This window comes from Centruroides sculpturatus, unplaced genomic scaffold (assembly GCF_000671375.1).
Source record: "Centruroides sculpturatus isolate CEXI.00-Female unplaced genomic scaffold, Cexi_2.0 scaffold508, whole genome shotgun sequence".
In the NCBI taxonomy this organism is placed as follows: domain Eukaryota; kingdom Metazoa; phylum Arthropoda; class Arachnida; order Scorpiones; family Buthidae; genus Centruroides; species Centruroides sculpturatus.
This window is the reverse complement of record NW_019384691.1, coordinates 480,892-547,070: the sequence shown is the minus strand read 5'-3', so window position 1 is coordinate 547,070 and position 66,179 is coordinate 480,892. Positions and strand designations below refer to the sequence as shown.

At 29.3% G+C, this 66,179-nt stretch overlaps 3 protein-coding genes across 3 annotated transcripts in view; all 3 read left to right on the top strand.

The window, feature by feature from the left end:
• Nucleotides 1-10,300: 10,300 nt before the first annotated feature.
• Nucleotides 10,301-44,095, top strand: LOC111627321 (serine/threonine-protein kinase DCLK1-like; the record flags this gene model as incomplete). The annotated part of the gene is made up of 13 exons (XM_023370872.1): nucleotides 10,301-10,423; nucleotides 11,233-11,355; nucleotides 15,637-15,713; nucleotides 15,787-15,920; nucleotides 16,008-16,065; nucleotides 17,087-17,206; nucleotides 17,329-17,475; nucleotides 17,556-17,689; nucleotides 19,973-20,050; nucleotides 21,771-21,867; nucleotides 23,044-23,124; nucleotides 26,940-27,053; nucleotides 43,004-44,095. Coding segments are annotated over 13 exons (1,403 nt in total), but the record flags the coding sequence as incomplete, so codon positions are not given.
• Nucleotides 44,096-46,181: 2,086 nt separating this feature from the next.
• On the top strand, nucleotides 46,182-57,024 carry LOC111627346 (NADPH-dependent diflavin oxidoreductase 1-like). Its single transcript, XM_023370907.1, has 4 exons — nucleotides 46,182-46,904; nucleotides 50,551-50,773; nucleotides 52,800-53,426; nucleotides 56,682-57,024. The coding sequence occupies exons 1-4, from the start codon at nucleotides 46,211-46,213 to the stop codon at nucleotides 56,908-56,910; spliced, it is 1,773 nt and encodes a 590-aa protein (XP_023226675.1). The 5' UTR covers nucleotides 46,182-46,210; the 3' UTR covers nucleotides 56,911-57,024.
• Nucleotides 57,025-59,682: 2,658 nt separating this feature from the next.
• LOC111627344 (NADPH-dependent diflavin oxidoreductase 1-like) overlaps nucleotides 59,683-66,179 on the top strand; it is a 6,821-nt gene continuing 324 nt past the window's right edge. The window contains exons 1-3 of the mRNA XM_023370905.1: nucleotides 59,683-60,232; nucleotides 62,259-62,885; nucleotides 66,141-66,179. The exon at nucleotides 66,141-66,179 is cut by the window's right edge and continues 324 nt beyond it. Of these exons, the coding sequence (XP_023226673.1) occupies nucleotides 60,174-60,232; nucleotides 62,259-62,885; nucleotides 66,141-66,179 (725 nt within the window). The 5' untranslated portion in view covers nucleotides 59,683-60,173. The remainder of the gene's footprint in view (nucleotides 60,233-62,258; nucleotides 62,886-66,140) is intronic.

The window sequence follows — 66,179 nt, the reverse complement described above, 5'->3', positions numbered from 1 at the left end:
TAGAAGACAAGGTTATATTTTCATATCTGAATGACTCCATATTCTCTAAAACAATCTTTAAGTGTAATTTGGAATAATTTATTTTTTAATGTCTGGTCTTTTTTTTATCCCTAGTTATATCCAAAGATTCCATTTATTCACAAGTATTGTTAATGATTAAGACTGTTGATATAAATAACAAATACATTTATACAACTAAATATGTATAAAAGCAAACATAAAATACAACTAATATGAAATAATTTTAGAAATTAATTTGCTTTTCATTATAATAATAAAACATTATTTATTTTTTCAAGCATGAAAACTATAGACAAAAGTAATTATATCAGCTTTATATATGAATGGAGATTAATTGTTTGATAGAGCAGCACCATTCTATGCAATTATAAGAGATGGTCTGTGGACTGTTACTAGTCTGCAAACCATTAATTGCCAGACCTTGTTTTCTAGGAAAGGAAACTTAGTATGAAATAATGTTTTTCAAGTGCACATATAATAAGTCATGTTATGGTATACACATGTCTAAATACAAAGATACTATTATGTTTTCTTGCATGTGAATTGAGAGGTTAGGTTGCATGTTTTGCATATAAAGCATCATGTATGCTCATTTTCTCTTTTACTATCCACATTTATGCATGATGTAGTAATGAATTTATTATTTAGAAAATTTTACTGTTAATATTTGACCTCGTGACATTAGCAGTTTGTTCTCTTAAAATTTGATTAATCTTTTATACAGGTTATTTTTTCGTATTTTAATGTATTGTAAAAAAATACAATAATGACCTCTATAAAATATGAATCGTTTATTTTCTTAAAGTTGATTTAGAAGATTTTATTTTAAAACACATTTAACTATATAAATAACTTAAGTTTATAAGCAAAGTATTTACTTGTATATAGTCTATATATAAAATTAAGTGATCAAATGGATAAACAAAATATAGTATCAGATGCGACACAATGTGGAAAATTAATTACATTAACCAATTTGAGAAGCACTGTAGCAGTCATTGAAGATCTAATTTATCATAATTAAAATACTACCGAAACATATAATAAGAAATAAATTTTTTGACTTTAAATTTAGTATAAAATTAATAAAATGCATATCAAGATCATGTTTCTAACATAAACTACAATTTTAATATTTTGTTGCCTGTTTTCAGAAGGTTGATAACTTGATAATGAAATTTGACCTTGATGCTAATTTTGCTAAAGGTTCTTATGTCTGATACAAGTAATGCCTGATTATATCTTAATTACCCAGATATGACTGTGTTATGTTGAAGATATTTAAGTGTCAAAGACATACGATGACAATATAAATAAATGCAAAAGTATTGTTGCTGTTAAAATTAGCATTTTCTTAAAATTTGAATTCTAATAATGGATTTAAATAATTTTTAAAATTAGTGAGATTATGGAAACATAAAAATAAATAAATAAAATAAATAAATTTCTGTTTCTTTTGGTATATTCTTTCCAGTAATTATTTAGAAAAAATTTTGTGTGAAACATTGATGATTGTGATGATTGCTTTAGAATTTTCCATAAAAATAATTTTTAGTATTACTGTTTATAAATGATTAATTAATGTTACTGTTGATTATAATACTTTCTTTTATAAGCATCATATTAAAATATGGATGTTGAAAGTTTTTAATTATAGTGACTAACATTTGAGTGATTGTATAAACTAGATCAGAATTACATTTCATATTGTTCATATTAAATTAATTAATAGAATTTTAATCCAGTAGGGTGAACACCACCTGCACTTTATCTCTGGACTCCAGGTCTTATGATAATTTCTCCAGGTTGTACTGATTATTAAGCATTGCTAAATGAAATAACCAAGTTTTCAAGTATGCTATTCCTCTTTGCAGTAGTTGTCTTTTTATACATGTATACAATATATGATACTCTTGGGGATATAACATAGGCTATTCATATGTAAAACAAGTTGGATTTAATATGTTGGAATTTATTAAATTATTATAGCCATCTCTGCTAGGTCCACCTGGGTCTGTTAGTACATACATTTATACATTTGCATATCTTTGTTGCTATATTTTAGGGTATCAAGTCTCATTGAGTGAAGATCGGGATAAAGCAGCTTGTCATGTGAACAATATACTAGGATTATGGTTACATAATTAGTAGAGTGCAATTGATAATCATTTGACTGTAATAGTCTGAATTTACAGAGCTTCCTAAATGGATTAGATTTTGATAATATTTCTTGCGAGTGTAAGATAACCATTAAATTATTAATATAAAAACAAATCAACAATTTAAATTGTAGCTTCAAAATCTATTAGTTTTAATTAAACTGTAAAAATATCATGATTTCTTATTTAAAAATACATTAAAATGGAGATCTGAGATACAAATAAATATTGTATAAGCATAGTGGGCTGCAATTTGAAAAACTTTTAGACTTATAAATTCCCACTGTCATCTGTCTGTCTTTCCTGAAATCAAGAACGGAATTAGATAGATGAAAGATGAGACCAGATATGGAAACCTTATGGGTAGGAGGCCATGATTAAGTATATATGAACTTCCAATGCAAACTGGAAGTCATATTATTTCAATTAAAAAATTTTTTCCCCAAAAGGTGTTAATAGACAAAAGGCATGACTCTATTCTTAAAGGAAAAGTATGATGTACAGGGGCAAACCACTACTAACTTGAGGTGGAGAGCATATATTTTAAATTAAACTAAAAATGTGATTAAAAATTGCAGCCTGACATTGTGACAATGTCACAATAAATAATTGCTTGTTCTAAATACGTTCCATTTACTGGTAATTAAAATTATCCCTTAGAATATATTATGTAGTCTCTTACAATGAAATTTCTGAGTTAACTTCATTCTGACTTCATCATTATGAATTAACATATATCATTCCATTTTAATATTATAATATATTCTAATCAAATTTCTTTTCATTTTGAATTTTATTTTGTTATCAAGCTTCTATATAATAAGTTGAGTAAATGTTATAAAAGAAGGAAAATTTCAAGCCTAAAACAAAGTTGAATCATTTACCAATTCATCTAATTTTAATGGCAATTTAAGAAGATAAATTGTTTTAAAAATGAATATCACTTCATATGTATTTTTACCATTTTGGGGTTCGATCCCCTATGCGAATCGCTCGATGTTGATGAGAATAAGTCGAGTCGGAATTTAAAATCCCTTTCTTTGTTTATGAATATATACAGTAATGTACAATACAATGTATTTACAGCCCTACATCGATCGAAGGTTAAGTTGTTTGTGCTGACTGCTTGTTTTGACGTCCGTTTCCAGTAGCTGTTGGTCGGAAAGTGGGTGACCAGTTCAAAGTTCGCTTTTCTTCCTTTCCTTGTGCCCTGTATCGTCCGAATTGGCCCATTGCCGACCGGCACCACACCATCTCTACATTAATTTTTTATAAATTGTTATTTTCACTTGCTGAATAAAATGCATTGATAATGTAAAACATTATTTTACAAATTATAAGAATTATTGTTTTAAATATAATTTTATAAGAATTATACACATTATTACTAAAAATATTTAAATGCAATATTATTTACATTCAAAACTTTTTTAAAAACATTTTATTTTTTAACTTAAAGCTGATCAGTTTAACAAATTATTACTTTATTGAATATATTGCTAATTAAAATTTTATTTTCTTATTTTATTTCATAGTTGAATTTACCTACAGTTTTTTAGAAAAGAAGCATATTCAAATATGTAAGGTGTTGCAGTTAAAAGTAAACTTGTTAATTAGGCATTGAGCCAACAAACATTCCAAAACTTTGATGTAAGAACAAGGAGTATACACACCCTTTTGTAGGTTGTTTCTTTTTTAGTGAAATTACAAAATGTAAATTTTTTAATAAATAGAATTTACAGAATTAAAATTCATTTTCTTTAATATGTTTATGATAATATAAATAATTAGTTTGGACTTAAAAAAAATCAGTAAAGATAATTTAATTTAAACATTTTNATATATAATTAATATATAATTATATGTACAGTACCTAATTTATATATAATTATATGAACAGACGATACTAAACTCAATTTATCCGCCTAAACGTCTGTAGCGTGGCGCTACGGACGGCGGGGCTACGGACGGCGGGAAAGTAGTTCGGCTGCCCGATGACGTTTTACGTATTATAGGAGTTATTTTTACCGTTGTTTACGGATACTGCCACAATTTTTATAGGAATCATAACTATAGGAAACGGTTTTATAGGGGGATCTACTGTACTGCCACAATTTTTATAGGAATCATAACTATAGGAAACGGTTTTATAGGGGGATCTACTGTATATTAAAGTCAAACAATTGCTGAATTACATTAGGTTATATTATTACTACTATTAATAATTGGGCTCCAGTTTGAAACAATTGTAGACATATAAATTACCACCGTCTTCTGTCTCTTTCCTTAATCTTGAGAATGGAGTTAGTTAGATGAAAGATGAGACCAAATATTTACATGTGAACTTCCAATGCAAACCAGAAGTTTATGTTATTTCCTTCAATTCAAAAACTGTTAGATAGGTGTTAGATAGATGACTGGCATGACTTTGCTGTTAAAGGAAAAGTGTGATTTACAGGGGCAAGCCATTACTAATTTGAGGTGGAGAGCATATATTTTAAATCAATGGTTTCCAAACTTATTATGCCCATGGACCCCTCTTCACATCATTACATCGTTACTGGAAAGGGGGTGAAAGCTCGAGACTACTCAATGGTATTGCTTGAGGGTGAAATGGGAAGGAAAGAGAGGTTTAGGAGAGGGGTGAAGGTTAAATGGAAAGAGAGATAGGATAGGTGGTGAAGGGGTAGGATCGGACCCCTCTTCACAGCAAAAGCCTGACCATGAACCTCCAATTGAAATAACTCTATATAACTCAATTCCCTATATTCAACATCTAGCAGAGATGCTAGATGTTGAACCATGAAACCTTCACTGTAATAGAAATTTAAATCATAAATATATTTTAAACTGCAATGATATTTTAACAATTTTAATTGTAAATACGTAATTTTAAACGAAATGTATAAGTATCAACACAACACAAAGAAAATCCCGTATGTCATGCCGATGGATGAGGGGCCTTTGCGTGAAATGCGTATCGGCCTATAGAAGATTCAGAATAAAAATGATGTAAAAATGTCTTGTGTCCATTAATACATCTAGTAGTGAAGAAAAAAACAAAAGATTGTTTTCTATTTTTAATATTGTTCTTGAAAATATGAGAATTTTTAATTTTCAGGTTTTTTGAAGGGTTAAAATTAAATTAGAAATTCAAAAGTTCTTTATATTCTTTATATATCTCCCAAAATTGTTTCAAAAATAATTCATTTTCATTATGTAAGAGAAAATTATATACTGAGACATTGTCCATAAGATGTGTTTGTCATGCAATATTCAAACAGCAACTGATGTAACCAAGACATTTCAAATGTTTACATATGGTACTGTTTAATATTTATGATTTCAGCCATCTCTTGAGTACTGTAATGTGGTGTCTGTCTGATTGCTGTCAATAACAGATGGCTACTAGAGTTTTCTTCATCTTCCAGAGAAAAATTACCAGCCTTGAAATGAGAAAATCATTTGATGCTGTTGGTGTAAGTACAGTGCATAGCTCCATAAACAGCATGTAGGTTTTTGGGTGTTTTAGTAGAAAAGTATTAAATGTTGTATATGCACTCTCTTGTCTTCCATCCTTTAACTATTATTAAACAAACAACTTGACTAATTTTTATGCTTTTTCTTCCAGATGATGCTTAAAATTGACACTTATGGTACATGTGGGTACAAGAACAATAAAACGTACAAAAATCAGACAAGACTGTAAAAGAACAGAGGTTATATTCAGAGAAAAGTTAAAGGGACATATGCTTCGTTAAACAGGAATATAAACAGTGGTGCCTTGTACTTTGAATTTAATTCACTCCAGGAGGCCATTTGAACTCTGAATCGTTCAAAGTCTAAAGAGGTTTTTCCCATTAGAAATAACAAAAAGTGAATTAAACCATTTCCAGACACTAAATGAGTGGTTCTTAAATTAACCAGTGTTTTGTGGAACACATGTGTTCTGCAAACCTACCTCTAGTGTTTCACAAAAGAAAAGATTTTAAAGTTTTTAATCAAATTTATTCTCATTGCTATTTTTGTAGATAATTCAATGTTTCTATTTTATTCAATATATTAAAGTTTATTAGTTTATTTCTTCATTGTTTCCTGAGAATTGTAAACATGAAATTGCTTATCAATTTTTGAATGTATTGATGCTAATGCTTCGTGTAATAAAAATTACATGAATGGTGTTCCACGGCCTCATAAAGGTTGAGAACCACTGCCCTAAACATTACCTGTTTTAATAAACTTAAAATGGCAAATACATATAATTTAAGGTAAAAGTAACACAATTAAATGCCCTAATAATAAATTAAACACAAGCAATAAATAGCATATGTTAATACTGTATAGTGAAATGAAAATTGCATTTGTTGCACACTGTCAACTTCTTCATCTTAAACATGGCCACTAGATCTGCCACACGTGTACTGTTTTTGTGCTTTGCAATAAATTCCTTTTTCATCTGAATTGTTGATATTATAGCCTTTGTGTTACTTGTTGGACTTCATTGCTTCCACACACTTTCTAGATGGCATGATTAATAAGTAAAGGTGATTATTGGATTGAACAGAAAGTTTGTGTATTTTTAACAACTGTCATTACTTAACATAGATGTGATTTAATTATTACAGTGGTGAAATTTAACAAATTATTGTTAATTTGAGAAGTATTCTTTGTTCAGATGCTTATTTTATGCTTTTAGTGCATTTTTCACCTTCACATGCAGTTTGACTTTGTAGCATTGTTTGAACTCTGATATTTCAAAATAAAATAAATAAAGGTTATTTACATACAAATGAGTGATTTCTTGCAGATATAAAAATTTCAATCTTTATTGTGTGCCACAATCGGACCTGAAATCACTTCTAAATTCTCCCTATAAGAATAAAAGAATACCTTGCAAGAAATTGTAACTTGATTTCATATTTCTTTTATGACACTTTTTTATTTTTGGATATGAAAAACACCAATTTAAAAGCAAAACTACTTTCCTGTAAAATTAATTTTAAATGTGTGATTTTATTCCAAAAACCTTTTTTGAAGAATAAGCTCATATTTACATTGTAAATACTCTTGCTTCCTGTCTGGGTTAATGCTTCCTGATGTAGCCTAAATTTGGTTGATTGCACAGACTTATCACACCTTGTAGGTTAAGTGATGAAATGGAGTCAGAGGTCAAGTTCAAAAATATATGCTTTATTGGGATGCAATTTGAAAAAAATTGTAGACCTATAAATTTCCACTGTCATCAGTCTGTCTGACCTTTCTTAATCTTGAAAACAGAGTTAGATAAATGAATGCCGAGACCAGATATGGAAAAGTTAGGGACAGGCGGCCTCAATTAACTATTTATGAACTTATGCAAATCAGAAGTCATGTTATTTCAATTAAAAAATTTTTCCTCAAAAAGTGTTACATGACTGGCATGACCCTATTGTTAAAGGAAAAGTATGGTGTACAGGGGTAAGCCACTACTAATTTGAGGTGGAGAGCATATAATTTAAATTAAATAAATTTAAAATACGATTAAAAATTGCAGTTCTGCCACAATAAATAATTGCTTGTTAGTATTGGAAATGCATTTCGGACTCACTGTTTGGACTGATGAGGGACTATAAGTGTAGAAGATTAAAATTATATTTTGCAGAAAATTATTCTTCAGTTACATATTTACAGTTTTTAAATGTTACTTTGTATTTTTAAATATAATAAAGAAAAGTAACTAAGATATTATTCCCACTTTAAAAAGAAAAATCTTATCAATGCTTTACTTTACTTTAAGAGTACTTTATTTAAAATAGTATGATGTTATGCACTTTTTTTCAATAAAAATTTTATTTTCAAATTTGATATACTAGCCACCATCTAAGAATGACCCATTAACTGGTTTAAAATGCTATCATTCTTCTAAAAGTCAATAATTAATCCAATTTTGTTTTAAATACTACAATTCACCACATACAAAAAAACCTTTATAACTCCAGGATACGTGTTTAGACACCAGCGAATGTTTTCGATCCCATCTGGGTCTTCATCAGGCTACATTTATGAGGAATTCGAATGTGTGTGGAATGGAACATTAAAACGAACCAAATGCGATTCAAAATTTAGAAAAACAAATTTAAGAATAAAAATGGAACATTATGCATGTGCTGAAACAATGGTTAAGCATGCGCAACATCATGTTTGCGAAACGGCAAAATTCTTAAATTTGTTTTTCTAAATTTTGAATCGCATTTGTTTTGTTTTAATTTTCTATTCCACACGCATTCGAATTCCTCATAAACGCAGCCTGATGAAGACCCAGATGGGGTCAAAAACGTTTGCTGGTGTGTAAACACATACCATTGGATTTACAAAGGGTTTTTGTATTTCCTCTGGTGTTTACGAAGAGGTTCATTTCTTAAATACTACAGTTTTAAATATCAGTTTTAAAATAACAGTGCAGTTATAAATACCATATAAGACAGATGAATTGTCTAGTACTGCTTTCTATTTTTGTAACTCCGGTTCTCTTGAAAAAATAGAAAATATTGTATCAATGAAATTTGAGAAATGAAAGATAAATTATAATTGGAAATTGTAATCAAGTAAACTGAATTGCCTCGTCTACCAGAAAACTTGTTTAATATATTTTAGTTTTTAAGTGAAATTTGAAAAAAACAAAAAAATCTGTATGAATCTCAGTTAGCTCAGCAGTAAAAATATTTAAAAAGTTCAAATGTTTTCGGTCAACTCTTTGGGAAAAGTTGAGATCCAGGATGGAATGTTTGAATTGTAAAATGATGTTTGAAGAACAGCTAAAATTTGAAATAAACTCTTTGACCAAGTACACATTTATATTTCAAATTTCAACTGTTCTTTGAACATTCCATTCTGGATCTGTTTTTGATGAAGGTCTGTGGAGTTGACCAAAAACATTTGAACTTTTTAATATTTTCACTGCAGGACTAACTTTGAGGTGTGTATGCATATTTTATTTTTCTTACTGTTCAGTTCTGAAACTGAAATAATAATAATTGGAAAAAATTTTGTTTGTAAATTTTACTTTGAATTGATTTTAACAAATCAATTCAAAGTAAAATTTGTTAAAATTTCAAAAAAGACTTAATCTATTGTCCACTATTGACATTTGCAACAGTAAAATATTTTATGAAAATTAGGTTTAACTAATACATTTATACACAATATTATGATCAGAATAAAATTAATTTGTCTACTTTTTTGTGACATTTGTGATATTCAAAAATCATTGAAATTGAGGAGAAATGATGAAGTGAATTTTCTTATCAACTTTAAGTAAGACTAAAAAACTCTAAAAATACGGTGGTATTTCGGTATATATCTGCTTTAGAATATTTCCAATTCGGAATACATCCTGTTTGGACGAAACAAATTTTGCTCGGTATATGACTTTTGTTCGGTATATGACTTAATTCAATTATACACGCCATCTACGAACAAGTAGCACTATCGGTGTATAAGACCAGACTAGACGTTCGTGGTGCCACAGTTTATAACTTTGTTAAATTTCTTTTTATTTTAATTTGTAAGTAAAATATTATTATTTTTATTAATCATGAATTGCAAAAAGGCAACAGAAAAATAAAAAAATGACTAGAATCACAATGGAACTGAAAAAAGAGATTGTTGAGAAATATGAAGATGGCATGCATGTTCGAGATTTAACTGTTGCGAGTGTATCAGAAGCAATTATTTGCGAGAAAGCTAAAAAGATACATNTAAAATGCAACAAATCAAATTATACAAAAAAAAATAATAAATAATATATGTACAGTACATGTATAATAATAAATACAATATTGAGTTATTAATTATGTAGTTATACTGAAGCAATTTACAAATTCAACTTACATAAAGGTCAACATTACTTGTATAACTCAGGGTATTACTGTAATGAATTTTACAATAACTTTTTTGTTTCATATATGATAGACTAATATTAATAAAATATGCCTCAGAAGGGAAGTTGTACAAAAAGATACTTTTGTCAAAGTATTTTTTATACAAAGATGAATTCAATCAAAGGTTTACTGTAAAAGCTATATTATGCTATAGATGACCTTTTAAATAACAGTTATTAAAATAAATTTTTTCATTTTTAGAATGCAAATATCTCACTGGCTCTTCAAGATCAATTTTAAACAAAAAATTTCAGCACATACCTGTCCCTTCTCAGTCTCCCGTTTCACGAAGAAGAGCATCGTCGCCTGTTTTTCCATCTGACAGTAAAATTTATTTTAATATTTTTCACTAGTTTAAACATAAATCCTATTTAACTCATTAGCTAAATTATTATTCTTAAGTAATTCTTGATGTAATGTTTTAATTTGTATATGGAATTTCATACAGTACAAAGCATGCAGTTAAGTATGAAAAATTTGTTTAAATTTTGTTTTCTTGCTTTGTCATTTCTTATGATTTATTATTTTCTAAATAATAAGTTTTTGTGATCAATTAAAAATTTAATTATGTATTACTATAAAAATAAGCATTTAATATCCAGCAGACAGGTTTTAATTGAAACAAATGCATTGAGTTTTTTAGTAACCACCCTTGGGTTACTATTCAAATACTAATTTCCAGAACATTGATACAATGTGATATAGAAAAAATTTTAATTCAAAATATTATGTTGAATCACATATTTAAAAAGCAAATTGAGAAAACAAATCAAGTGACAAAAAAATAATAATAATATATGTACAGTACACATATAATAATAAATACAATATTGAGTTATTAATTATGTAGTTACACTTAAGCAATTTACAAATTCAACTTACATAAAGGTCAACATTACTTGTATAACTCAGGGTATTACTGTAATGAATTTTACAATAACTTTTTTGTTTCATATATGATAGACTAATATTAATAAAATATGCCTCAGAAGGGAAGTTGTACAAAAAGATACTTTTGTCAAAGTATTTTTTATACAAAGATGAATTCAATCAAAGGTTTACTGTAAAAGCTATATTATGCTATAGATGACCTTTTAAATAACAGTTATTAAAATAAATTTTTTCATTTTTAGAATGCAAATATCTCACTGGCTCTTCAAGATCAATTTTAAACAAAAAATTTCAGCACATACCTGTCCCTTCTCAGTCTCCCGTTTCACGAAGAAGAGCATCGTCGCCTGTTTTTCCATCTGACAGTAAAATTTATTTTAATATTTTTCACTAGTTTAAACATAAATCCTATTTAACTCATTAGCTAAATTATTATTCTTAAGTAATTCTTGATGTAATGTTTTAATTTGTATATGGAATTTCATACAGTACAAAGCATGCAGTTAAGTATGAAAAATTTGTTTAAATTTTGTTTTCTTGCTTTGTCATTTCTTATGATTTATTATTTTCTAAATAATAAGTTTTTGTGATCAATTAAAAATTTAATTATGTATTACTATAAAAATAAGCATTTAATATCCAGCAGACAGGTTTTAATTGAAACAAATGCATTGAGTTTTTTAGTAACCACCCTTGGGTTACTATTCAAATACTAATTTCCAGAACATTGATACAATGTGATATAGAAAAAATTTTAATTCAAAATATTATGTTGAATCACATATTTAAAAAGCAAATTGAGAAAACAAATCAAGTGACAAAAAAATAATAATGTAAATACAGTTGACTCCCCCCCTATAACACAATAGATACATTCCAGTTTTTATGAATCCATTTTGTACAAGTCCAGCCAATCACAGCCCAGCACGTATGCAGTTTACAGACTATGGCTGTTTGAAAGGTTTATTCCATAAAATTAATCGATTCTAGACTAATTTGACTCAACATTTCCAAAATACATATAATTTTTTGGGAATAATCCGTATAAACTATGCCATAAACAAAAAATTGTAGGATTACTTATTGAGTGTGCACAGTTTGACCACGCCATTGCTTAAGCTTGTTTTCGTCATGGAGCTTGTCATTGAATGGTGCTCACGTGCTTCCTGATAAATTTTTTTTTTTTTGCGAAAAATTTGCTGAACTTTGGAGACATCATTAATATGAATATAATTTTTATGGACGTTAAATAATAAATGGTTTTTAGTAGGTCCGCTGCTCGTTCAAACTCAAGGTTTGTGCAATATCCGCTATTGGTCTAGATTTAACCAATCCTGTCGCGACATGAGTTGGCGATGATGTTTTACCAAATTATAGGAGTTTTTTAGCGTGTTGCACTTTTTTCACCGTGATATAGGAATCTGAACTATAGGAACCCGTGTTATAGGGGGGTCGGCTGTACACAAAATAAGATACAAAAGTTCTGGGATTATGTTCATATGGGAACATATATTTATTGAGCAGCATGTTAACATTGTTTTGCATTTGTTTGGACAAAGGTCCGATAGAAACTTGCATGTTGATGCAGGTTTATGGCAATAATAATCTGTTGTGGTCAATTGTCATCAATAGTTCAAGGAAGGCAGGGAAGATGTTGAAATGATGACTGTATTGGGCAGTCAGTGGTAGCATGTTCTAATGAAAATATTTTGAAGGTTGCTACAATTGTATGTGCTAACAGACAATGGATGATTGAGCAAATAACTGAACCTGCTGGGATATTGCTGACTACTTGTCAGTGGATTTGGGCAGAGGATCTGAAAATGCATTGTGTATCAACACATCATCCCACACATGCAAATGGAAGACTAGTTGTCTGTATGGATGGAAATGATAAGCACTCTCACAGTTGTGATCAACAGAGACCTGCAATTTCTTAGCAAAATCATAATAGAAAATAAAAAGATTGGTGCATTCTGTTTGACCTCCAGACCAAGTAGGTATCAGCTTTTGTGGAAGTTGTCGTCATCTTGCAATACTGAAATTTCAGTGAAGACAAAAATTATGCTAGAGATTTTTGTCGATATCAAGGGCCTTGGTTATCTTGAATTTATTCCTGAAGGACACACTGTTAGCAAGGAGCTTTATCTGGACATCATGTAATGTCTGCATGAATTGATGCCACAAGAAGAGGCATCAACTGTGGGTTGATCAATCATTGGTACTGTTACACAACAATACTCCTCTTCACAGGTTGCTCATAGTTTGATTTTTCTCATCAAAACAAGTACTGCAGTCTCCTCACTTCCACATACTCACCTAACTTTGCTTGCTTCCTAAGACTTCCACCTGTTTCCTGAGCTGGCACATCAACTTCAGGGTTGTCAATTTTTGAGTGCAAAATAAGTGAAAAACATCAAACTGATGCAAACTGAAGGATATTTCAAAGTTTCAAGAAGTGCTTCCTTGTCTTCTACACCCACTGGTAAGTGTTTCTGGTAAGGAGGACTTATTTTAGAGGATGATGTATTTCAGCATTGCAACTCTAACAATTTCTGGTCTTAGGGTCCAAAAGTTCATGGACTTGTATTATATATACATTAGATATACAGTAGAGCGTCGTTTATCTGAAACATCGGTTAACTGAAAGCATTCCAGTTGGCAAATTTAAATTTTCGCTAGTGCTGTGGCACTGCAATCTTTGGCTATATCTTGGGCTACTCCAATTTTTTTTTTTTTTGGTTGGTGTTTTAGCTGGCAGCACTGGCATTTTTGTGTGGTGTTTTTCTGAGGACTGTGTGTTCTGCTGAATCGAACGTTTTTGATACTAGATCAACTTCTAAAGTATATATTTTTTGGTTTTTATATTATTCAATATATTTATTTTGTTTGTAAAAAATACAGAAATAATTTTTAACGATTATTATTTTAAAAAGTTTATGTTAGGCTTAACATCGACGGAAATTCAACGCGAAGCGACACGCAATGGAGAAAAGTTTCAACACGGGATAGGTTAATATATTTTTTTGTACATAATCAATTATCCAAAAAATAAGTTATCCGAACAACCCCAGTCCCCAATTGATTCAGATAAACGGCGCTCTACTGTAATACACTAGATTTATATTATATATATATATATACACTAGATATAAGGACCATATCTAGTGTAATCAGTAAGTATATTCTGTGGCTTATAGATTGAATGGCTGAGGCTGTTAGCTGGAAGAATGGGATCAAATCCAGATGGTTCGAAAAATCAAAATTTTTTTTTTTTCAGGGGTGGTCTATCCTTCAGGTTCATTGTGGGTCTGGCCAAACCCACAGTGGACCTGTAAAAACCTCTTAGTGCCCATAGGAGAGAGAGAATAAAAAAAAAAGTTTATCTTATGGATATAAATAAGCACTTATAATGTTGCCAGCATTATGTTATATAAAATACATGATACTTTAGATCCTTAAGACCTTTAGATCCTTAGACCTTTAATCCTTAAGATCCTTAAGACCCTTAGGTACCTTTAAGACCCTGTTAAAGAATTTCCAGATAACTGGTTGAAAGTGCATGTTTAAACTAAATACATGCTGGATATTAAAGGTTTAGTTTTTGTCATAATGAAGTGGATATTGTGCTGAATTTTACTGTGTGTAAACTTCTGTTTGTGTATGCTAGTTAAGGTACTGCAACAGACAGACAGTGCACTGTTTACTAAATAAACAATTGTACATATGGAATTGTGGATTGTAAATTAATATTTTCTGTACTGGTAAGGAAATTTTATTATCAGACACTCAATTCCAACCTCTGACAGATAATAGAATTTCTACTGTGTATCAGTGCACTATCTGATACTGTAGCTACTCGAATATAATGTAGCTACGCGATCTTGCATATAGGATGAGGTGTGAGTTTGAAGATCAAAATAAAGAAAATTAGATTTATTAATACAATTCTAATTTTATTTCATTTAATAACAAATAAAATATCAAATGCATGTAAATGCACACATTGTCCTGCAAAAATTACTGGCATTTTAAACTTCAAGTAAAAATCTTGTAAAATTGACAACATAATTTGTTTATGTAAAGCTGGACAGTCGAGAACCTTTTTTTGCCAATTCTTAACAGTTGAATTCACTCTTCGTCAATTACACTTATGAGTTTCTTCGAATTCTGATTTCCAAATAATCATCTGTTTATACATGGGAATGAATTAAAACTTATATCGGACTCTCGTGTAATTTTGCAATTGAATTCAAAAGTGTTGCTTTTCCTATTGCTATTCATCTTTACTCCTGACAATACACAAGAACAATTCAAATGACCCAGATAAAATACTTTTGTTTTTAAACATAAGAAGATGAGAATCTGGTAAAAAATGCGAATACACAGTTTACAAAAATTATACAAAAATGAAAAGAATCCTTCACTGGCATGTATAGGACAACCTAGGTTTTTGAAGCAGTGAAAATTGGATAAAAACCTTGTCTTATATGCAAATAAATACAGTATATAAATAAAAAATCAATTTTTATATATAGTACATACTTAGTTAACTAGTTTTTAATTAATTGGTTAAGTTATAGCTTATTTTCTAATTTATTTTAAGTTGTTTTATTTCAAATAAAACATAAATAAAACTTTTCCAGTTTCTCCTTATAACAGTGGAAAAAGTTCATTATCGTCATCTCCAAAGTTTGCTCGTAAAGCCCAACCAAAATCTCCAGTAAGAATTAGTTTTAATTTTTCTATATAAAATCTGTAACAAAGCTTTAGTATAAATTTATTTTTTCTATTAGAATTCGAAATCAAAGTTTCAAAATGGCCATATCTCATCACCGTCATTTTTACCTCAAGAGATCACAGATAAATATAATGTAGGAAAGATTATTGGAGATGGAAATTTTGCAATTGTTCACGAATGCACAGAAAAGTAGGTGTAGAAATTAAATTAAAACCATTCTTAAGGTTATAAACAAGTTTTTATTCTTACGGAAATGTTTTTAAATAAAAATTTCAGGATCACAAATCAAGAATATGCTTTAAAAATAATAGATAAGAATAAATGTAGAGGAAAGGTAAGATATAAAGATTTGTTTTTGTAAAATTTTTATTTTAAATGCTTTTAATTTTATTTTGTCTTGTTCTCAAGTCTGGTAACTCAAATTTCATCCACTTCTAATGGAGAGAAGGCCGAAACTTTGAGGACAGACTTAAGAGTGATGACAATACGTTTTAGTGATGATTAAGGGATGCTCTTCCATTGTCTTTCCCGCCCCAAAACCCGAATAAACATAGCCAAATGTAGAATTTAATCACACGTGTTTCTAAATGCTATAGTCTGTCTATGGAAAGAATAGATTTGAGAGCAATGTCATGTGTGATATTTCTTCACTTAAATCAGTAAACTCATCCCCTAATGATATCAGCACTTTTCACTTAATATGTCAGTCAATATGTGAATTTTATTTTATTTTCTCTTACTAGATGGCAGAACTTTTCCTTAATTATGTTAATATTTTATAGTATTTATTAACTGTAGAGAATTATGTGTTTAACTACTATTGTATCAAGCTTCCTTGTATTCCAATACCAGAACATGAAGCTTCCACAATATTGTCTATAATGGCAATGATGTGTTTAACAAATGAGGAAGAACCGTAGGACTATACCACATCATCCCGAATCCAATCTCAAAAAACATGACCAATAAAAGTTTAATTTTAATGTGTTTTAATAAAAAAATTGTTCATATATACTTTAATGCTCATTAATCTCAAATTAGTTTAAGCAAACATATATAACACGTAAAACTTGTTCGGACTGTACTGTAAATGTTTTGCTAGAAATGACTTTGGTTATCCGTTTTACTTCAAAATATTCCTTTTTATTACTTTTAATAATTTTCTTAATAAAAAAATTGTTCATAGTTCAATTACTTAATGTTTGAGTAGTTTTTATCTGAATGCTCTTGCTTAACAACAGATAAATGAAAACGTATCCAACAAACTGTCTGTGTATCTGTTGTTATTATAGATTCAATTTAATTTAAAAAATGAACACATCCCAGATCAGCTTAGCATTTCCAAACAGNCTTAGGAACATATGATAGCAAATGAAGTTGCAATCTTGAGGAAAGTTAAACACCCAAATATAGTTCAGTTATTAGAAGAATTTGATTTAGATAACGAGTTATATCTTGTCATGGAATTAATAAAGGTTAGTTTGAAAATTCTGAACTTTATTTTCATAAATTTTATTCCAAATCGTTATTCTTTTAAGTTACTAATTTTATACTCATGAAATAATTCTTTATTAATAAAATAATTTAATTTTTTTAGGGAGGTGATCTGTTTGATGCAATTGCTTCTGCAACCAAATATTCTGAAAGAGATGCAAGTGGAATGGTATATAATCTTGCAAGTGCTCTTGGTTATTTACATTCTTTAAATATAGTTCATCGTGATATTAAACCGGAAAATTTGTTGGTTAGTAAATTTTTCATTGTAATTTATTGGTATTTTATGTAGTTTTGTTTGTATTTTTTAACTTGAGACTGTTTTATTAGGTGGTCGATCATGAAGACGGGAGCAAATCTTTAAAACTTGGTGATTTTGGATTAGCTGTAGAATCTCAAGATGATCTTTACACTGTTTGTGGAACACCGACATATGTGGCCCCTGAAATTTTAGCTGAAACAGGGTATATCTCTTGTTTGTTTGTTCAAGTAGAAGTTAATATTACATAGAAAGTAGAATCAGAAAATTCGAACCTAAATTGAAGCTTGAACTCAGTGTTCCTTCCAGAATTTAATTATTTGCTGGTCAATCAAAACTGTTGGATAGATTCAACTTTTCCTGTCTAGTTAAATAATCTTGTTCAACGCAAAACGACAACTTTGTCCTGGTTTAAAATTGGTTGTCCAATTGTTAAATGAACCCACTGTAGACGTATTAAATAATTTTCGCTATATTCACATAGAAGTGTTAAGTGATCTATTCAAAAGGAGTATTTGTTTAAATTTCAAATGTGTTCTGGTGAAGCATTGAAAATCCAGAATAATTCAGGACTGTATCACATTCAGATTTTCAAATATACATGTGTAAATTAGCATTTTAAGTGCTGTAAGTTTCAAATATTCTGTAATTCAAGTTTAGTGTTGTAAGTTCAAACAGTTATTTCACAAGGAATGTAGAGCCAACGGCACAAGGCTGAAAGGACACCAAAAACAAAGTTACCATTGAAAGGGTTTATATTCATTTTTCAATGGCCACATCCAGTGTCATAGTTATGTATTCAGCACCCTGGAGCATGTAGAATCAATGCGCCCATAGTTTATCGGAAGAGATCATGAAATTTATTTTGAACATTTAGTTTAAAAAGATGTATCTAATTATTTTGGTTTAAAACCTTACTTAATAACAATTTATTTGAGATTCAAGGCATTTCAACAATAAGATATTCAATTTAATAAATACAAATAAAGTATTATATTTTGTTTTATTATTATAAGTACGGAGTACCTGATAATATTTACTATGTATTATATAAACTGTATTGACAAAATGTATGCAAGTGTAGTTTCGTAACAAATACATAACAATAATTAAAAAACATCAAAATTGTTGCAAATTGGTCAATCACTTTCTTCAAATCAAGTTGACAAGCTATTGTTTTTTCAATTGATATAGTAGTCAAAGAGCTGAGATGGTATTTTGACATCCTGCTTCTTAAACAAGTTTTAATTAATTTTACTTTTGAAAAACTTTGTTCTGCTGTTGCTGTTGTCACTGGTAAAGTTAAACAAATGAGGCATGCTGCAGTAGCGTCAGAAAACCTACTTGAGGCTGTGATGCGAATTAAAAGTAGTTCAGCAACTTCACATATAGAAGTAATTTCTTTTAACTGAGTATTAAAACACATTTTAAATAGAAGTTGAGGCCCAAAACTAGGATTAATGTTGAAGGGATATGCCAATTGCAACAATTCTGATTCTTCCAGAATATTTTTATCAGATGATGTGATAAGATATACAGATGATAAGCACTTAAAAATTGTACATAATTGTTGAATGGATTCAAATCTAATAATAATTGATGACTTATTAAATCCATTACTTTATAAAACACCTCGACTTTGAACATTGTTCAGTGTTTTTAATGTGTTCATCTACTTGTAATTGATCAAAGAATTTTTTAACACGATGCAATCTTTTTTTGGGGGAAAGAAGGTTCAATATTCCATATAGCTGATAACTTAAGGGCATTGTTTTTAACAAACTCCCAATTATTCCCTAAGTTCTGGAATTGTATGATGAGTGATAAAATCATCTCAACGAATTTCTCTATATCTTCATGAGCATCTTTCAGCATTTTTGAGACTTTATTAATCGATTTGAATATTATACTTTGTACTATTATCAAAATAGTTGTTGAAAATTGTTCAAAATAATTAATCAAGTTTTAATTGAATGACAAAATTAATGGTTAAATTTATAATATCATAATTTTGGCTTTAGAAAATATACAAGTCAAGTGCTTATAATTAGTTTTATTTATCTAAAAAGTATTTTTTTTATCTTTTGTATATATTATTTATTGAAAAAATTGTTTTACAAATGTTTTTACAAGTTTTTATTTTGCCCTTTCTAACTTTGCAACCTCATGATTCATGTGCCTGGAGCAGTTTGTTCCAACTGTTCCACGGTAGCTATGCCTGTGGCCACATCTTAATTTTTGATACTTTGGCTTTATTCCAGACAAGTACAGTAAACCAGAATTGCTGGATCATGTAATTGATGATGTGTAAACCTAGTTTGGACCTTAAATTCATGTAAATAAGAGTTTAAGTCCAAATATTAAATTTAAGCTTTTGTTTTATTCTTTTTAAAATTTATTAATTAAAACAATACCTACAGTGTCTTTTTAATGCTAAATTACTCTGATTATTATAAATCAAATTCTAATAATTGTTTATTTATTTCAGCTACGGACTTAAAGTGGATATTTGGGCAGCGGGTGTTATCACTTACATTTTGTTGTGTGGATTTCCACCATTTGTTAGGTAATGCCTTATAGAATTTATTTTAATATTTTAGAAATTTTTAAGTGTACATTCAGTTTAATAGTGCAATTTTATCCAACTTGGATAGACGCATTAAATGTCAAATCATGGACATTTAATTAAATGTAGTTTTTCATTTCTCTCATCTACCTGTAAGAGTTTTGCTTAGATTCCATTTTATTTGAAAGAAATGATGTCGGATACCTCCCAACGAAAATTTAACTTACAACAATCTTTTCGTTAATAACATAAAATAAAAATAATCAAAAATCAATGAAAATTTAAAAGAATAATTATAAACGAATGAATGAAAGAATGTCAAGTTAGAAATTATTTTCAGAATTGTTTTTATATTGGTAAAGGACAAGTTTGATAGCCAGAATGATGGAGAGGAGTGCCACTACAGAAAGAGGAAAATTTGATGAATCTATAATGGACTTGATACTAAAATTTTCTTAGTGTCAACAGGGCAGAAAGTTTTAAAAAATAAAATACATTTTATTTAAAAATTATAGCTCTTAAATGCAATGTAGTTGGCACAAAGCGCACAAAAATAATACCATTCTTTTATTCACGAAATCTCGGGTTGTACAAATGGAAAAGGTTTAATTTTCTGAGAGTTAAAGTCGACTAAAGAGGCATTCAGTTCTATAAAATATACTAATTATGGCAATGCTTAACATTTTAATTGTTAATTATGTACAGTTTCCAAGCTGGAGAGGCAGATAAAGGAAAAATGTTTTTCACAAGATATAAAAGAATGATTTTTGAACTAGAGTTTTTATTCTGTTAGATTGTGAGATATTTATTACATTATGTGATTTTATTTTAATATTATAGAAGGATGAAAACGTTGCAGTTATCATATTTTACTTTTATATTTACTTTCATATTTTAAATTACTTTTCAGGAAGGATCCTGAAAAGTAATTTGAGACATGTAAGTGATGTTAGTGAGATTTTGGGAAGTTATTATGTTAATTTACTGAAATTTACATTTTATCAAATATTTATTTTCAGAGGTTTAAAAAAATTAAGAACTGAAAACAATGAACAGTTTAAAAAGAAAAAATTAGTTACCGGTATACAAGGAATATAATGTGTATAAGTAAATGTATAATAGATAATAGATAAATGTGAATTAAGTAATGCTTTTTGGTAAACTGGTTTTAGTCTATATAAATCTATATTTATATAACATTAATGTATAATTAAAAGAAATACAAATTAAAAGTAAAAGCCTAATTTCAAATGTAAATGTTTAAACTAAATGTTTCAGTTAATGAAAAATCTCAAGCTTAAGCATTTAACTCATTTCTCAAATAAATAAAATGAATGTTTTCCTCTTTTATCATTGCTTGGATCTATCTTCTCTTTGAATTAACTTCTACTTCTTCCCTTTTGTCTCAGTTTGGATTGACTTTTCTTTCTCTCTTCCCTTCTCTATTTGAAATTTCTTATGATTCTTAAAAGTTTGGTTTTCATTTTCTCCAATTTTTTTCTTATAGTTCTAATTAAAAGTAATTTTATGTTAACTGGTTATATCTATAATATATATAATTGTATAATCTGTAACTTACACACATTTTAAAATGTCTACAAATTTTAAATTATTATACATAAGTATAGTAAAAGATTACAAGTGTTGTTTACAAATTAATAGCTTGTTAGTTTTATTTTTTGATTTTTAGAAGTCATTAATGTACTTTATTTTGAATTAGTCAAAATAACGACCAAGATGAACTTTTCGATCAAATTCTTGCTGGAAAATATGAATTTACATCACCCTTCTGGGATGATATTTCAAATTCTGCCAAGGTAGGATTTTAATCGCTTCAATTAATTGAAATCAAAGATTTTAAAGTTATTGTTTTCTTCATTCTCCTCTCCTGTGATCTTTAAATTTGTTTCTCATCTATAAGTCAACTCTTCCAGTAGTATTAGGCTGGCATCACACTGGATCAGACAAGACAAAACCGTCTGAAACAGAATAAAATGGTGTTTCTATTGTATCGAAGTGGACGCCACACACTGGATTACTCATCTTGTTTGAGACAGTTTTAGTCATGATTAGTCAGAAGAACGATGGTACCTTGCTCAGTTTTTGTGTCTGATGTATATCAAACAGACTATTGTGCACAAACTTTGGCTGTTGCATGCCAGCCAGAGCAAGTGCACAAGTAGTGATCCAAGCAAAATTGAACTTGATATGAAAAGTTGCTGGTATTGATACAACAAGGACTATTTATTTATAATAATTATCATCTGAAGGCTCCAGCTTGAAAATCATAGTGCTGACTTTGAAATACATACATATATATATATAATCTCATTGTACTGCAGGTGCCACAAAAGTATTAACAATAAAATAAGGAATGCAGAATTTTTAACAAAGTTTGTTTCATATTTATCCTTCAGTTTTTGAAATTTTGATCAGGTTTTATCATTTTACTCCATTAAACAATTACCAATTTAGTAACAACAGAGTACAGACATCCCTTGCTTAAGACAGGATTTGATTAATGTGCAAAATTAATTGCAGCAATTATTTTATAAATGTGGCAGAAATTTTAATTAATGCAGGCTTTAACAGCCATCTTTACTTAATATAGATACTGTGTACATCAAAATTGTGTTTATCAAATACAGTAACATCAAGGAATTAATTAACCGTGTTAATCAAGGGATACCTGTACTGGCTTTTTGTTTCACACATTGACTAATCTGGTATGATGCTAAACTGTCAAATGCTTTAGACAAAGTATTTTGAATAATTCAGTTTTGACTAAGACCGTCTTGTCTGATTCAGTGTAATGCAGGCCTTAGAATTGTTAGAATAACAATGTGTAAAATTTCAAAGCAGAATATATTAAATTTTTATCAATTGAAATGATTTAAATTTAATTGAATTTAAATATTGATGCTTTGTTTCTTTTATATTAAATACAATATAATTTTATTTTGTAATTATGTAAAAAGTAATAAATTTTCTAGGAACTAATTGCTTGTATGTTAGAAGTTGAACCTTCTAAAAGATACACAGCAGCACAAATACTACAACATCCTTGGGTGGCAGTAAGTATATAAATATAATACAATTATATTATTTTAATATCAATTTAAAGTGGTTTAAATAAATAAGACAATAGAACAGATATAAATTATTTTATTCATATTGATTGATTGTTAATTTGGTTTAGAAAAATATGTATGTATCAAAATTGTTCTTAAATTTAGGTCATTTTCCACAAGATTAAGCACTTCATTTTATAATAATGTAACTGTTTATATGTAAAGTGTATCATATGACATGAAGTGTTTGAGTAGAAACAGGTTTCTTACAGAAAAATGTTGATAGAAAAATTTTGAACTTAGAAAGAGTAAAGTACAAGGGGTGTCCAAAAAATAAAGGGCATTTGCATGTAGCACTCTGCAGGTGACTGATAGCTGTCAATTCAAGATAAATTTGTTTTCTGATGTGTTAGTGCACTTAATTTCAACAATGGCAGGCTGTTATTACTGTTCTGTCAAGAGTTAAAATGCATACAAAAATTTTTCCAAGAGCAAAATATTAAGAGTTTTTTAAGTGCAAAGGAAGTTTCTCCTGCAGAAAGTCATGAGCAAATCATGGAAGTGTATGGTAATCATGTTATGAACAAAGTAAGTGTGAGAAAATGATGTTTAATGTTTAATCGAGAAAGATAACATGCGACTGCATTCTGCTGCGACCACTCAATCTGTGCTTTGGAAATTTAGCTGAAACATTTTTGACCACCCACCATACAGTCTCGACCTGGCCTCCAGTGCCTTTCAAGTCTTTCCCAAGCTGAGTTTTTGGGTGGCAACTGTTTTGGAATGGACAATGAAGTGAAAGAAGTTGTTGCTGAATGGCTGAAAAAACTGGAAGTAGAAGCCTATGGCGTAGGAATAAAAAAAAAACTAGTGTCATGCAACAACAAGTACTTAAATCATAATGGTGACTATGTAGAAAAATAACTAGTCTTGGGCTAATTACTTAAAAAGTTTTTTATATTTTTGCTGTTTTTTTCTTTTTTATAGCCAAACATTTTCTGGATGTCTCGTATTTTGTGCTAAGAGGTGTCAAATTTTAACCTCTGATGCCTCATAGACTTTTAGACCCATGATTTTGCTGATTAAAAATGACATTTGCTTCACAAAATTGTACTTTTTTTTTAGTAATTCAGATACTGAATGGTTCTCTGTTTAATACTAATGGAGAAGAGCCATTCACAGATTCTCTGACACTACACAATAATGGCAATGTTCAGGAGGGTGTTATATCAAGTTTGATTGTGTTAATTTTTAAAAAGGTAGTAGCTTATGGCTTACCCCTTTGAGAAATTAGGAAAGGGTATGTTAAGAGAATATTCCAAAAAAATTTTGCAAAACCATTATAAATAGTTCATTTTTAATAAACTTTTAATACAGTATTACCATATTTTTTGTGGATTGATTGGCACGCCACATATAACCAGGGGAGAGCAGCATGCTGGAAACCCCAGGGTTACACGGCATGCTGGTTAAACTGTAACTAAAAAATAAAATTAATTAGATCTAACAAAATTAGTTAAATAAATGTTAAAGAGAACATCTTTCCAAGTACAATAAAATAACAACAATGTAATTTGACTGACTGAAGAGTTTTCATTTACAGATCAATAAAACAATTAGTGAATTAATTTACTTCAAGCTTTCTGTCCTGTAAATGTAAAAATGTAATGTTCTAAATAATATTTTTAGTTGATAATTCAAGGACTTATCATTCAGGAATGCACTTCAATTAGAACAAATCGAATCTTTGAGATGGATGTGAAATGTATCTTGCGGAATGACTATCTCAAAGATTTGATTTGTCCATCTAATTGAAGTGCATTCCTGTATGATAAGTCCTTGCATTATCAACTTGAAATATCATTTAGAAACACAATTAGTGACCTATTGACATTAGCAGGACTGCACTGACAGTCTACTCTGATCCTGGAAGATAACACCTTCCTCTCAAATTTCACACACAGGGGATGTTAATCAGTATAAGCTGAGATAATTTGCAGCCAGTTTGTGAAATTTGAAATGTTTATTTTTACCTATTGGATTACAATAAAATAAACATAAAATGCACTTTTGGCATTCCATGAGTATTTTACATTGTTAGAAAGAAGACAAAGTGTAGAAATTAAACATATAATTGTAATTTTTGATGTAATGCTGACATTTTCACTATTTTAGAATAAGAAACTGGCATCTGCGAGTTTCACCTGCTCCTGTAGAGGGATGTATAACCTCACTTAAACCAGCATTCCCCAAATAAACTGGCATGCTGATTATTACCATACAGAAATCCACCTGTATATAAAAGGAAGAAAACAATAGTAATGTACAGTACACAAGTAACTAAATAAGTGACACACAATGTATGATTTAGTTGCATTTAAAAACTGTCACAATTTTGTTTCAATGTAAAAATAAGTTGTTTTAAAGATTGATCTAATGACTAATTAAACTACAACACAAAATTATATCAAAATAACCTAACAATAAAAAAATAGTAAGTGAAATTATCAAGCTGAATAACAAAATAACATAAGGAAGCTGTGTGGAATCTGTTAAGAGATTTCATATGAAAATCTCTAAGCATAAGAAAAAGCTACGAAGACCTTATAGTTTATACATCTGTCTTTAAGTGATGATTTACATATATTTGCAGGTTCACTTCTACTGACTTTGTCTTTGTATATACTGCTAATGCCATGACCGGTTGGCATTTCCTTATCATGGACTTGCATTCCTTGATTCTCATTTTAAGGCAGTCAGCTTTAAAAGTTTATATTGCGAGTGTTAATACTCTATAACAAGTTATTTTTACTACTAAATAACTAAATATTAAACTTAAACTTTGCAGCATTGTACTTCAAATTTTTTTTTTTACTCCTACGTAAATTCAGTGGAGCAAAATTCGGGATAATTTAACTGTACGTTATAAGCAAGATGTGTGTTATAGCTATGGTTTAAGTAGATTTGACTGTACAGTAGAGTCTCGATTATCCGACCCAATTGGAGACTGGGGTTGGTCGGAAAATTAAAAGTCAGATAACCAAAAAGTATGAAAAAATCCATTATTAGTGTAGTGTATTATTATATCCCATGTAATTAGTATATTAGTATATCGCTATTAACCTACTTCGTGTTGAATTTTTATCGATGTTAAGCCCAACAAAAATTTTTTAAAATAATAATCGTCGCTATTGTATCGTTAAAAATTAGAAAATTAAGCCTTGTTTAAATACTGGCTCCCTTTCATGGTCGAATGAGTGTTGCCAGCTAAAACACGTAAAAATAATATTAAAGTAGCCAAGACATAGCCAAATATTGTAGCGCCACATCACTAACGGACATTTGAAATTTGCCGACTAGGACGATCGGTTAACTGAGGTGTCGGTTAATCGGAGGTCGGATAATCGAGGCTCTACTATATTTCAAAAAAATAAACTGCAATGTTAAAATACTAAACTTATTTCAAAATTAAATTTAGTTTTTAACCTTTATGAAGTACTAATAAGGATTTTTATATCGATTTAGTTTACATAATTAAGATCAAAATTATAAGTAATTAATTTTTTGTTCAGACTATTAGAAAATAATTTATGAAAATGGTTTGTGACAGAATAAATTCTGTAATTCTCATTTTTATTGAGTTTCATAATTTTTAAAATATCATTTTAATATATATTAATAAACTGTTTAAATATATGTGTGTGTTGGTTTTAATATGTAATGTAGCACATTTGGAATATTTATATTACTATAACTACATTAATTATAAAATATAATGTTTTTGCCACTTCAAATTTTAAAATATATTTTTATTTTAGGCAGATACTGCCCCCGATGACGACATGCATTCGACAGTGTCGACCAAACTTAGCATGCACTTTGACTACAAACCTAAATCCTCTGTCAAGTGTGCTGGCATAGCTCTTATTGCTGTAAGTAGCTGATGCAATACTTTGCCTAAATATACACACAGCTTGTTAAATACTTCTAATCACAGAATTTTAAATAAGCAAACAGATTTAACACAGTAAAACCTCTCCGGACGATCACTTCTCCAGAACAACTGCTTAAATTTTAGCAGTCTTTTGTTTTATTATATAGGGACTTACCATATAAAAGTATAATTGGTGATTTAAAAAGTTTATTGTTTGCATAGATCTTGAATTTTATTTACAATTTAAAATTTAAAAAAATATATATTTATTAAATTTATTTGTTGTCACATTGTATTATAGATCATAAATTGTTTTGCATTGTTTTTAATTATTTTAGATTTTATGTTGAACAAAATTCTTTATTAAAATAATAGTAAAATGGAATAATATATTTGAGGTAGTAATATATATTTTTCTGTAGGATGTAATAAGTGAACCGACTAGCAACACAGTATTCCAGGAATACAAAAGATAATATTTAAAAAAAAATGGTAATGAAATTATAATTCAAGTGCACATTAACACATGTTTATAAACATTTCAGAATTATTTCTATGCAATTTCTAGTATACAATATATAAAAAAACTTTCATCCAGAATGAGTGAAATCTTCTGACAAATGGACATTTTTTAATATATACAAATCTTTAGATTATTTTATATATTTCGTGTTCAGATGTAAAATTTGTTCTATAATAATTTCCAATTAAAAATTTTATATTGGAGATTTTCCCACTAAGAAGACTAACATTCAAAGACAGAAAAGATGACTCTCCGAGTATTAACAAAAATGAAGCGGTCGAAGGAGTCGGGATGTTTATTTAGATTAAGCATGTTTGATTTTTAATTCCAGCTTCGGAGCCACAACATTCAATGTGCTTACAGTTTGTATAGAACAACTGTTCGTACCTACATTGCACAAACAGCTGCAGAAAGAATTAAAAAGGAAATTCTCCATAAGTTTGTTTTAAACTGTTATAGGAAACAATGTCTAACATAGTAACAATAGGATTACTCAGTTTTAAAATATTTGCATACTTTTAAATTATCTTTATCTAGTAGTATTAATATAATTTAATAAATTTGAAGAAATTACTTTGTTTGCATTATATAATAAACTACATAAGCCAGTTGATTTTATATTAATAAATTGATAATTGATGTAAAAATTAAAAAAAAATTAATATATTTTTATTTTTAATGTTGTATATAATACTCTGAAGTTTGCCAAATTTTAATAGTTTGTTTTTAGTAATTTATATCCAAAATTTATAATATTTTTTACTTTTTATATTTTATAATCTTTTGATACCAGTTTTTATGAAGTTTAAATTTTTGAAAATGCGAGTTATTTGATAAAATTTCTAGTCTGATGATTCATAGACATTGATAATTATAGAAAAGATTTTAATCTTATATATTGTCATCAATATTCAAGATGTTTTTGCACAATTCTAAGTATAGATATGCTTAATGATGATCTGTTTAATGGTGGACTGTGTATATGAGTATAATGTAGGCCTTGTAGAATTTATGATGGAACTGAAAAATTCATAGCCTCGTGGATTTTTTCTGTGTTCAGATAAATAAATACTTAATTTGTTAATGGTCACATATATAGTATATAGCTTACCTGTAATGGACTAATACCACATAAGGTTTGTCTAAGTAAATGATTGTTAAATGACACATTTCTCTGAACATATCCCTACTGTTAAATGGTGAATGTTCAAATAGTTCAATAAATTAATGTGGTGGTCTTTTATGCTTTTACACACACATAAGGTTTTAAAATTATTTTAATCTTGATATATAAAAATTTTTCTTACACATACAAAAAATATCTTCTAATAAGAAATGTAGGTTTTTATTATACTTTTCTTGTGCAAATTATAAATGGTTTATTTACACACTACATTTTATTCAATAAAAACAGATACTTAATGTTAATGTGCTAAATCTTTTCACTTGAATACAATTGATTCACTCAATTTGGATGCGAATATAATGATCTTTAGAAGCATATTTTCTAAATTTTTGTTGTTCTAAAACTAAGACACTAAATATATTTTGAATTAAATTTAATCTTTTCAAAATTTTTAAAAAATTATTAAAATATTTTGTCTATTAGTTAATAATGTATAACAATAATTCTAATTTGCATATTATTTACAAGATCGTTTCATATTTAATATATTAAGGTGATCTCTTTAACAGGTTTTACTGTAATTCATGCTTTGTTGTATTAATTGTTATTTGATGACAATATAATGGATAGTAAATGCTAAATTATTACAGTTAACTCACTAAAATAAGTTAATCACATTTAGTAGTTTTGAGTCAAAAAATGGATTCCCGAAAGCTAATAAGTGTGATTTTATTTTAGTGAATAATTTAAAAATGGAGTATAGTTTATTACAATTACGTATCGGAATTAAAACGAGTCAGAAAATCAAAGCTGTGTGTAATTAATTAATTGCTGGGTATTCTATAATATACATAATATACTAATATCTTCCTCTACTTGAAAGCTTAAAGTGCTTTTAACTTCCATTCCTTTACTTCTATATCTTCACATGTATATATACCTGTAATTGATAATTTAATGGATTAATTCCATGCGCATTTTAAAGAATTAATAGTTTAATTTGAATATCTATCACTCATTCATTGAAACAATTTTATCTAGTTCATAAATTGAACCTCAATGTATATTTAAGTGAACAAAGAAATTAATAAATACCTAGTGAAGTAATTTTAATTGGTATTTATTGTAAGAAAAACACAAAAAATGAGGAGTAATACTTTCCATTTATTAAATAAAGTGCTTAATATTTTTTAAATTCAATAATAATTTGTTATCCATGTTCTGTGTGTAATATGCACAAAGTATTTTCATTTCATATTCAATTAATTAATTTACAGACAATTGTAGATGCCAGCTTCCGCGGAGTATTTTATGACTGAATTTAAATATTTGCAACATAATTGTTTATTTTTATAAGCATTTCTGAAATTGCATTAAGATGATTCTACATATAAATATAAATTATTTTATACTTATTATATAAGATAATTTGACATTTGTTTTAAATTAAAAGTGTGTGATTAATGTATACAGATTTAAATGTTAAAAAAATATATATGTGTATATATTATATATATTTAGAATTCATATCAAATTCATATATTTAATTACTTAGTTAACTTTTTTAAATAAAAGTTATCACGCAAATTAAATTGACATCTTTCAGTTTGTTGAATTACCGACATTGAAAATTGCTTTAAGAATTAATTTTTATCAAAGTAATTTACAAAATTTTCCTCATTAATCTACATTTTTTTGGTTGTAGAACAGTTTATTGATCAAATTTCAGTATTGAATATTTGTTTCACAAAAGAAGTAACATTTGTTAACAAAATCAAAGTTTAAAATGTTTTTGATAAATTCAATATAAGGCTAGATTGAGCAAATATTGCTTTTTGTTCTTCAGATTCTGAAATTCGTCATCCAGTTAACGAATACGACATTCCAAAATACGATTTTATCATTAGTCCTGTCAGTTTGCACCGCAAACTTTGTTTACAATGTTTACAAATATTCAAGTACTATTTGCATTATAAGACTACATTTTATCATAAAATGGATAGTCTTAAACTATATTGATTTTATATATAATATATATTAATACAAATTACATACCTGAAATTTAAAATTTCTGATTATTTTTTACGACTCCATTTGTCAACATTGTCCTCTTAAATTACTGTAGAAGTCGCAATGTGACTTTTGACAGATGCCTGTAAATATTATTTCATATAAATAAATTCATAATCATATTTTGTACATAGGATAAAATATAATATGTATATAAAGAATTAAAGATGTATCTATTGCCAAAAGAGCATAAAAATAAACTATTTATGCACGAGTAAAACACAAATTGCACATTAGTAATACGGTTGTGGTTTCTTTTACTTTATTGCTTTTTATTAAAACTTTTGCTTGCTTTTTTTTCTTTACCTGCACCTTATGCTCATTTTCTACTTCCTCTTTCTTTGTGTTTTTTCTTTCTTGCCTTCACATGTTGCTTGAAAAAGGACTGGAGTCCATGAAGGTTGCAAATGTTAGTGAGTAAGTATTCAATCTTTGTTTTTGTTTTTAATTTTTTGTTCTTGTTATTTTATTTAAATTTATTAAAATATTATTATTTTATTACCTATATATTATTTTTTAAAATTTTATTTGCATTTAAGTAGTGTTAATTTTAAAATATTTTGTTAAATTATACAAATGTCTATCCTACTGACATCATTTACTTAACTTGATGTAAAACAATCTTACCCTTCATACACTACTACCAGTAGATAGCTTCGTAGGCATACAAGTGTTTTCGATCTCTAAAGTATAAGAACAAGCTTGATCTTTTGAATATGATCAAACTCGTTTTTATACCTGAAGAGAGCCACGTAAGAGATCAAAAACGTTAGCTTTTTCAATGTACAATCTGTTGGAAGTAGTTTATGAAGTGTAAGGTTGTTTATGGTTCCAGCATCTATGGAGTTCTGTTAGTCAGGTTTATTAAAGTATTTAAGGTTTTTTCTAATTTGCTAAATCGTCACATTGTCATTATTATAATTGGGATGTTGCTTGCTTTTTTCATTTTGCAGAAGAAACTCTGCAAATATTTTGATCAAATACACATTAATATTGCTATGTTTTATGGCATTAAGATGCAACAATTGTCCAAAGGCTGGGAAAAAAATTACCCGATGTCTTATATGTGAAGTTATGATCCTTAGGCTAACAAATTCCCCAAATGGCTTTTAGTAGGCTGCAACTACCTTGACCTGTCAGATAAAAATATAATGTGTTTAATTAAACTGTAATTATTATTATTTTTAACCAAAATACAGTAAAAATATTTGGGACTGACTGCCAAAGGCAGGGAATAATTAAATACACTAAATACTTTAGTTACCCATTTTGGCACAGAATATTTGTCTTGGGTATGCCATAAAACAGTTTATTTTTGATAGCGTCAACTGGTTTCTTCAAAAGATTTTTTAAAACAAATTTTGATAATCAGCCCAAATCTGTTCAATTTGATGAATACTTCTGCTGTTCAAGTGATCGACGTCAGGTTTATACTGTTGAAAATTCAGACAAGTTGGTCTTAATTCTTAACTATTTTTTGGACTTCAGGATTGTCTTGAACAGTTTGAAAGTACTAGTCAAATAAACACGTTTACATTAGTTATCAAGGTTTTGATGAATTAAAATTAGATTAATGCAATTTAAATATGCAAGTAATAAGCATAAAATCAACTTAAACTGTTTAAATGTGTTTCTTTCTTTTTTTTTTAAACCTAAGAAGGTAATTATATATAAAAAGCTTAAATGTCTGAAGTTATATAAATAATTTCATTATTATTATTATTAATCTAACTTTATTTTATCACAAATATTTGCCATTTTTTATGCAACATAGTTAAATTCCTGAAAAGAATCTGTTTGGCATCGAGTCTACCGAAATAAAATGATTCAATTAACAACATTTTTCCAGAAATCAGGTTATAAAAGTCAAGGTTATGTTGTAAAAACCGTCTTGTTTTGTGAAGTTTAACATTCAGAATATTACCATTGATATAACGTCACCTCCAATGATTTTATTTTATTAAACTTGAGATTTCTTTGCTAGATTTTTTTAGTATAATGTCTAATAGAGTTGTGTAACTTTCCTGGCTGTTAGATTTTATTTTAAAATAGCATATTATTAATCATAAATTGTGTGAGATGCCATCTATTATAAGATTTTGTTTAAAAAAAAAGGCTTTTTATATTATTAATTACTATAAAATGGTAATAAGCTTAATTTTGAGGCTATAGATATGAGTTTTTTATAAAAAAAAAAACAAATCGTAAATGCTAATTAAGAGAAAATTTTAGGTCTTACTCTACTTGAGATAAGACACGTTACCTCTCCACATCCATTTTTAACTACCAAAATTTAATTGCATCGACGTCCCTTGTCTACCATGCCAAATTTCATTTCTTAATAGTTACCCATCCTGAGATATCAAACAAAATAGGCAACCCACAAAGACACTCACTTTTTCGGGAGGTCTCAAAACCAGGGATGGAGAGTTAAATCTTTTTATGGGCGTTGGAGTCGATTTAAAAAATACCATGTTTGGAGTTGTGTATTTTTCTGCCAACTTCCCATCCCTGCTTAAAACTGGAGTGTCAAATTTGACACAATTCCGAAACTTTCCCTTGTTATGTATACATCTGGAAAAGTAAGAGTGAGTGTGAATAAAAGATGTGCATTGTAGTTTTGATATTATAAAATACTTTGAGATTAAAGTTCATGAAATTTTGATTTTAGAAAGAGTTTAAATTGCTCATTCTAAGTAAATTTTGTTTCTTTTTGCATTGTCACAACGCTGGGCTGCAGTTTTTAATATTTTAAACTTATTTGATTTGAAATATAGACTTTGATTTTAGTAGTGTCTTACCCCTGTACATCATACTTTTTCTATCAGCAATAGTCATGTGGTCATCTAACTCTGTCATGGAGAAAATTTTTGAATTGAAATAACATGACTTCCAGTCTAAATCTGAAGCTCGTATACAGTCAATTGGCACCTCCTACCCAAAAGCTTTTCTGTATCTGGTCTCAACTCTCATCTATCTAATTTCATTTTTGAGATTAAGGTAGGACGGGCAGACAGATGCCAGTGATAATTTATAGGTCTGGAATTTGAAAATTGCAGCCCAATAAAATTCCTTGTAGTATTTTTAATATTAAATTTTATATTATTTAAACATTATAATTAATGTTCTGATTTTAATGGTTAATTAATATAAATGTTTACTAAATTTTATAGGTTAACTATATTATTTTCATAGTTATGCCATTCATTTCCTGCATATTTGTTTTATGTAGAACTATGACATTAAATTGCAATACAAGTAAATGGAAATAAGCTCATTACCACAAAGTGATGAAGTCATTATTTATCATCTATTAATGATTTTGTAAAATTTACTTATTGTTTATTTAAGAGCAGAGTTAGAGTAAACATTAATGTAACAATAAAAAATTTTAATGAAACATTCTGTATAATAAATAATACAAGAATGTGCTTGTAAGGAAAACAGTTTGATCAGTTGTGAATACATAATTCTGTTTCTACGTGGAATATATTAGAAAACATAAGTTTTCTAATAATCCCATTCCTTGTAAATTCATTCCTTGAATTTAATTTTCAATTCAATATCTGTAATGATTAATATAATGCTAGTATACTATGTAGCTTTGAAATTGTTGTTAACATAGTATTTTATATACGGTAAGTGTAATGTAGTTTCAAATTGTTGTTGCTACTACTTGGCAGTTTTAAATTATACTGATCAGCATAATGTGATGAGAGATTTGTTCACTAGTTGCATGCAATATCACAAACATTTCTATTACAAACTGAAAATATGAAAATTATGAATATCTGTTTTAATAATATATATATATATATANCAAGTTATTGTTTTGATATATATATATATATATATATATATGAATAATTACTTAATTTGTAAACTAAAATTTAAGTATTAAGAACTCTTCAATACTGGCAATCCTGTACTTCTAGACAACTTGCAATTTCATACATAACATTTTGAACCTTTTAAAAACTGCTTTTTGTCCAAACCTTTTGTACATTTTCTGCTAACAAGCAAAAATTTCAAGTGTGTGTATGTGTGTGATATGTAAATACTGCATTGACTTTTGAGTTGAGCTTGAAATCATGGTTCATCAGTCCAGTCCCAAAACAAAAAATGTCTTAAGTCTCTTTGTGCAAACAAGTGGGAACACTGATTGTACATGGGTCATTTTATAATTTAGCACCAGGTCAAAAAGAATTGCCCAAACAGGTTGTCAACTTAACTAATCTAATTCCCCGTTTTATGTGTATGTATAATATAAAAAAACTGAGAAATACCGTAATTAGAAGTAATATTTGGAGTGCAGATTTTATTTTTTATTTGAAATACTTGTCTAAACAATAAACAGTTTTATGATATGACTTCATTTTAGACAGATTTAATGATATTTATAAGTTATTTTATTATTAATAAAAATATATATGATATTACTATTAGCTTAGAACCGTGTGAAATAGTTTATATGAATTTTAAGAATAGAAGTGTTTGAATTTATAAATTTTCATGCATTTTAAATTTAAGATGTCTTTTATTTTAGTCTTTCACACACAACATATTTGAAATTATATTTAAACTGTTGTAAAAATGTTAGAAATTTCAAATAGATTCTATGACCTTTTATTTTGTAAATGTCATATAACATAAAGTTTCAAGTTTATTTTGTTATTTATATATAATAAATACAATTAATTATTTCAAATATCAAACTGCTGGATTCCTTTATTGGACTATAAGACTAAATAATTACAAAGTATTAAAAATAAACTACAATGTTTTTCAGCATTAACTGTAACACCGAAAGATGGTTTAGTTTATTTTAGTAATTAAAAATGTGCTCGTTAACGACACTAAACTTATTTAAAAAGGTTAGTGTCGTTAACGAGCACATTTTTAATTACTAAACAATACGGCAGCATGCAGGCTTGCTAGGCTGCCATTTCTTATTAAATATAATAATTGTAAATAAATTAATTTTAGATTATTCTGTAAAACTTGGAAAAAAGTGATCTTACTTTCGAGTAAATATGGTAGTTTTTTAATCCCGTAAAAGTAATTTAAAATTTTAAATGGTTAATTTATTGGTGTATTATGAGTGCATGTTTACCAGTGTGTTACATCATGTTTTCTTCCTATTTTCAATGAATGAATTTTTTTTCCTTTTTCTTAAAGAACAAAAACGTCTATCAAAATTCTTATTATTCATAACTTTTATTCTAAGCTTTTCATATATATATGTTTTTTTTAAATTCAGTGTTTTTATTACCATAACAAATGATTTCTCTAAAGGAATCTTTCTTTATTTAACATATTATAGATAGCTAGACAAAAAAAAATATTATTTAATTACAAAAAATGAATCATCAAATCCAGTCAAAATTAGATTAACTCGTTTTTATTCTTTCCTGTTTCAGTGAAGGCTCCATTAACATCACTTGTTCCTGAAGTTATGAAAAATCTTTGTTGAAAAGTGAGGAAATTATGATTTAAATTCTTTTAACTCTTTCATAATAATAACTAAAAAGTCTAATTAATTATCTTTTTTTTTATTCTGTAATAACTTCAAAATCCTTGATTTCGACAAACTAACATTTATTACTTAATTTGGCGGCTCGTCAACGTAAGCGTTTGTTGTTTTTTAATTCGTTTAAAATCTCCAAATTCTTTCGTTGCCAAACTGCCAATTTTAAAAATGAATGTTGATCACTTTGGGTACATCTGATGAACCTGAAGATAAAACTGATACAGGTCAAAATACTGACGTAAATATTTCTTTTGGTCAATATATGTTTTGTTGTATCTCTAATTTGTTTTAGCTATCTTCATTTTATTAATAAAATATGCCAGAATTTAACTTCTTTATTTAAAAGAAAGATTGAGACAGTGTTTTAAAGTAATTTCCGTATTAAAATATTAAAAATAATTTGTAAAATTGAATTTTTTTATTTTTTATTTTAAACTTTTAACAGTTCTTCTTACAAAACACTTCTAATAATTATTCCCTGTAAAGCATTAAAAAACAAGCATTGAGGAAAAATTTATATTATATTAAGCTTATCTTTTTATAAGTGATTTATATAAGTGAAATTTTTACTTAATTTTATCAATTGAATGTGATGAACAGAGTAATATAAAATTTAGCATTAAGTTATTTATAATTTTAATAATTAATATTTATAAGGTGTTCTAATCTAAGTTATGTTTTAAATAGAACAATTGGTTTTTCAAGAAACAAATGTAGTATCTCCAGATACTAATTAATACTTGGTACTTCAAAAAATGCCAACACTTGCATGGAGAAGTTGTGCCTTCTCTGTTCTATAGTAGTAGTAGTAGGCCTGTATGGTACTTAGAACTCCATAACCAGGTTGTAACTTGTACCTGATGTAGAACTATGCTGGAAATCTAGTGGAAGGTTGTCCTCTGTATTCTGTGTAGTTCTCCATGTGAAGAAATTATGACTCATTTGTGGCAGTGCTGTGGCTGCTGCTACAGTGATTGCGTGCCTTTCCATATGTGTTGGCATTATTGTTTAGTACCATGTATGGGGGTGAGTCATAAGTCTTCTGCTTTCTGTTTAAAAACTTATACTATTATCTTATTCATTAGAGTTAACTAAATGAAATAGACCAGTCTCATAACCAGGAATAAATCATTGGAGGATAGAGGGACAAGTTGAAAAATTATAACCTGTATTTCTCTTTTTTCTGGCCAGTACTATATGTATTAGCTACAGTTCACGTGTAAAAATAATAAGTTCCCAAGTTGACCCGATGAAAGTGAAGTCATATCTCCATGATGACCGAACTGCAGTTCATGAGCTGCATGTGGTTTTATACACCCTTACTATAACTCTTGTACATTTAATTATTATAACTAAATATACAGGAATACGTATCCATTATATATAAAATACAATTTAAATAGAAAATGTGGCTCTGTATTTCTAATAAGCAATATATGGCTTCTGTTGTGACGAGGTTTGGCCAGCCCTGGCATACAGGGGTGTCGTTTCCATTATGGAAGGTACGGAATTCCATACCTCAGAATATTGAAAAAATTATTTATAATTTAACGCAAGGCAAGCCAAGGTACTTGCTCTCTGTATGAAAACAAAATTTTTTCCTTGGTTGTTGACTGACTGAACTCTTACATAATCCAAAGTATCAAAATTTTTCTAACTAAGCAATGCATCACCATTTTGTGAAAGCAAGGTCCTGCTTTCACAAAATTCCATACCTCAACTTTTAAAGAACCGACACCAATGCTGGCATATAATATGTATACTAGGTGTGCAGATCTGATTTTATTTGATATAAATGAAGATAATTTAAATTAATAGCTTTATACTTCTATGCATTTGTAGCTAGAACTATTTTAAGATGATCAATACAAAACCTTCCTCACTTATTTCTAGCCATTATGCACAAGTACGAACGTTTTTGGCCTTCTTAAACTTTTAAACTTCTACCAACAGACCACAGTGTACCTGAAAAAGGCCTATTAAGAAGGCTGAAAACGTTTGTACTCGTGTATAACGGCTAGAAATAAGTGAGGAAGGTTTTGTATTGATCATAATAGCTTTATATAGGGTAAATTCCAGTATGCATCAAACAGCACATCTATGAACTGTGATGTACTAAATTGTGTTCAGATATTCACAGATGAGTTTGTCAGTGTAGCGACCAAGGCACTTGTTGGTCCATGAATATGGTGAGCTCTGATGAAGTAATAAGGTTACCTCCATGATTCTATTATTGCATCATTTTTACTACTCATCTGTATTAACACAAAATTGTTTTGACAAAATAAGTCTCCAAATTCCAATATAGTGCTGTATGCTTCTGTTATCTTGTTCTGTTGCCAGATGTTCTAGTAAAAGCTTATTAAACTGTTTACTGAAGCCTCACTTGTTGCCGACTGATACATAGTGGAATGTCCCCATAGATAAAATAGTTACAGAAAAAACTTGACATTGTTGTCTATCTATTTTGATTTTTTTAAATTTAAAAAAAGTGTTTGTTTTGAATAATGTTAACTATGCTACTTTTTAACGAATAATTTATGTAATTGTTAATATAAAAATGATTACAGATGAAGCTGAAAAATTGCTGGATTTAAGTTTATCCAGGGATATTGTGTTTATATTAACACAATATCTTAATGTATAATATCTACAGACCTCAAAATTTTAAATCCTGTTAAAGTTTTTACCGGAGACATTATGAATTTTTATTATTATTAAATACCCAAATTAATTTTGAAATTGAGTTTATGAGGTATTGATACAAGAAATAACGATTATAATAGATAAATTTTTAACTTTGACTTGTCAAAATGATGATCAAACAAAAATAAAACTTTTGAGAAGTAGCATGAGATTTTGGGGATACTGCAAGGTGGACCCTGAGACACCAACACTAGCAAGCAGGCTTTGTGGTGTAGCAAAGTTTGATTTGCGGCTTAAACAAACTTCTTGCTTTACGTTTGGTGAGTTTTGTTTTCATTTGATCACACTATATAAATGAATCTTTCATCATATTCACTATTTTTACTACATACCAATGATTTAAAGTATCAATAAAAATATATTTATTCATGTGACATGAATTACTCACTGGTGATAAATAGGTTTGAATAATGTTTATAGCTCTATTTTGAGCCCATCTTGGTTTACAATTGATTATAATAGAGAATAACTTTGGAAAGAAATGTTGTTTTCCTTTGTTTCTTAATCAGGCAAGAAAAGTTATCTTATGATCTTGAACAAGGATTTTTTAATTGGCATAAATTGAATAGAATATTTTTCATACTAACTAGAATTTATATATTTTTATAATTATAATTTTTTGATTTACACTCTTAAACAACATTTTAATTATTCTACTATGTTGGAACTAAATTTATATTTTAATAAATGGCATTTTATTATGATTAGAAGAAATTTTAGTGACTGAGAAATATCAACTTTAATTCACGAATTTTGTTTAAGTGCATTGAAAATAAATTCATTTTTGCCATGTCAATTTTCTAAATTTATAAATCATTTAGCAATTTGTAATTATAGTAATATTTATTCTGCACCATTTCAGAAAGAAGACTATCATCTGGCCATTCATTAATGATTTAAATTTAAATCTTTCATCTATTCTAATTCAACATTTGATCTGTGATGTTTTCATATATTTTATGACAATATTATTAATTTATTTTGTAGCACTGATTTCCAACCAGTGTATTGAGTCCATTCTGAATGTGTCACAAGATGAAAAAAAATTAAAGTGACAAATTAACAACGAAAATATACTTCTGAAATATAGTTTACTAGCAGATGAACCCAGCATTGCTTGGGCAAAAAATAACAACAGCAAAGATTAAGATTCTTAGACTATTTTGTACTTCTAATCCATCTATTATGTTATGTTATTTTATTTGATTTATATTTACAAAGGTTATTTTACGTAAGGGTATATCACATCAAGTGCCCAATCTAACACACCTTAAAAATTCTTTAAATTGTGTACAGGAGAGGAATATAGAATTTTTAAAATGTGTTAGATTAGTCACTCAGTGTGATAAACCTTTATGTAAGTTAACCTTTGTAATTATGTAAATCAAATACTACAATATAACAAAAACTCTTTATATTGTTTTAATGTTTGTTATTTCAGCTTACCATTGTCACATTTATTGTGATACTCAGATGGTACAAAATGGAACAATTTCATTGGTCAAGTAGACAACAATTGAAAATACAATCTCAAAAAAATTAAGATATTGTATTTTTTCCTAATGTTAACTCTAAGAAACTGTACCAGTCACAGTCGAATATCAAATGGTAATCTGCCAACCAAATTTTGCAACAAAAAAAAACAGACGAAATATTTAAACTCTGCATCCTCAAACTATATTGTGCTTGCCAGTAATTCGTATTATGTAATTTTCCTACTCAAATGCCACCACACCACTGATCTGATAGGAAGAAGGGAGTCAAAGTAATTCAACCAAAAATAGTCATTAAGTAGTATTAAGTAGTAGTTGTTGACTACTACTTAATTCTACTTAACGACTATTACTTAATACTTAAATCTGGTTTACTATTAATATTTGAAAAGTTATCCGTGTTAGACAGGTTGTGATGGTCCCACATGTGATCAAAGTTTCTAACCTTAACGTCCAAAAGACTTCATATAAAATTTGTTTAAATAAAAAAAATCCTTGTAAAAATGCTTGAATAATTGCTTTTATGAGAAAACGAAGTGTTTAAACTTTCCATGCAGTTTATACAATCTGTTGCCAAACAAATTGTATAAACTACATACAAAGTATGTTCTCATAAATATTGCACTTATAGAAAAATTATTGAACTGCAATTTGAAAAATTTGTAGACTTATAAATTTCAACTGTTGTCTCTTGTCTGTGTCCTTCCTTAATCTTGAGAAAGGAGTTAGATGAAAGTCAAGACCTAATGTGGAAAGCGTATGGGCAGAAAGAACCGGATTAACTATATATGAACTTCCAGTTTAGAAGGAAAATCACATTACTTCAATTCAAAATTTTCCTCCAAATGGAGTTAGATGATTGACACAACTATTGCTAACAGAAAAAGTATGATGTACAGAAACAAGATCAGCATTAAAAGAATTGAGAACATTGTAACGATGCTACAATAAATAATTGTCATAGTAATAATATAGCATGTCTATTTTGCTCTATATCATTGCTGCTTTCTTATAAGAAAAAGATATAACTTTTAATTAATGCATTAAAAGTTATATCTTTTTCTTATAAGAATTATATTTAGTTTATTATTTTGTTAAATTTTTTGCTAATAGCTGGTGTTGTGTGTAAATCAACATATTGTGAATGTAGATAAAAATTAATTGATTTACAGAAACCCAATAGATACTTTGGGGTGGGCTGTATGATATTATCAAAGTTAGAAGTACGTAAAATGTAACTGCTGAGTTTTGTAGCAATTGGCCGAATGGCCTAGGAGTGTATAGCGAACAAACAAACAACCTCATATATAACATAAGTTTATAGCAGTAAACTATCATAGAAAAGGTATTAGAGAGAGAGCTCTGTGATTGACCTGTTGTCGAATTCAGTAATATTTAATAAGTGTACTGTAGGTCCAAAAAGGTTGGAAACCACTGATATTTTGTAATAATATGTTGTTTTCTTTTTATTTAGTATATTTTTACCTGATAAATTTGCATTTAAGTAACTTATGCAGGATCATGTTTAACATGTGTAAAAGATCTTTTAAAATAATCTTAAAGTAGTTCTTTTTACTAAAATTGCTTCAATTATAATTTATTTACTAAGAAACTATTAACAATATCCAGTAAATGAAAAAAAATTAGACTAAATTACAATTTTTCTAATTACATATAAGGGTCGAACAATAAATAACCAGTTGGATCAACCAGCCATGCTATTGCTTTTGGCTGGTTATTTATCGATCCACCATTATAACTACATCAAAAATACAGAAATATTTTCATTTCTTAAAGAATTATCTTTGATTGTATGATAAAAATAAATTATAACAATATTAAAGATTCATATTGCATATTAAAATCTTTAATGTAACTGCAAGTACTCATATACTCTCTCTCTAAAAAAACAGAAATATATATATATATATATATGTATGTATGTATTATTTTGAATGTAATTTAATTGTTATATACTTTGTTTCAAGTTATCAATATATTAGTCTTCACAAATCAAGGATTATTATACTATAAATTTTTGAAATTACTTTTATGAATTTTAAAAATATTTAAGTATTATAATCAGTGGCATAGCAAGGATACGGCTAATGTGTGTCAGCCATAGGTGTCAAATAGATTTGAAGGTATTAATATTTATTTTAGTTTTTAAATCAATACTATGTGTACTCTCCTTCTCTTATTTTACTCGAAAATACACTGAGGAGGGGTTGGATTATATTATACCAATTTGAAATGCATACGTAAAAATGTTCAATTTGAGAATAAAATCATAATTCTAACCGAAAATTGCTGTGAGAGACACTACTCTGTGTGTATTAAAGAGCTTTTTACTTTTACCTCATTGGTATCAGATTATGTTGCTATACCACTGATTATAATTTCTGAGACCCTCTCTTAAAAAATTAAATATATATATTTTTTTTACCTTTCAATTTTTAAAATATATTTATACATTAATTTTCACTATTTTTCTTTCTAGTCCACTGCTCTGGATAAAGAATTAAATTATTTTTGTGGAAGACCTCAAACAGCTACAACCACTGCCTCTCTGCAACCATTTCAATTGGTCGAGGAAGACGATAATCTCATGTTCTGAACAGTGCATTCCGAAGAGCATTTTCTTCCATAATATTTAAACGTAACGTGAATGCCATGACGGAGTAAAGTCATACTTTCTTAATTAGAAACAAAACGACGTCTGATTTTATATTTATATGCATTTAAAAAGTTTATATATAATCAGATTAAACAAACTTTTTTTTTTTTAATATACGTAAGTTTGATAAATATAAAGTACGAAGAATTGGTTTTAAGAAAGATGCAAAGTTATCGTCCTTTATAAAAATTTAAATTCTAAGACTCATTAAACTGGTCTGAAATTTCTAAAATACAATTTTTAAGATATATGCATGAAGTAATGAGAAATAACTCCAGTGTCGTCGTCCGTGTGAGTGTTCGTGACATTTGAAAAAGTAAAATAAGAATGGAAATTCAATTCAAAGTACTTTATATAAATAGCTTCATAGTTTCGAAAATATCTCTCGATGTATTAGAAGTTGTTGTTTGTGGTCGTGGGGTGACGTGTAGTGACTAGCCGTTTTTTAAAAACTATTATCCGAACTCTATCTGATGTTACGAACGTGTAGGTACGTTTATTATACCGGAATTAGTTCGGAATGTCCCGATTTAATGATTTGCGGAGTTGTTTTTTAGGTGATATATTTTTCTGGACTCTAATTATTGGGAACAAACGTGCCAAATATGAGATTTCTTTTTTGAAATTGGATATTTGTCTAGAGGATTGGAATTTAATACATATCAAATACTTTTTGCCTTGATAAATTCAGATCGGTTGTCGACTGATTAGAGCGAAGGCCTTCGTGGTATTATTTTAAAAACTATTGAATGCATTTCAGTAAGAAATCGGTTTATATGTATGTGAATAAATTTTAATATATTTTGGAAAATCCTTTTTGTATATCTATTTAATACATATGAATTTGATATCAGATGAATTATGCAATAATAGATTTTTTCCTCTGAATTTTTCTATTAAGACTAAAATAAAAAGTGTGCAATTTGCAAATGTGTTGTGTTGTGTTTTTTTTTTTATTCCTTCTTTCAAAAATACACATTTAATTTCTCGAAATAAGAAAACAACTGATGATGATAGAGGATTTCTAGAAATTATCATTACCAAAACTATAAAAGTTTAAATTTTATTTTCCTCTTAAGGTCTTTTTAATTTTCAACTTTTAAAAACTATTATTAATTTTTTTAAGTGTTTGCTTAAACATTTATCAATTCAAGAAATTCCCAAAAATAATGAAATAAACTTATTGAACTTACAACTCTTAGGAAAGATTCGTAAGGATTGAGTAGAAACAGAAGAACGTTAACAATCCTTTACGAAGGGAATCTACAGCAATGATGGAATGTCACAAAAACACTGAGTTTGTTCACGCAATTTTCAAAGTGCATGAATAACTCGGTAATGACAATTGTAACTATCTCAAAATACAAACATTTAAATTATAATGATCGGATGGCCAAACGTTTAAGGTTCTTTGGGAATCCGGGATCAAAAAATTAGGAATTTTTTCAGGGAGTTAATATTGCTTAGTCTATGGAAACTATTCCATAGACTAGCAATCTTAGGGATATCAAATGAAGTTTTAATTCAAACATTTTTGCCATAAGAATTTTATCATGTATTGAATTCATTAATTTCTAGTAATCATGAATTGATTAAATGACTATATTGAGAATTCTTAAAATTAAATTCATAAAATACAGACCAGAAATTTTAAAAACAAGCTTTTGAAATTCTAAATTGAATTTGAATCTGTTTGATTAATAAACAAGTTTGTGATTTTCTTTGAAATAAAAGGTTAAGTATACAAATGCATTAAAAAGACAAGGAGAAAACCCTTTCACAATCGGTTGAGACGGGTTTAATGGTTTTGAGTGTTAAGTAAGTGGCGCGTTATCCTATGGGCAAAAAGGACAATTGCTCAGAGCCACCACCAATGGGGCTCCGAACAAATGTTTTATCAGAAAATATTTCCCAATGGAAAAATGCCTGAAGTCAATACTATACATGGTTTTCCTAATACGAAATTCCCTGGACCCCATAAAGTTATAAGGCGTCACCGTGTTAAGTAAAGTGTTTTTACATTTTCACTAATATTGTGTGCCAACACCGACATTTCAATTACTGCTTTGAAATTTATTTTTAATATTGTTTGAATATGAATTAAAATCTTCGGCTTGTTTTTTCCCGAAGTTTCGAATCCTAAAAATGCCAAAAAATTTGAAGGCTTCGATTGTTATGGGATTTTTCTTAAATTTCTTTTAGTTACTATCTATAGCAAACTGGACATTATTATAGAAAATGGAGAAATTTGCATCACGTTTTCACGTGTTTCGATAGCTGTTATGAAAACCGCAAATTTAAATCGTTCTAAATATTGAAAAATTTTAAATTACAGAAGCGAGAATTAAATGTGATGTAGAGTCTAACGTGTATAAATTTATAATACTAGATTTATTATGTTTTAATTAATTAATACAACGGAAAAAGGTATAAATACACTCGCACACGTAAACACAAGCATGCATGCATATCAACAACAAAAAACAGTTTCATGATGAACTCAGGATACTGTATATCAATGGCGTAACCGTAACAGTGTAAATGAGTTGGAAAAGAGCTACGAATTTCACAGTAAAATTTGTATTTGGTGTAGAATCTCTTTAATCTTATTTTGTTAGTTTTTTTTTGCCTGAGGGCATTAAGAGACCCTCTCTAACCACACGGTGGTGCGTGATGGGACTCGACATGTTTGGGAACGAATCACAAGAAAAATATTTGAGGTTTCGGATCCGAAACCTCAAATATTTATCGCCATAGAGTAAGTATATCTTTACAGCCGCGGCTGAACGGAGATAGGAATTCGAACCCGGATCCAAATAGCTAGATATCGGACGATTATCCGAAGTTTACACCGGGAGGAAAGAATAAATGCATACAAAATATTAATTTTATAATATATTTTAAAGAGTATATAATAATAATAATTTATAAATAAAATTTAAGTTTTTAAAGTAAATTTTCAAATATTTTATAATTATTTTGAAAACAAATTAACCACCAGGGATCGCCGTCGACGGTCCGAGCTCAAAGATGAACGCACGCGAAGGGAGGAGGATTACGATTTTGTTTGGAAGCGAAACGGGAAATTCGGAAGATTTATCGGAAAGAATAAGCAGAGAAGCGAAGAGGAGGCATTTTCGCGCGAAACTGTTTTGTATGGACGAATATCCGATAGTAAATTTAATCGAAGAGAGATTAGTGGTGTTTGTATGTTCTACTACGGGACAAGGCGAAGAACCGGAAAACATGAAGCAATTTTGGAAGTTCCTATTAAGGAAAAATCTGCCTTCTAACTCCCTACAGAATATGAAATACTCCGTAATCGGATTGGGCGATTCTTCCTATCGAAATTTTAATTACGTGGCCAAGAAGCTGCATAAAAGATTGATGCAATTGGGAGGAAATCCCTTTATGCCTTTAGCATTGGGTGACGATCAACACGAATACGGTTACGACGGTATGATTAATCCTTGGTTGGATAAGTTCTGGTCAAAGTTGTTGGAGATGTATCCCTTGCCCAATGGCACTCGGATCGTCGGTGAGGATGTGTTGTGGCCGCCCAGATTTAAAGTGGAATTGGTGGAGGAAGACGGTGTTGGAGGTAAAAATCCTTTAGACGGAGACCGTTCGGAGCATAGGAATGTGGTTACGCTGATTAGTAACCGGCGTGTCACCTCGCCGGATCACTTTCAGGATGTCCGTCTCGTACGGTTGAATGTCGAAGGTGAGTTGATCGCGCATGAGGCTACATTCTATGTGGTGGCGTCCGGCGACTGCTTGCAGAAAGAATCTTTCTTTCCAACCAATATTCAAATCCTTTCCACCAAGCAGAGCATGTTGTCTGCTCCATTCGATAGCACATTTGTGCCTGCAGTCGCCGGACGCTGCCACTTGGGATGCACCGTAAGGCTATGTAATTTTAAATGGGGTTGTCCCGATAGATGAGGTAGACAAGGCTCCGGTGGCATCGAATTGGAAAAGATGCTAAAAAAAAAGGTGTCATAATTTCTGTTTGTATCCCATAGACAAAGATACAAACAAAAATTGATAAGAATAAGGACAGAGATAAAAAGAATTAAGGTGTTGTAATGTTTACAGAAATATAACTATGGGTATGTTCGTAAAGTCGAACGAGTTAAATGTGTTAGTAACGAATTGGTCAAAAAGTAGTAGTCTTGCTCAGTGCGCATGCTCTGCGGTGATGACGTTTCAAACTAAACTAACGAAGTTCATGAAGGAAAAAGTTAGTTTGCTTCGTTAAGAAAATGGCGCCCAGCGATATTGATGTTTCTATATGTACTCAAGTGTTTAAATTGTGAATTAAAACATGAAATGATAGAAATAACTGTCCACCTGAAGCAATCTAAGAAAAATATTTCAGATAATGCTGCACTAGCAACATTCATATCTTTGATTTTAGAAACAGACATTTAGTTATAAACAAATTAGTTGAAAAGTCTAACGAAATAAGAATAATGACGACGTCATTCTCGTTTGACTTTACGAACATACTCTGAGTTGGTGCTATTCTTCAATTTGCCTTGGATACCAAAATTATTTGGAACGGTCCTGATGTTAAATGTGTATTGTGATTTAATCAATTTATCTTTTATGCATTAATTATCAGTGCCAGATTTGTGTAATGTATTCTCTTTGATATTCATTATGAGTAACAGACAAATGTGCAAATGTCAAGTTATAAAGAAAATAGAGACAGTTAGAGGATAAGCATTTATGGAACTAGTTTGTTCAATCCTCTTATATTTTTGAGATTCTGATTGATCTAGTTCTGGAAAAGTTTATCCTTTAATAAACTAACTTCTTTATACTTTGTTTTTGTGTATTTTTCTGTTTATTTAAGAAAGTGATGTTCCTGATTAACATTTTAAATGTTTAATGCTGTCAATATTTCTTTGTTTAGAGATATATTGATTAAATGATCTTGCTGTGTTTGTCAAGCTGTAACTTGGCTAACTAAATAATTTAATTAGCTTAGTTATGGCTCAGTGAATCTGGCATTATAATTTGGGTTTAATTTATTGTATAATTAGATAAAAATATGTTAACATCAACCAATATAACATTAATATTACTAATTAAATTATTAATATCTCTCTTAGACAATTCTATTTACATAAACAAGCTTTTAAGCAATACAACTATCAAAACAATCATTTTTGTTTGTCAGTACAATTTATCAATGCATAAATGTGTTGCTACTGAATTGTAAGTGCATTTATCAGTTGATTTACACCCTTTAAACTATTTTTTAATCACTTAAACCTATACATTTGATGGTAAGATTTTTTTTTCTTCAGCTACAGTTATAGGGCATTCCAATATGAACAATGAATTTATCATTAACTTGTATAGCATGAAATGATTGAATAATAATAATAAAACACATAGGTATTATATTTTAACTCTCAATCATATGTAATAGTGGTGATTTTCTGTGCCTACTAGGTTTTTTATGGGCATTTTTCACTAAATTAACTGACTTTGTTGTGATTCCATATCCTCATGCTATATGCTATCCATCTAATTGTGTAAAAATTTTGGTCTGAAAATATTTTCTCTGCTTATCACGGGCCCTCGAGAAACTGCTGCAGAAATTTTGTCTCATGCATGCAATTGCGTACAATTTTATTTTTTTAAATGATCGCATGCAAATGCATTGATTTTTCCTGCTCTGATGACAGTTTTGGTAGTCTTATGCCATCAAAAAAGTCATGGAGATCTCTCATGATTACTGCAAGAAGTAATCGTGACATTGCAGATGCTTGCCAGCTATGCTAATGATGTAATGACATGGACAAGTCGCCAGGACCTCGAATACTTATCTCTGTACAATAGCCAAAGGCTCTACAGTATAACCTTTAACAATTTAAACATCAATGTAAATGTTTTTATGACTGTTTTTTCCCAAAAAAAGCACAGAAGAATCATGTTCTGGTCTTTCTGGTAAAATCTCAGCCCTTCAGTCATATATTTCCAGCTGAACTTGTTTCACATTAGCCCTTCTATTGCAAAATTTGAAGGGCTTTATACAGGAGAAGGGTAAGAACATTATTCTGTATACAAAACAATATCTCATAAACTAAACAATGTATGACATTGAAATTTGGCACATGCAAAAAAGACATATTACAGGATTTTTCAGAATTATCAAATTTGAGGAATGCAGTTATGTGCAGCACAATTATGCATGAAAAAATAAACAGAAAATTGCCATCTTACGCAAGTACACTTTTAAAAAATAAGCAATGAGTTACGTAACTTTCTCGGCCGTTTTGAGATTTTATTAAAAAAATAACATTTATATTATTAATTATTATAAAATGGCAAAAAGCTCAATTTTGAAGATAGAGATAAGTTTTATAAATAATTGTAATTGCTAATAATGAGTAAAATCTTAAGTCTAACTCCTCTTAAGATGTGACGTGACTCCCTCAACCTTTAATTTGCCAGTATGTAGATTGTAAGTACCGGAGTAAAGTTATTAAAGTATAAATTAGAATTTTTCTGTTTTGTTTATATCATAATTTATATATTTTACTTTTAGTTTGTATATTGTAATACAGTAGAGCGTCGTTTATCCGAAAGTCAGTAATCCAAAACGTTGGTTATCCGAAAGAATTCCAGTCGGCAAATTTAAATTTTCGATAGTGCTGTGGCGCTGCAATCTTTGGCTATATCTTGGGCTACTCCAATATTTTTTTGTTGATGTGTGGGTTTTAGCTGGCACTTTTGTGTGGTGTTTTTCCTAGGACTGTGTGTCATGTTGAATCAAACGCTTTTGATACTAGATTAACTTCTAAAGTATAATTTTTTTGTTTTTATTTTTCAATATATTTATTTTGTTTGTAAAAAATAAAGAAATAACTTTAAACAATACAATAGCAACGATTATTATTTAAAAAAATTTTCGTTAGTCTTAACATTGACGAAAATTCAACGCGAAGCGACACACAATGGAGAAAAATTTCAACACGGGATAGGTGAATATATTTTTTCGTACATAATCGGTTATCTGAAAAATAAGTTATCCGAACAACCCCAGTCCCCAATTGATTCGGATAAACGACACTCTACTGTATTTCATTCAACATGTAAAAAATCTGTCCCACGCACTTTTAAAATTTGTCTTAGTAAACCATTATAGAATAAATGGTTTTGTTCTTTTTAAATTGCTAAATTCAGATATCTCCCAAAGAAGACCAAAACATTAGAATAATAAATGTTTATGGTACAATAAACGGTTGTATATTGTAGTTAATGCTGGTACAGTTACCGAAGAGATTAAGCTTGTGAATTTATATAATATAAATATATTTCATTATTTATAATAAAATTATTTTTCATTTTAGATAGTGACATTTTGTACAGTCCCGGGGATGTAGCAGTTCTTGAACCGAGTAATTTAGAAAAAAATGTAGATGCCTTCTTGAAACTACTAAACATAAATCCTGAACAAAAATTTCTAGTTTGTCAAAATGATCCGGACATTTCAGTTCCTGACAAACTGAGAAGAATGCTGTCGGTTCGAGAATGTGCCGAAAAATATTGGGATATATCATCAATACCAAGAAGGTAAATTTAACAAATATATATGAGAGATAATTACTCAAATTTAGTTAACTATAATTGATTAAAGCTTGTGTGTCAAAATATAAAGTTACGTTTAAAAACTACTTATATTTCTATGCATTTAAGAGTGTGCTCTTATATCTAAGTGTAAGAGCATGCTTTTATAGACAGGACAAAATCTAAGTTCAACAAAGTACAAAAAATATATCTTTTACAGCTTCAGAAGCATACTTTTTATTTTAGTCATTGAGTAGTTATGTATATTTAATTTAGTTTGGGTACATTCCAGTAGGTATACTTTGGGTTAATACAGACAAGTAGTAAAAATGGTACTAATAATATAACTATGGAGGCAACCTTATTGCTTCATCAGAGCTCACTGTATCCATGGTCTGACGAGTGCCACATGCGTTGGTCACTGTGTTCTGATATTCACCAACAAGTTTATCAGTAAATATCAGAACATATTTTAGTTCATTGCAGTTCACTAACATGCCGTTTGATGCATACTGGAATGTACCCATTGACACAGTAGTGTAGTGCTCTTATAAACCATAACAAGCTGGCACACACAAACAATATATATATTTCAAAAAATGCAAAAACAAGGAATTTCCACATATAAGAGCATGCTCTTATTTGCACAGAAATATGGTAAGGGAATTTTAATGATTTTTTAAAGTGTATCTAAATAAGTATTGAAACTTTATCTGACTGTTAAATTACTTGAATATTTGTCATTGAAATTTCAAGTAATCTCATTTCCTCTAGAGACAACCCCATATTTGGGGTTATCTCTAGAAACCATTAAAATATACAAATAAAATCAATAAAACAAATAATACTGTTTACTACTTATCAAAAAGAAACTATTTACAGTCAAGCCTCTGTATAGCACCATCCTCATATGGTGACAATGAATACTAAAAAATGGATCTTCCTCTTAAATATTAAATTGAGAATGTTTTAACCTCTGTGAATACTAAATGCACAATTTTATACTGCAAAGGGCATGGTTATCACCAAATCATGTGGCTTCAAACTTGTGTGTAGAACCCATTTTATATAATTCTTATTATTTGAGTTTCTTCAGTTTAGTGCCAATTTTTAGGGTGTACAAATGATGGTGCTAAAAAAGGTTTGACTGTACATCACTTTTATATAAAAAAAATATTAAAGACTAAGTTTTGGGACCCCATATGTTTAAAGCTTTTACTTCTTCTGTATCTACCCCTTCCTGAATCATATATATTAGTTATAAGGGTATATAGTTCTGTAAGTCATTCTATTGTTTATTTATTTCTACTAAAAAGTTTTATTTTCATTCTCTTGTTGTTGTTTATATTTGAAGTTAATATCTAATATTTAATTTTATTACAGTTAGCTAAATAAGAGAATCATAAATACAGGGTCTTCCAGAAAGAATGCTGCCATTTTAAATTATCTAATAATGTTGTAATCTACATTAAAATATTGGAAAACTGTCCACGTTTCACATTTCCCCATTACAGTTTCTTAGTGTGTGCACCTTGTGTCATATGGCTTAAATCCAACCAATACTCATTCTTCCTACATTGCTACGGCATAACCACCATGACTCCTCTCACAGCAGCCACAATTCTTCAGCTCCTGCATATTACTCTTGTTGCACAGTGATTAGTGATTCTGACTTTTCAAATTGCAGAACACAAAACACCTATTGCAAGTCATTGTTTTTGTTTGCAGTGCTTCCTGGAAGCAGTAGACAAAAACACATTTGAATGCAGATGGGAGATGAAACTTGTATGGCCATTCTCTTGATTGGTATATATTACAGAATTATCAGATAATAATTAACACAATTACAGTTTTAAAATGGTAGTTGGAGTATTCTGTATACTTAAAATAAATGCAACGCGAGTTGATACCATGGGCTTTTATTTTTGATATAATAAAAATTTAATTCATATGTTAGCCTGCTATTTGTTTAAATATTGCTTTTATTTAATTACATACAAATATTTATGTTAATTATATTTTCTATTTTTAGGTCATTTTTTGAATTATTCTGGCATTTTAGTCAATCAGAATTGGAAAAGGAGAAATTAGTTGAATTTTGTCAGCCAGAAGGTCAAGAGGAGTTATATTCTTATTGCAATCGCCCGCGTCGAACTATACTGGAAGTACTGCAAGATTTTCCTCATACAACACCTCATGTACCTTTTGAATATTTCTTTGATCTTATTCCTCCAATTAAACCAAGGTTATTTTCTATCGCTTCGTCTCCATTAGCGCATCCTGGAGAAGTCCATTTACTCGTGGCCGTTGTAAAATATAGAACTAAACTCCACACTCCTCGTGAAGGTCTGTGTTCCAATTGGTTAGCCTCGTTGCAACCCGACGACAACATCAGATTGTCGTTATCTATTAAAAAAGGGTCTATCTCTTTACCGTTGGGAAACAAACCTCTGATTATGATAGGTCCCGGAACAGGTTGTGCTCCGTTCAGAAGTTTCATTCACGAACGTTGTTGTAAAAATATTGGAAATAATTATTTATTTTTTGGCTGCCGAAGGAAAGCTGGAGATTTTTATTTTGAATCGGAATGGAACAATTTAATTCAGAAAAATATGTTAAATTTATATGCAGCATTTTCAAGGGACCAAGAAGAAAAAGTGTAAGTAAAATAAACTTTTTTTTTCTTGATAATCTGTGAAAGTACACATAGACAATGAAATATCTGTTCATTTGATTATAATTTTATAATCATTGCAAAATAAAACAGTTCTTAGTGAATTAATTTATATAGTTTACTACTTAAATTAATTCCAAGTTAGGAATTAAGTTAAAATTGGTACAGTTCAATGTAGATTCTGCTAATTATCTCGATCTTGACACTTTCTAACATGAAAACTATGGGATATATATTAATATGCATAGTACGTTGAAAAAGTTTGTATAAAACATACGTAGGTGGTGTGAGAATAACTGTTTTTTAAAAATATTTGGCAACTATATACCGAGTCACAGCATACAAAGTGATAATGTAACAATCAGTTTGCAATGTGTATTTTGTAATGTGGTGAAAGCAAGATTTTGGGGTACAGTTTAATGCAAAAATGCCCAGTATCGAGGAAAGAACAAATATCAAATTTTGTATCCTTTTGAGAAGACACTTGAACAAACTCTGGAAATGTTATCTGCAGCTTGCAGGGACCATCTCTTTTCCAGTGTGAAAACTTGCATGAAAGGTTGAAAACTTGTTAACACAGAGGAGGCAATTGCTGCTGCAAAAAGTGCACTTCAGGTGGTTGTGAATAAGGAATTCCATGATGTCTTCAAAAAACTGTATGTCCATTGGATAAAGTACATTGTTGCAGAAGGTGAATCCTTTGATGGTAATTGTCTAAATAGGGGCCAGTTTCCCATAAAAGACCTCCCAGGAAGCACTCCCCCTCAGCAAATTGTCCATGTATTGCATTGCCTTAATCAAATACAGATCACATTACATAATGCTGAATTAAGAGGCCTATAAAGTAACTGAACTGCCATGGCGCCAGTTTTGATTATGCTTGATCTGATGACCATGTTGTGAAACTATAGCCGTACATCAAAGTTTCCACTGTAGAAGATTTCTTTGAAGAACATTCATGTCCAAATGGTCCCATTCCTCCTTAGAGGCTTTCCATAAGCCTGCCATTGTTTTTGGACGACGGATTCCCAGAGCTTGTTTCAATAGACCAAATGCACGGTAGTCCACTGGAGTCGTGTTGGATGACTTCATGGGAATGTAATCAAAAGGGATTGTATTGATTCCCACTTCCTTTTCTAATACATGGACGAAATCTTGAGTTGATTTGGAGGTGTGACTGGAAGCTTTGTCTTGATGCACCTATATGCACCTATACATTTCTTTGGTCATTTCTGTACAAAGTAGGGATCTCTTCACGGTATAGAGGTTCCAGAACGTTAGTCTGGTGGTACTTTGAATTAATTTTAACGTTTTTTTTTCAACTTTTCTGATGTTTAGTTTACCACGATAACAATAACTCACAATGACCATAAAGCCTGATGGAAAACTTTTGCAACATTCCTTGAACCATTTTTGGCATGGTCTCCCATCTGATGGTCTGTAGTAAATTGTCTGCGATTTGTTACAATTGTTCATGTACATCCATGCTTCATCTAGCGTGACTACAAACTGCCACTTGTTTACTGAAAGATACTTTTCATATAGTTTTTGGCAGTTGATCTTTTGTTCTTGGATGTGATGAGACAGCAGCTTGTGAACACGACCTTTATAGCATTTCTCCAGTTTCAAATTCTTGAACTATGGACTGGGCTATTCCAACACTCTGGGCAATACTTCATTGGGTTTTTGGATTTGAACCACTGATCAGTCGTCGCACTTTTGCTATCACCTCCGGTGTGCGGCTTAGGGTGTTCCTTTTTCTGGGCTGAATTGAAACAACTGATGACGGTCCTTGCAAATCTTGCAAATCATTTCTTTTGATAACTGACTGTATCCCATATCGTGAAACGTTAAAACCATGATTTTTCACATTTTAATAATTTGAGTTTGCAAATATTTTGCTTCGGAAAGAGTAGTTACATAACCTGCACAAAAGTCTGAAATTTTAGGTGGCATATTTGCGATAGATAAACTTTACTTATCGAAAGTAAAACTCAGAATATACAGCAGCACATGGGCCAGTTTCTTTTATTCTACTTCCTACAACAGGAACTATGGGTAATAAACAAATCAGCATTATGGAATGTGATCAACCTTCTGTAAAACCATCTTTTCTTTGAGGATTATGAATTATATTACAGTGTGTGAGAAGTCTGCCAATAAAAGCAATTAGAAAACTCTTTTCTTAAAGTTACTTCTATATAAAAGAATATAAAGCATATAAAATTTCTGAAAATTAGCAAATAAAACACCTTAGAATTCCAAAATGAAACAGATTTTATTTAAGCAATTTGGCTTGAGTTAGATGGCTAGCTGCCATCTCATGATAAATGTATTAATAATAAATATTTAAAATATTCTTTTAGACACTAAAATTCTCATTGTTTAATGTTTGAAATGGAAAATATTTATCGATGACATCTGGATAGCTAAGACAGTAAAGTTGTTGGTTGGCCATTTGTAAAGATTTGGGTTGGATATTCTGAAATTTTTTCTACGTGATCTGGCTAGGACATACAATTCATCATGTCATTAACTTCTTAACAGATTATCTTCGTTTTATGTAAAAATTCAAAATACTATCACACTCCACATTTTTAAATTTTGGTAATTCAGTTAATTTCTTTCCTTTGCAATGAAAAGAAAAAAGACAATTAAATGTTTGTAATCCTTATAAACATTACATACTTTTTCTTGCATGCTCTCTTAGTGTGCATGTAGCAACAAAAACCTTTTAACAAGTCTATTGACAGTAGATAGGTGGACTTGTTAAAAGATTTTTGATGCATTTATGTTAGAAAATTATTAAATAGTAATTTTGTTTTTAATGTTTTTATTATTTTGACAAATTAATTAATTAAGCTAAAACATTTATTTATAATTTGAATAATTTGGTTCCTCAACAAATATAAAAATATATTTCTTTCTCTATATTTGCTATTATCATTTGGATATAGAATTTTTTGTGAGGATGACTAAATGGTTACTTCTCATATGCTAGGGTGATATATTACTTTACCTAGTTTCATCCAGAAAGTTTTAAACTTGGGTTCAAGCTTTGTTCTACACAAAGAACTAATAAAAAAATTTATTTTATTATTGTTAACCTGTGATTAATTGGATCCAAAGTTTTTCTTTAATAAATAATAATGTGATAATGATAGAAATGACCATTTTTTTTTAGTTAATAATAATTTATTTTAAATATCTTATACTAAAAAAATGATTTTTCAATTTTAGCTATGTGCAGCATAAAATGCTGGAGAATAAAGAATTGATATGGAATTTAATAAATGATCACGGTGCCTGGATTTACGTTGCCGGCAATGCCAAGCAAATGCCTCAGGATGTACGTAGTGCACTTTTGAACATTGTAAAAGATTGCGGTAAATTAAATGCAGACGAAGCAGAAAATTATCTGAAGAATCTCGAAAAGAATAAATGTTTGCAATACGAAGTATGGTCTTAACCTAGGTATTGATTAAATTTTGTACCAAAGATTTACAATGTTAATTTTTAGACAGCTTTTAGTATTTTTTTTTTTTAAATAAGTTTATAGGTGCTTTACTTTTAATGTAAGGACAAAGAATGAAATTTTCTGAAACAAGAATCAAAATANTAAGCTTTAAACAACCAGTCACGGCTTTGGCCAATTACGCGATAGCAGATCCAACAGAGATCGACATCAAATGGAGCAAGGCAGATGTCATACAAAAAGTGAAAAATATAAAACATCTAAAATATGCAGAAGCCTGGCACATTTACAAGAGCAAAGAAAAAGGGCGTAATATAAATTTCCGTGAATCGAACAAAATAGCGTCGGCATGGAAAGCGGCAACTTTAAAATTATAAAATTATATTTATGAGCATGCGCAATCGAGAAGAACGTGCAGTTTGGAATCTCCGTTATGCAAATTTGAAATATATTTCGATTGATAATTCGATCCTGATGAAGGTTTGTGAATCAGACCGAAAACGTTCGACAGATGTAAACTAGACTGCATTTTAAAGGTATAGTGAATTTTTGTTAAATAGTAATGCAGTTAGAGATAGAATGAATAGAATAAACAAATCAGCATTATGGAATGTGATCAACCTTCTGTAAAACCATCTTTTCTTTGAGGATTATGAATTATATTACAGTGTGTGAGAAGTCTGCCAATAAAAACAATTAGAAAACTCTTTTCTTAAAGTTACTTCTATATAAAAGAATATAAAGCATATAAAATTTCTGAAAATTAGCAAATAAAACACCTTAGAATTCCAAAATGAAACAGATTTTATTTAAGCAATTTGGCTTGAGATAGATGGCTAGCTGCCATCTCATGATAAATGTATTAATAATAAATATTTAAAATATTCTTTTAGACACTAAAATTCTCATTGTTTAATGTTTGAAATGGAAAATATTTATCGATGACATCTGGATAGCTAAGACAGTAAAGTTGTTGGTTGGCCATTTGTAAAGATTTGGGTTGGATATTCTGAAATTTATTCTACGTGATCTGGCTAGGACATACAATTCATCATGTCATTAACTTCTTAACAGATTATCTTCGTTTTATGTAAAAATTCAAAATACTATCACACTCCACATTTTTAAATTTTGGTAATTCAGTTAATTTCTTTCCTTTGCAATGAAAAGAAAAAAGACAATTAAATGTTTGTAATCCTTATAAACATTACATACTTTTTCTTGCATGCTCTCTTAGTGTGCATGTAGCAACAAAAACCTTTTAACAAGTCTATTGACAGTAGATAGGTGGACTTGTTAAAAGATTTTTGATGCATTTATGTTAGAAAATTATTAAATAGTAATTTTGTTTTTAATGTTTTTATTATTTTGACAAATTAATTAATTAAGCTAAAACATTTATTTATAATTTGAATAATTTGGTTCCTCAACAAATATAAAAATATATTTCTTTCTCTATATTTGCTATTATCATTTGGATATAGAATTTTTTGTGAGGATGACTAAATGGTTACTTCTCATATGCTAGGGTGATATATTACTTTACCTAGTTTCATCCAGAAAGTTTTAAACTTGGGTTCAAGCTTTGTTCTACACAAAGAACTAATAAAAAAATTTATTTTATTATTGTTAACCTGTGATTAATTGGATCCAAAGTTTTTCTTTAATAAATAATAATGTGATAATGATAGAAATGACCATTTTTTTTTAGTTAATAATAATTTATTTTAAATATCTTATACTAAAAAAATGATTTTTCAATTTTAGCTATGTGCAGCATAAAATGCTGGAGAATAAAGAATTGATATGGAATTTAATAAATGATCACGGTGCCTGGATTTACGTTGCCGGCAATGCCAAGCAAATGCCTCAGGATGTACGTAGTGCACTTTTGAACATTGTAAAAGATTGCGGTAAATTAAATGCGGACGAAGCAGAAAATTATCTGAAGAATCTCGAAAAGAATAAATGTTTGCAATACGAAGTATGGTCTTAACCTAGGTATTGATTAAATTTTGTACCAAAGATTTACAATGTTAATTTTTAGACAGCTTTTAGTATTTTTTTTTTTTAAATAAGTTTATAGGTGCTTTACTTTTAATGTAAGGACAAAGAATGAAATTTTCTGAAACAAGAATCAAAATATATAACAGTAATTGAAATATATTAAGTGAAATGTAGTTTTAGGATTAAGAAATAAAATTAATTTATTATAATGGATTGCTGCATTTCACTACTTGTATAAAAAAACCTAAATCTATGAAATAAAATTTAAATTTTATATTTAATTAAATATTTTTTCCCTTCAATACATTTTAAATTAATCGTTTCATTAATCCCATTTTGATTTTTTCGCTTCGACCTGTTCGCTTCCATCTTCCAAAACGGCGACGTACATGTTGTCCTTCTGTATGGATGCTCTCATGTAGGCAATGTATCCGAGACAGCAAGAAATTGCAACCAAACCTGCAGCCATCACCACTTTATTCTGAAATAATAAAAATATGATAAAGCTAATGATAATTATACAGTAGATCCCCCTATAAAAGCGTTTCCTATACTTATGATTCCTATAAAAATTGTGGCATTATCCGTAAACAACGGTAAAAATAACTCCTATAATACGTAAAACGTCATCGGGCAGCCGAACTACTTACCCGCNAACATTGACGAAAATTCAACGCGAAGCGACACACAATGGAGAAAAATTTCAACACGGGATAGGTGAATATATTTTTTCGTACATAATCGGTTATCTGAAAAATAAGTTATCCGAACAACCCCAGTCCCCAATTGATTCGGATAAACGACACTCTACTGTATTTCATTCAACATGTAAAAAATCTGTCCCACGCACTTTTAAAATTTGTCTTAGTAAACCATTATAGAATAAATGGTTTTGTTCTTTTTAAATTGCTAAATTCAGATATCTCCCAAAGAAGACCAAAACATTAGAATAATAAATGTTTATGGTACAATAAACGGTTGTATATTGTAGTTAATGCTGGTACAGTTACCGAAGAGATTAAGCTTGTGAATTTATATAATATAAATATATTTCATTATTTATAATAAAATTATTTTTCATTTTAGATAGTGACATTTTGTACAGTCCCGGGGATGTAGCAGTTCTTGAACCGAGTAATTTAGAAAAAAATGTAGATGCCTTCTTGAAACTACTAAACATAAATCCTGAACAAAAATTTCTAGTTTGTCAAAATGATCCGGACATTTCAGTTCCTGACAAACTGAGAAGAATGCTGTCGGTTCGAGAATGTGCCGAAAAATATTGGGATATATCATCAATACCAAGAAGGTAAATTTAACAAATATATATGAGAGATAATTACTCAAATTTAGTTAACTATAATTGATTAAAGCTTGTGTGTCAAAATATAAAGTTACGTTTAAAAACTACTTATATTTCTATGCATTTAAGAGTGTGCTCTTATATCTAAGTGTAAGAGCATGCTTTTATAGACAGGACAAAATCTAAGTTCAACAAAGTACAAAAAATATATCTTTTACAGCTTCAGAAGCATACTTTTTATTTTAGTCATTGAGTAGTTATGTATATTTAATTTAGTTTGGGTACATTCCAGTAGGTATACTTTGGGTTAATACAGACAAGTAGTAAAAATGGTACTAATAATATAACTATGGAGGCAACCTTATTGCTTCATCAGAGCTCACTGTATCCATGGTCTGACGAGTGCCACATGCGTTGGTCACTGTGTTCTGATATTCACCAACAAGTTTATCAGTAAATATCAGAACATATTTTAGTTCATTGCAGTTCACTAACATGCCGTTTGATGCATACTGGAATGTACCCATTGACACAGTAGTGTAGTGCTCTTATAAACCATAACAAGCTGGCACACACAAACAATATATATATTTCAAAAAATGCAAAAACAAGGAATTTCCACATATAAGAGCATGCTCTTATTTGCACAGAAATATGGTAAGGGAATTTTAATGATTTTTTAAAGTGTATCTAAATAAGTATTGAAACTTTATCTGACTGTTAAATTACTTGAATATTTGTCATTGAAATTTCAAGTAATCTCATTTCCTCTAGAGACAACCCCATATTTGGGGTTATCTCTAGAAACCATTAAAATATACAAATAAAATCAATAAAACAAATAATACTGTTTACTACTTATCAAAAAGAAACTATTTACAGTCAAGCCTCTGTATAGCACCATCCTCATATGGTGACAATGAATACTAAAAAATGGATCTTCCTCTTAAATATTAAATTGAGAATGTTTTAACCTCTGTGAATACTAAATGCACAATTTTATACTGCAAAGGGCATGGTTATCACCAAATCATGTGGCTTCAAACTTGTGTGTAGAACCCATTTTATATAATTCTTATTATTTGAGTTTCTTCAGTTTAGTGCCAATTTTTAGGGTGTACAAATGATGGTGCTAAAAAAGGTTTGACTGTACATCACTTTTATATAAAAAAAATATTAAAGACTAAGTTTTGGGACCCCATATGTTTAAAGCTTTTACTTCTTCTGTATCTACCCCTTCCTGAATCATATATATTAGTTATAAGGGTATATAGTTCTGTAAGTCATTCTATTGTTTATTTATTTCTACTAAAAAGTTTTATTTTCATTCTCTTGTTGTTGTTTATATTTGAAGTTAATATCTAATATTTAATTTTATTACAGTTAGCTAAATAAGAGAATCATAAATACAGGGTCTTCCAGAAAGAATGCTGCCATTTTAAATTATCTAATAATGTTGTAATCTACATTAAAATATTGGAAAACTGTCCACGTTTCACATTTCCCCATTACAGTTTCTTAGTGTGTGCACCTTGTGTCATATGGCTTAAATCCAACCAATACTCATTCTTCCTACATTGCTACGGCATAACCACCATGACTCCTCTCACAGCAGCCACAATTCTTCAGCTCCTGCATATTACTCTTGTTGCACAGTGATTAGTGATTCTGACTTTTCAAATTGCAGAACACAAAACACCTATTGCAAGTCATTGTTTTTGTTTGCAGTGCTTCCTGGAAGCAGTAGACAAAAACACATTTGAATGCAGATGGGAGATGAAACTTGTATGGCCATTCTCTTGATTGGTATATATTACAGAATTATCAGATAATAATTAACACAATTACAGTTTTAAAATGGTAGTTGGAGTATTCTGTATACTTAAAATAAATGCAACGCGAGTTGATACCATGGGCTTTTATTTTTGATATAATAAAAATTTAATTCATATGTTAGCCTGCTATTTGTTTAAATATTGCTTTTATTTAATTACATACAAATATTTATGTTAATTATATTTTCTATTTTTAGGTCATTTTTTGAATTATTCTGGCATTTTAGTCAATCAGAATTGGAAAAGGAGAAATTAGTTGAATTTTGTCAGCCAGAAGGTCAAGAGGAGTTATATTCTTATTGCAATCGCCCGCGTCGAACTATACTGGAAGTACTGCAAGATTTTCCTCATACAACACCTCATGTACCTTTTGAATATTTCTTTGATCTTATTCCTCCAATTAAACCAAGGTTATTTTCTATCGCTTCGTCTCCATTAGCGCATCCTGGAGAAGTCCATTTACTCGTGGCCGTTGTAAAATATAGAACTAAACTCCACACTCCTCGTGAAGGTCTGTGTTCCAATTGGTTAGCCTCGTTGCAACCCGACGACAACATCAGATTGTCGTTATCTATTAAAAAAGGGTCTATCTCTTTACCGTTGGGAAACAAACCTCTGATTATGATAGGTCCCGGAACAGGTTGTGCTCCGTTCAGAAGTTTCATTCACGAACGTTGTTGTAAAAATATTGGAAATAATTATTTATTTTTTGGCTGCCGAAGGAAAGCTGGAGATTTTTATTTTGAATCGGAATGGAACAATTTAATTCAGAAAAATATGTTAAATTTATATGCAGCATTTTCAAGGGACCAAGAAGAAAAAGTGTAAGTAAAATAAACTTTTTTTTTCTTGATAATCTGTGAAAGTACACATAGACAATGAAATATCTGTTCATTTGATTATAATTTTATAATCATTGCAAAATAAAACAGTTCTTAGTGAATTAATTTATATAGTTTACTACTTAAATTAATTCCAAGTTAGGAATTAAGTTAAAATTGGTACAGTTCAATGTAGATTCTGCTAATTATCTCGATCTTGACACTTTCTAACATGAAAACTATGGGATATATATTAATATGCATAGTACGTTGAAAAAGTTTGTATAAAACATACGTAGGTGGTGTGAGAATAACTGTTTTTTAAAAATATTTGGCAACTATATACCGAGTCACAGCATACAAAGTGATAATGTAACAATCAGTTTGCAATGTGTATTTTGTAATGTGGTGAAAGCAAGATTTTGGGGTACAGTTTAATGCAAAAATGCCCAGTATCGAGGAAAGAACAAATATCAAATTTTGTATCCTTTTGAGAAGACACTTGAACAAACTCTGGAAATGTTATCTGCAGCTTGCAGGGACCATCTCTTTTCCAGTGTGAAAACTTGCATGAAAGGTTGAAAACTTGTTAACACAGAGGAGGCAATTGCTGCTGCAAAAAGTGCACTTCAGGTGGTTGTGAATAAGGAATTCCATGATGTCTTCAAAAAACTGTATGTCCATTGGATAAAGTACATTGTTGCAGAAGGTGAATCCTTTGATGGTAATTGTCTAAATAGGGGCCAGTTTCCCATAAAAGACCTCCCAGGAAGCACTCCCCCTCAGCAAATTGTCCATGTATTGCATTGCCTTAATCAAATACAGATCACATTACATAATGCTGAATTAAGAGGCCTATAAAGTAACTGAACTGCCATGGCGCCAGTTTTGATTATGCTTGATCTGATGACCATGTTGTGAAACTATAGCCGTACATCAAAGTTTCCACTGTAGAAGATTTCTTTGAAGAACATTCATGTCCAAATGGTCCCATTCCTCCTTAGAGGCTTTCCATAAGCCTGCCATTGTTTTTGGACGACGGATTCCCAGAGCTTGTTTCAATAGACCAAATGCACGGTAGTCCACTGGAGTCGTGTTGGATGACTTCATGGGAATGTAATCAAAAGGGATTGTATTGATTCCCACTTCCTTTTCTAATACATGGACGAAATCTTGAGTTGATTTGGAGGTGTGACTGGAAGCTTTGTCTTGATGCACCTATATGCACCTATACATTTCTTTGGTCATTTCTGTACAAAGTAGGGATCTCTTTACGGTATAGAGGTTCCAGAACGTTAGTCTGGTGGTACTTTGAATTAATTTTAACGTTTTTTTTTCAACTTTTCTGATGTTTAGTTTACCACGATAACAATAACCCACAATGACCATAAAGCCTGATGGAAAACTTTTGCAACATTCCTTGAACCATTTTTGGCATGGTCTCCCATCTGATGGTCTGTAGTAAATTGTCTGCGATTTGTTACAATTGTTCATGTACATCCATGCTTCATCTAGCGTGACTACAAACTGCCACTTGTTTACTGAAAGATACTTTTCATATAGTTTTTGGCAGTTGATCTTTTGTTCTTGGATGTGATGAGACAGCAGCTTGTGAACACGACCTTTATAGCATTTCTCCAGTTTCAAATTCTTGAACTATGGACTGGGCTATTCCAACACTCTGGGCAATACTTCATTGGGTTTTTGGATTTGAACCACTGATCAGTCGTCGCACTTTTGCTATCACCTCCGGTGTGCGGCTTAGGGTGTTCCTTTTTCTGGGCTGAATTGAAACAACTGATGACGGTCCTTGCAAATCTTGCAAATCATTTCTTTTGATAACTGACTGTATCCCATATCGTGAAACGTTAAAACCATGATTTTTCACATTTTAATAATTTGAGTTTGCAAATATTTTGCTTCGGAAAGAGTAGTTACATAACCTGCACAAAAGTCTGAAATTTTAGGTGGCATATTTGCGATAGATAAACTTTACTTATCGAAAGTAAAACTCAGAATATACAGCAGCACATGGGCCAGTTTCTTTTATTCTACTTCCTACAACAGGAACTATGGGTAATAAACAAATCAGCATTATGGAATGTGATCAACCTTCTGTAAAACCATCTTTTCTTTGAGGATTATGAATTATATTACAGTGTGTGAGAAGTCTGCCAATAAAAGCAATTAGAAAACTCTTTTCTTAAAGTTACTTCTATATAAAAGAATATAAAGCATATAAAATTTCTGAAAATTAGCAAATAAAACACCTTAGAATTCCAAAATGAAACAGATTTTATTTAAGCAATTTGGCTTGAGTTAGATGGCTAGCTGCCATCTCATGATAAATGTATTAATAATAAATATTTAAAATATTCTTTTAGACACTAAAATTCTCATTGTTTAATGTTTGAAATGGAAAATATTTATCGATGACATCTGGATAGCTAAGACAGTAAAGTTGTTGGTTGGCCATTTGTAAAGATTTGGGTTGGATATTCTGAAATTTTTTCTACGTGATCTGGCTAGGACATACAATTCATCATGTCATTAACTTCTTAACAGATTATCTTCGTTTTATGTAAAAATTCAAAATACTATCACACTCCACATTTTTAAATTTTGGTAATTCAGTTAATTTCTTTCCTTTGCAATGAAAAGAAAAAAGACAATTAAATGTTTGTAATCCTTATAAACATTACATACTTTTTCTTGCATGCTCTCTTAGTGTGCATGTAGCAACAAAAACCTTTTAACAAGTCTATTGACAGTAGATAGGTGGACTTGTTAAAAGATTTTTGATGCATTTATGTTAGAAAATTATTAAATAGTAATTTTGTTTTTAATGTTTTTATTATTTTGACAAATTAATTAATTAAGCTAAAACATTTATTTATAATTTGAATAATTTGGTTCCTCAACAAATATAAAAATATATTTCTTTCTCTATATTTGCTATTATCATTTGGATATAGAATTTTTTGTGAGGATGACTAAATGGTTACTTCTCATATGCTAGGGTGATATATTACTTTACCTAGTTTCATCCAGAAAGTTTTAAACTTGGGTTCAAGCTTTGTTCTACACAAAGAACTAATAAAAAAATTTATTTTATTATTGTTAACCTGTGATTAATTGGATCCAAAGTTTTTCTTTAATAAATAATAATGTGATAATGATAGAAATGACCATTTTTTTTTAGTTAATAATAATTTATTTTAAATATCTTATACTAAAAAAATGATTTTTCAATTTTAGCTATGTGCAGCATAAAATGCTGGAGAATAAAGAATTGAT

Excerpts from the sequence above, each read along its gene's own strand:
- LOC111627346 (XM_023370907.1), top strand. The coding sequence starts at position 46,211 with ATGAACGCACGCGAAGGGAGGAGGATTACGATTTTGTTTGGAAGCGAA. Across the intron at positions 50,774-52,799 it reads ATATCATCAATACCAAGAAG|GTCATTTTTTGAATTATTCT; the intron begins GTAAATTTAACA and ends TTCTATTTTTAG. Across the intron at positions 53,427-56,681 it reads AGGGACCAAGAAGAAAAAGT|CTATGTGCAGCATAAAATGC; the intron begins GTAAGTAAAATA and ends TTTCAATTTTAG.